General features: G+C 42.0%; 1 pseudogene; it reads right to left on the minus strand.

Moving 5' to 3' along the window:
• Window positions 1–35,108: 35,108 nt before the first annotated feature.
• LOC121566092 lies at window positions 35,109–37,157 on the minus strand (annotated as a pseudogene).
• Between the last annotated feature and the right edge of the window lie 34,932 nt (window positions 37,158–72,089).

Here is a 72,089-nt window from a genome sequence, read left to right on the forward strand (position 1 = left end):
AGTACATTATTTTCTTTAGGAATGTAGTGAAGTAAAAGTAGTCAAAAATATAAATAGTAAAGTCAAGTACAGATACCCCAAAAACTACTTAAGTAGTACTTTAAAAGTATTTTTACTTAAGTACTTTACACCACTGGTTAACACTCTTTCTTAGCTAGCTCGACTATGCACTTGCCTCTGCTATCAATACACGGTGATAACATTAGCCTAGACTGTACCACAGAAAATAACATTTTTAAACAGTTTTAAAAACCCACTTCTTCCAGACAGAATAGTTCCTGTAGATTCAGACTTACTCATCGCCAATCTTTTGTTATGTCTCGTGGGTTTCATAACCACGTCTGTACAACAATTCAATAATGATGAGACAGGAGACAGGAATCAGTTCAACCATTTATCTGGAATGAAAATGTTCAGTTGTAGAAAGTAGGGCCATGGGATAGGGTCAGAAAGGTCAGTATGTTTGATAACTGGTTACAGAGGTGACATAACAAGCATAATGTCCATTATAACACAGTGAAGTAGAGGTGGGAGCTAAAAGCAGACATGGACAGTGAGACGGTGTGAGGAGATCAGGGATGAAACACTAGATCAGGACAGGTAGAAATGGCAGGGCTGGAAATAGACACAGAGACACATTCTGATCATGGCTCAGACCTGACCTGAGACACCCAAACAGAAGATGCCATAGCAAAGTCCTGTCCAGTAGGCTATATGGGATTTCCTTTCATCAAAATCCAACACATGGAAATGTGTCCAGTGTGTGTGTGTCCAGTGTGTGGGTCCAGTGTGTGTGTGTGTCCAGTGTGTGTGTGTGTGTCCAGTGTGTGTGAGTGTGTGTGTCCAGTGTGTGTGTGTGTGTGTGTGTGTGTGTGTGTGTGTCCAGTGTGTGTGTCCTGTGTGTGTGTGTGTGTGTGTCAGGTGTGTGTGTCCAGTGTGTATGTGTGTGTGTGTCCAGTGTGTATGTGTGTGGGTCCAGTATGAGTGTGTGTGTGTGTCCAGTGTGTGTGTGTGTGTCCAGTGTGTGCGTCCAGTGTGTGTGTGTGTTTGTGTGTGTCCAGTGTGTGTGAGTGTGTGTGTGCAGTGTGTGTGTGTCCAGTGTGTGTGTGTGTGTGTGTCCAGTGTGTGTGAGTGTGTGTGTGTCCAGTGTGTGTGTGTGTGTGTGTCCAGTGTGTGTGAGTGTGTGTGTAAGTGTGTATGTGCGTGCGTCCAGTGTCTGTGTGTGTGTCCAGTGTGTGTGAGTATGTGTGTCCAGTGTGTGTGTCCAGTGTGTGTGAGTGTGTGTGTCCAGTGTGTGTGTGTGTGTGTGTGTGTGTGTGTGTGTGTGTGTCCAGTGTGTGTGTCCTGTGTGTGTGTGTGTGTGTCAGGTGTGTGTGTATCCAGTGTGTGTGTGTGTGTGTCCAGTGTGTGTGTGTGTGTGTCAGGTGTGTGTGTGTCCAGTGTGTATGTGTGTGTGTCGTGTGTGTGTGTGTCCAGTGTGTGTGTGTCCAGCGTATGTGTGTGTGTCCAGTGTGTGTGTGTGTTTGTGTGTGTCCAGTGTGTGTGAGTGTGTGTGTCCAGTGTGTGTGTCCAGTGTGTGTGTGTGTGTGTGTCCAGTGTGTGTGTGTGTCCTGTGTGTGTGTGTGTGTCAGGTGTGTGTGTGTGTGTGTCCAGTGTGTGTGTGTGTCCTGTGTGTCCTGTGTGTGTGTGTGTGTGTGTGTGTGTCAGGTGTGTATGTGTGTGTCCAGTGTGTGTGAGTGTGTGTGTCCAGTGTGTGTGTGTGTGTGTGTGTGTGTGTGTGTGTGTCCAGTGTGTGTGTGTGTCCTGTGTGTGTGTCCTGTGTGTGTGTGTGTGTGTCAGGTGTGTGTGTGTGTGTCCAGTGTGTGTGTGTGTCCTGTGTGTGTGTGTCCTGTGTGTTTGTGTGTGTGTCAGGTGTGTGTGTGTGTGTCTAGTGTGTGTGAGTGTGTGTGTCCAGTGTGTGTGTGTCCTGTGTGTGTGTGTGTGTGTGTGTGTGTGTCAGGTGTGTGTGTGTCCAGTGTGTATGTGTGTGTCCTGTGTGTGTGTTTCCAGTGTGTATGTGTGTGTGTCCAGTGTGTATGAGTGTGTGTGTGTGTCCTCTGTGTGTGTGTGTGTCCAATGTGTGTGTGTTCAGTGTGTGTGTGTCCAGTGTGTGTGTGTGTCCAGAATGTGTGCGTGTCCATTGTGTGTGTGTGTCCAGTGTGTGGGTTTGTTTGTCCAGTGTGTGTGTGTGTGTGTGTGTGTCCAGTGTGTGTTTGTCCGGTATGTGTGTGTTCAGTGTGTTTGTTCAGTGTGTGTGTGTGTGTGTGTGTACAGTGTGTGTGTATCAAGTGTTTTTGTGTGTCCAGTATGTGTGTCAGTGTGTGTGTTCAGTATGTGTGTGTGTTTTCAGTATGTGTGTGTCCAGTGTGTGTGTGTGTGTGTGTGTACAGTGTTTGTTTGTGTTCAGTATGTGTGTGTCCAGTGTGTGTGTGTGTGTGTGTGTGTACAGTGTTTGTGTGTGTTCAGTATGTGTGTGTCCAGTGTGTGTGTGTGTGTGTACAGTGTTTGTTTGTGTCCAGTGTGTGTGTGTCCAGTGTTTGTGTGTCCAGTGTGTGTGTGTGTGTGTGTGTGTGTCAGTGTTACCATAGTTATTATTTACAGGGACACTGAGGAGTCAACATTATCAACCCAAAACCCTGGATAGAGGGGCTCAGTGAATGTGGAGTAGAATGTGTACAGGTGGGTCAGTGTGTCAGAGGAGACTCTGTAGAAGGACAGAGTGCCAGCTGGCCAGTCCAGATACACTCCTACTCTGTGGGAGCTGGAGGAGGGGACGTCTATGGTAGTGTAATTACTATTGTGCCAGGCAGAGTAACTGTTGTCAGAGCAGAACAGACTCCAGGACTTGTCATTGTATCCAAGCCAACAGTCATAACCCCTTCCTCTACTGCTGATTCCTTTATATGTCATTCCTATACCAGCCCTTCTCCCACTCCACTCTACCTCCCAGTAACAGCGCCCAGTCAGACCCTCTCTACACAGCACCTGTTCCCAGTCCTCAAATCTCTCTGGGTGATCAGGATACGGCTGCTCCTCTCTCCTCCTATATGTCACCTTTCTGTTCTCCTCAGACAGAGAGAGGCGTCTGTTTACTGTGTTTAGGTCCAGTGTGAGATCACAGACATCTGATGGATGAAACCAGACACAATATTAGAAATCATCATCATTCACATTAGAATGTTAACTCACTTTTCACTAATTCATTTAATGTAGATGTTTCTAGGTATCAAAAGGAGAAGTTTAATGTAACTTGAGATTTGTTCAATGATCATATGTTATACTGTATGGTAATATAAAACACACTTATTCCCATTAATTACACATACACACATACACACTGAACACACACTCACACTGTCACAATCGTCGAAAGGAGTGGACCAAGGCGCAGCGTGATATGCGTACATCTCTTTTTAATAGTGTACTAGCAACACGATAACAATATACAAAACAACAAAACGATACGTGAAGTCCTCGGTCAATAACACAAACCAACACGGAACAAGATCCCACAAAAGACAAGTGCACAATAGGCTGCCTAAGTATGGTTCCCAATCAGAGACAACAAGCAACAGCTGATTCAAGTTGCCTCTGATTGAGAACCACCCCGGCCAACATAGAAACACATAAACTAGAAACTGAACATAGAACACAAAACATAGACACTACACACCCTGGCTCAACATAAAAGAGTCCCTAGAGCCAGGGCGTGACACACACACAAACACACACATCCTGAACACACACACACACACACACATCCTGAACACACACACACACATTTCTAAAGTAACACGAACACGTCACACACATACACAGACACACACATTGTCAAAGCAACTCTTTGTAAACTTTGGTGTCCCTGATTTGTGCTTCTGTAGAACTACAGCTGATATTTAATATGACCAAGTAAGTAATGATGGTGGTCTTTGACTTTGACTTCACTTGAATTAAGACTTATTCTTAGTCATATTCTTCACAGCAGTCAACACTCACATTTTCTAAGTCCAGGTTTCATTGTGTTCTCTCCACCATGTTCCACACTGTAGCGGTAAGCAGAAGAACAGACAGTCATTGAGGGATGCACCTGAACTCACACACACACAGACACACACACACAGAGACAGACACACACACACACACACACACACACACACAAACAGTCAGCATATAACTTTGTCCAAGAGGTGGTAAGAATAATTGTCTGTGTGTGTGTCCAGTGTGTGTGTGCGAGTGTGTGTGGGTTCAGTGTGTGTGGGTGTCCAGTGTACGTGTCTGTGTGTGTGTGTGTGTGTCTAGTATGTGTGTCCAGTGTGTGTGTGTGTGTGTGTGTGTGTATGTGTGTGTGTGTGTGTGTGTGTGTCTAGTGTGTGTGTGTCCAGTGTGTGTGTGTCCAGTATGTGTGTGTGTGTGTCCAGTGTACGTGTCTGTGTGTGTGTCTAGTATATGTGTCCAGTGTGTGTGTGTGTGTGTATCCAGTGTACGTGTCTGTGTGTGTGTCTAGTATGTGTGTCCAGTGTGTGTGTGTGTATGTGTGTGTGTGTGTGTCTAGTGTGTGTGTGTCCAGTATGTGTGTGTGTCTGTGTGTGTGTGTGTATCCAGTGTGTGTGGGTCCAGTGTGTGTGTTTGTGTGTATATGTGTGTGTCCAGTGTGTGTGTGTTTGTCCAGTGTGTGTGTGTCCAGTGTGTGTGTGTGTGTCCAGTGTGTGTGTGTCCAGTGTTTGTGTGTGTCCAATGTGTGTGTGTCCAGTGTGTGTCCAGTGTGTGTGTTTGTTTGTGTGTGTGTGTGTGTCCAGTGTGTGTGTGTGTCCATTCTGTGTGTGTCCAGTGTGTGTGTGTGTGTTTGTGTGTGTGTGTGTGTGTGTGTGTGTGTGTCCAGTTTGTGTGTGTGTGGGTCCAGTGTGTGTGTGTCCAGTGTGTGTGTGTGACCAGCGTGTGTGTGTGTGTCCAGCGTGTGTGTGTGTGTCCAGTTTGTGTGTGTGTTTATGTGTGTGTGTCCAGAAGGTGTGTGTCCAGTGTATGTGTGTGTGTGTGTGTGTGTGTGTGTGTGTATGAGTGAGTGTGTGTGTCCAGTTGTTGTGTGTGTGTCCAGTGTGTGTGTTTGTGTGTTTATGTGTGTGTGTGTGTGTCCAGTGTGTGAGTGTGTGTGTGTGTGTGTGTGTGTGTGTGGGGGTGTGTGTGTGTGTGTGTGTGTGTGTGTGTGTGTGTGTGTGAATGTGTGTCTAGTTTGTGTGTGTCCAGTGTGTGTGTGTAGGTCCAGTGTGCGGTCCAGTGTGTGTGTGTGTTTGTGTGTGTGTATGTGTGTATGTGTGTGTGTGTGTGTGTGTGTGTGGTGTGTGTGTGTCCAGTGTGTGTGTCCATCCACACTTGACACACACACACACACACTGGACTCACACACACACACCCTGGACACACACACAAGGGACACACACATACACACACACTGGACACAGACTCACACACACACTGGACACACACACACACACAATGGACACAGACACACTGGACACACACACACACACACTGGATACACAAACACACCACACACAAACACACACACACACACACTCAGAAACGTACACTGGACACACACACACACACACACACACACACACACACACACACACACACAGTCTATATATAACTTAGTCCAAGTGGTGGTCAGAATGTTTGTCTTAACTAGCCTGATAACTCCAACATGTCTGATATGAACATTGACATAAACCCTCTACATACTTGAGTTTCTCCAGTCTGCAGTGTGGATCCTCCAGTCCAGCAGAGAGCAGTCTGACTCCTGAGTCTCCTGGGTGATTGTAGCTCAGGTCCAGCTCTCTCAGGTGTGAGGGGTTTGACTTCAGAGCTGAGACCAGAGAAGCACAGCCTTCCTCTGTGACTAGACAGCCTGACAGCCTGCAAAGAGTCAAATCATATTAAAACCAAACTGCTATTCTTTGGTGGTGAAAATAGTGGCAGTATATTTTTTCAAAATGTTCAGATACACCAGTGTCCTGAAACCTGCCATATCTATTCATATATTAATGTATCATTATTAAAAATTACAAATTATCAAAGTATTGCTTGTAGATAGAAAAATGTATAGTAGACATATTTGAGTAGACTGACCAGACCAGTTTAAAAAGCAGTATCAGTCAAAAGACAGACAGTGAGGTATCAGATTTAGATTGTATTGAGTATACAGTCCACAGTATATCTAGTTTGACAGTGAAGATTACATTTACATTTTACATTTTAGTCAATTAGCAGACGCTCTTATCCAGAGGGACTTACAGTTAGTGAGTGCATACATTTTTTTTTTTTTTTCATACTGGCCCCCCGTGGGAATCGAACCCACAACCCTGGCGTTGCAAACGCCATGCTCTACCAACTGAGCTACATCCCTGCCGGCAATTCCCTCCCCTACCCTGGACAACGCTGGGCCAATTGTGCGCCGCCCCATGGGTCTCCCGGTCGCGGCCGGCTACGACATTTTAAATGTGGCTCTATACTCCAGCATTTTGGATTTGAGATCAAATGTTTCATATGAGGTGACAGTATATAATGTCACCTTTAATTTGAGGGTATTTTTATACAAGTCTGTTTCAACATTTAGAAATGAAAGCACTTTATGTATCTAGTCCCCCCATTTGAAGAAGTCATACGTATTCTAACTAATTCACTTGTAGTGTATTAAAGTAGTCAAAAGTTTAGTATTTGGTTGTAACTCATTGGTTGTATTTGCAGTTTGTTTTGGGTTATGTTTTGTCCAATAGTAACTGAATGGTGGATGATGACTGGATTAATCTTCTGTCTAAGTGAGTAGATAACATGTTTCTAAACACTACTAAATTAATCCTGATGATGCCTTGATTAAGAATAATCATGAATGAATCATGAATAATAATGAGTGAGAAAGTTACAAAGGTTACAACAAAACATGCTAACCTCTCACCATTACCAATAACAGAGGGGGATGAATGAGAGTGGCACCCCCTTTGAAGAGGGGGATGACCGCGGCAGCTTTCCAATCTCTGGGGATCTCAGACGTTACAAAAGAGAGGTTGAACAGGCTAGTAATAGGGGTTGCGACAATTTCGGCGGCTAATTTTAGAAAGAAAGGGTCCAGATTCTCTAGTCCAGCTGATTTGTAGGGGTCCAGATTTTTCAGCTCTTTCAGAACATCAGCTGTCTGAATTTGTGTGAAGGAGAAGCGGGGGGGGCATGGGCAAGTTGCAGCTGAGGGTGCAGTGCTGGTGGCCGGGGTAGTGGTAGCCAGGTGGATCATTCTGACCTCTCACCATTACTGTCACGCCCTGGCTCTGGGGACACTTGCATGTTGAGCCAGGGTGTGCATTTCATTTGTTTATCGAGTATGGGTATTTCTATGTTGGCCTGAGTGGCTCCCAATCAGAGGCAACGAGTGTCAGCTGTCGTTGGTTGTCTCTGATTGGGAGCCACATTTAAACTGTCTGTTTCCCATTTATGTTTGTGGGATCTTGTTTCAAGTCTGTTTATGTTTGACCGTGAACTGTCACGTATCGTTTGTTGTTTTGATCGTGTCTCTATTAAAGAGTATGTTTGCCTGCAATGCTGCGCCTTGGTCCTCATCATCTGTTCTAGACGAACGTGACAGAAGATCCCACCACAACTGGACCAAGCAGCGAGTCGAGGAGCCATTACCAGGGAAATCCCTAGCAGATCTCCGTGGCAGCCTTGACTGGGTCAAGCCGAGTAAAGAGCAGAGAGAGTGGACTTGGGAACAATGGAGGAAGAGCTTCGACTGGGTCAAGCCAATTGAGGAGCTGAATAGCGGGAGTTGGAGGCAGAAGAGCGAGAGTTGGGCGAGGACTATAGAGGCCTGGCCCACGGGGAGGAGAGACCCCCAGAAACATTTTAGGGGGGGGCTCACGACGTCGGGGCAGCAGGAGGCCGCGATAGAGCGGTCCAGCGGGTTGGCAGAGGAGGCCGCCAGGTTACGGGAGTCACTGGTCACCAGGGGGAAGGAGGATGTAGAGGCACGGCGAGAGGTACTGGCGTGTGTTGCCAGTCCGGTCCGGCCTGTTCCTGATCCCCACGTAGGGCCAGTGGTGTGTGTTCCCAGTACGGTCCGGCCCGTTCCTGCTCCCCGCACCAAGTCAGGGGTGCGCGTCGTCAGCCCGGTCCGGCCCATTCCTGCTCCCCACACCAAGTCAGTGGTGCGCTTCGTCAGCCCGGTCCGGCCCGCTCCTGCTCCCCGCACCAAGTCAGTGGTGCGTTTCGTCAGCCCGGCGCGGCCCGCTCCTGCTCCCCACACCAAGCCAGTGGTGTGCGTCGTCAGTCGGCACGGCTCCGTGCCTGTTCCACCGGTGGCTGGTCCGGCACCGGTCAGATGCTTCACGCCGGAGCTAGAGCAATCCGCTCCACCAGTGTGCAGTCCAGCTCCGGCCAGCGGGGCCAGACCGGACCAGGGGTACTTTGGGGTTGGAAAGGGGGCGGGGATCAGGCCCGGAGCCGGATCCGCCGCCTAAGCGGAGTGCCCACCCAGTCCCTCCCCTGTGGTGTTTGGTGGGCGCGGTCGGAGTCCGCGCCTTTAGGGGGGGGTACTGTCACGCCCTGGCTCTGGGGACACTTGCATGTTGAGCCAGGGTGTGCATTTCATTTGTTTATCGAGTATGGGTATTTCTATGTTGGCCTGAGTGGCTCCCAATCAGAGGCAACGAGTGTCAGCTGTCGTTGGTTGTCTCTGATTGGGAGTCATATTTAAACTGTCTGTTTCCCATTTATGTTTGTGGGATCTTGTTTCAAGTCTGTTTATGTTTGACCGTGAACTGTCACGTATCGTTTGTTGTTTTGATCGTGTCTCTATTAAAGAGTATGTTTGCCTGCAACGCTGCGCCTTGGTCCTCATCATCTGTTCTAGACAAACGTGACAATTACCAATAACAGAGGGGGTATGATCCTTGTTCCTCTGTAACTTTCTCATTCATCATCATTCACAATTTATTCATGATTATTCATAATCATGGTATCATCCACATGAATGTAGAAGAGTTCAGAAACATCTTCTATTCTTACTGACAATACAAGTGAAGTGACTCCAAAATGACAGGACATTATTCACCATTCAGTTTCTATTGGGTTAAACATCATCCAAAACACAACCAAGACAAACTGCAAATGCATTCAACAAGTTTGTAGAATCACAAGCTTGATGTAATCACTGCAGGTAAGGAATATGGGACCAAATACTAAACTTAAGACTACTTTAATACAATATAAGTGAATATGTCCAAATTATTAAGACTTTTTCAAATGGGAGAACTAGATACATAAAGTGCTTTCATTTCTAAACATTAACACATCTATGTATGAAAATACTTTCAAATAAAAGGTGACATTGTGTACTGTCACCTAATATGAAACATTCTATCTCAAATCCAAAATGCTGGAGCATAGCACCAAATTTAAAACTGTAAGCTTCACTGTCCAAACACATATGGTGTGGACTATGTGTGCCTGGTAAACACATGTGGATCTGGTGAACAGTTATCACTTGTTGACCAACTACAGGAATACTGACCTCAGAGTCTCCAGTTTACAGTGTGGATTCCCCAGTCCAGCAGAGAGCAGCTTCACTCCTGAATCCTTCAGGTCATTGTTACTCAGATCCAGCTCTCTCAGGTGTGAGGGGTTTGACTTCAGAGCTGAGACCAGAGAAGCACAGCCTTCCTCTGTGACTAGACAGCCTGACAGCCTGCAAAGAGTCAAATCATATTAAAATCACACTGCTATTCTTTGGTGTGAAAATATATTCTTTCAACAATTTCAGATACATCAGTGTCCTGAAACCTGCCATATCTATTCATATATGTATATATACACACTACTACCAGTCAAAAGAAGAATTTCAAATATAAAATATATTTTGATTTGTTTAACACTTTTTTGGTTACTACATGATTCTATTTTTGTTATTTCATAGTTTTGATGTCTTCACTATTATTCTACAATGTAAAAAATAGTAAAAATAAAGAAAAACCCTTGAATGAGCAGGTGTGTCCAAACTTTTGACTGGTACTGTATATAAATTAATGAATGTATTATTATTAACAGTAGATAAAATGTCTCTAAACACTACTAAATTAATCATTGTGTGTGTGTGTCCAGTGTGTGTGTGTGTCCAGTGTGTGTTTGTGTGTGTGTGTGTGTGTGTGTCCAGTGTGTGTGTGTCCAGTGTGTGTGTGTGTGTGTGTGTCCAGTGTGTGTTTGTGTATGTGTCCTGTGTGTCCAGTGTGTGTGTGTGTTGTTCAATGTGTGTGTGACCAGTGTGTGCGTGTGTCCAGTGTGTGTTTGTGTGTGTGTCCAGTGTGTGTGTGTGTGTGTGTGTGTCCAGTGTGTGTGTGTATGTATAATGTGTGTGTCCTGTGTGTGTGTGTGTGTCCAGTGTGTGTGTGTTCATTGAGTGATACAGGAATACTGACCTCAGAGTCTCCAGTTTACAGTGGGGATTCCCCAGTCCAGCAGAGAGCACCTTCACTCCTGAATCCTTCAGGTCATTGTTACTCAGATACAGCTCTCTCAGGTGTGAGGGGTTTGACTTCAGAGCTGAGACCAGAGAAGCACAGCCTTCCTCTGTGACTAGACAGCCTGACAGCCTGCAAAGAGTCAAATCATATTAAAACCACACTGCTATTCTTTGGTGGTCCAAATAGTGGCAATATATTTTTTCAACATATTCAGATATATCAGTGTCCTGAAACCTGCCATATCTATTCATAAATGGATGTATCGTTATTAAAAATGACAAATTATCAAAGTATTGCTTGTAGAGATATATATATATATATAATCATTTTAAAACCACACTGCTATTCTTTGGTGTTGAGTAATTTTCTTTCTGTGAGTAGATAACATGTTTCTAAACACTACTAAATGAATCCTGATGATGCCATGATTAAGAATAATCATGAATAATAATGAATGAGAAAATACAGAGGCTACAACAAAACATGCTAACCTCTCACCATTAACATCAAATAAAAGGTGACATTCTGTACTGTTGCCTAATATGAAACATTATATCTCAAATCCAAAATGCTGGAGCATAGCTCCAAATGTAAAACTGTAAGCTTCACTGTCCAAACACAAATGATGTGGACTATGTGTGCCTGGTAAACACATGTGGATCTGGTGAACAGTTATCACTTGTTGACCAACTACAGGAATACTGACCTCAGAGTCTCCAGTTTACAGTGGGGATTCCCCAGTCCAGCAGAGAACAGCTTCACTCCTGAATCCTTCAGGTCATTGTTACTCAGATCCAGCTCTCTCAGGTGTGAGGGGTTTGACTTCAGAGCTGAGACCAGAGAAGCACAGCCTTCCTCTGTGACTCCACAGCCTGACAGCCTGCAAAGAGATCATCATGATTTCACAAACACACTGTTAATTTAACAGAGCAGCATTTGGTTTAGTCTCTCAAACAACATATATATTCATCTTCTGTCTCCTAGAATTGTATGGTCATATTGTTATACTAATGTGAACATCAATGCAGTGATTCAATATATTATAATATATATTTTTCTCTAAATTGAATATTTCTTCCTGATGATTAGTACTTAAATGTCATTTTATGTACTCACAGAGCAGCTCTGGAGGCTTTGACCACTGGCAGCAGCCTCATAAGACCTTCCTCTGATCTGGAGTATTTCTTCAGGTCAAACACATCCAGCTCCTTTTCTGAAGTCAGCAACACAAAGACCAGAGCTGACCACTGTGCAGGTGACAGTTCTTCTTTTGAGAGCCTTCCTGATCTCAGGTAGCTTTGGATCTCCTCCACTAGAGAATGGTCATTCAGTTCATTCAGACAGTGGAACAGATTGATGCACTTCTCTGGAGAGGGATTCTCCCTGATCTTCTCCTTGATGTACTTGACTGTTTCTTCATGGCTCTGTGAGCTTCTTCTTCTCTTTGTCAGTAGACCTCGTAAGTGCTTCTGATTGGACTCCAGTGAGAGGCCCAGAAGGAAGCGGAGGAACAGGTCCAGGTTTCCCGTCTTACTTTCTAAGGCTTTATCCACAGCACTCTTGTAGACAGTAACTTTAGTAACTTGAGGTTCGGCCATTAGATTCTCATTGTTGTTGATGAATGAGAGGAACACAAATACAGCAGCCAGAAACTCCTGAATGCTCAGATGCACGAAGCAGTACACCTTTTCCTGGTACAGCCCACATTCCTCTTTAAAGAGCTGTGTGCCCAATCCTGAGTACACTGAGGCTTCATTGACATCAATGCCAGCCTCTTTCAGGTCTTCTTCATAGAAAATCAGATTGCCATTCACAAGCTGTTGAAAAGCCAGTTTTCCCAGTGACAGAAAGCTCTCTTTATTCCAGTGTGGACCTGTCTCTTCTTTCCCAAGATACTTTTCATTCTTCTGTTTGGTATGAAACTCCACAAGGTGTATGAACATCTCAGTCAGAGTCTTGGGCATCTCTTCTCTCTTATGTTTCAACCTGTGTTCAAGGACTATTGCAGAAATCCAACAGAAGACTGGAATGTGGCACATGATGTGGAGGCTCCTTGATGTCTTTATGTGTGAGATGATTCTGCTGGCCAGGTCCTCATCATTGAATCTCTTCCTGAAGTACTCCTCCTTCTGTGGGTCATTGAACCCTCGTACCTTTGTCACCTGGTCAACACACACTGAAGGGATCTTATTGGCTGCTGCAGGTCGGGTAGTTATCCAGAGGAGAGCAGAGGGAAGCAGATTTCCCTCGATGAGATTTGTCAGCAGAACATCCACTGAGCTTGACTTTGTGACGTCACAACAGATCTTGTTCTTCTGGAAGTCTAGGGGCAGTCGGCACTCATCCAGACCATCAAAGATGAACAGAACTTTGTACTTGTCGTAGTTGGAGATTCTTGACTCTTTGGTTTCCATTGAGAAGTGATTGAGAAGTTTAATCAAAGTGTAATTATCCCCGTTCATCAAATTCAGCTCCCGAAAAGGGAATGAAAATACAAATTGGACATCCTGATTTGCTTTTCCTTCAGCCCAGTCCAGAATGAACTTCTGCACAGAGACTGTTTTTCCAATGCCAGCGACTCCCTTTGTCAGCACAGTTCTGATAAGTTTGTCTTGTCCAGTTAAGGGTTTGAAGATGTCGTTACATTTGATTGCAGTCTCTAGTCTTGCTTGTTTCCTGGTTGTTGTCTCAATCTGTCTCAGCTCATGGTCATTATTGACCTCTCCTGTTCCACCCTCTGTGATGTAGAGCTCTGTGTAGATCTTATTGAGAAGTGTTGGGTTTCCTTGTTTAGGGACCCCCTCAAATACACATTGAAACTTCTTCTTTAGATTAGATTTGAGTTCACGTTGGCAAATCACAGCAAGCTCATCTGAATGAAGAAATAACACAGAGGATATTAATATTACGTCTGTTTTAATGCCTACAGTATTGTAGGACTGTTATACCATTTTAAATAAAAATAATTTATTCTCTTAACTGACTGTATAAATGTTTTCATAATGCATTACAGACTGCTCTCTCTCTCTCTCTCTCTCTCTCTCTCTCTCTCTCTCTCTCTCTCTCTCTCTCTCTCTCTCTCTCTCTCTCTCTCTCTCTCTCTCTCTCTCTCCTCTACTTTAGCTGTACTTTAGCTACAGCTTTTAAATGTTTGTTCTAAAACAGCATTCAACATGAGGCAGACAGCTCTTACTTATCTCCAGTGTGTCAGCAAGCTCCTTCTGGTTCATTTTCCTCAGGACGTGCAGTGTGATCTTCAGAGCCCCCTCTCTGGCAGTGCTCTCCTGCTTCTCATCTTCAGCATCCACCACTTCCTTATCCTGCTTCTGACTCTCAAAGCCTTCTGGGAGTTCTGAACTAAGAATCCTCTTGAACATCTTCAGCTCGTTCTTCACAAATGTCATAATATTCTCTTCAAGCAACTGAAATAAATCAAGTAAATCAGTTAAGCAAGAGACTAAATGCTTTCTCATTAACACATGAATGAATGATTGACAGATCAACTTTACTTGAGGTAAACAAAAACAAATGTACATAACAGGACCACATACACTGAATATGGAGGCCAGGTCTGTTTGATGACTCTGGGAAGACTGCCCACTGAGAATCTCTGACTCTGATCTCTCCTGTTGGTTTCTGTGGACAAAACATGAGATTACATCTCCTCATCCAGGGAGTGCACACACACACACACACACACACACACACACACACACACACACACACACACACACACACTGACCATGACCCATGAGTTCTTCTTACCTTTGTTCAGTAGAAAAGTCTCCCTCTCTAAAGTTTAGAGGAGGTTCCATAGACCAGTCACTCTTCATGGACACACAGCTGGGTACAGAGGAGGCTGGTCTCTCCTGCTTGATTGGGCTTCAACACAACAGAGACAAACATTACATCTCTCATCTACTCTGAGCTCAGATGGGGAAACAAGAGTTTCATTCCAAAATGCTATATATACATTTTCAGAAATGTTGGTAAATTAGCTTTTATTGTTTAAAGAAATTATGAAAGAGATTGGTGTGTTTTTTCACTATCTAATCATGGCATGGTGTTGTTCAATGACAGGCATGTGTTTGATTAAAATCAATCACTTAATGGCTTCATTTCAGAGAGACAAATGTTTTTTTTGCAAAATGCTATATATCTGCCTCACTCTCAGAGAAATAAGTAGTACTGCTAGATTTGTAGAACAGCCAAGTGCGTCGTTAGATGCTTTTTTGCCCTCCATGTGACTTTATACACAGAAGATCTCCGCTAAACATAGAATCACATGGTTTATCCGTCTCTTTTTGACCACCGATAAATTCAGAACAAAGTTTGGTACAAATACAAAGTTGCCAATGTCTTTGCAATTGATTCAAACAAGGGAAGTACACAAATTATGCTTCAAATGAAAACCCGAGATGACTGCATTAAAATATAAACAGTAGGCTATAGGCCTATTTAAATCATATTGAAATATATTCCATGTTCAATATATTTAGTTCTATTTTGCTACTTGTAGACTACTGTCTGTAATTTGTCTCAATATATATCATGATGTGTAGCCTAACATGTGAACAATGATGTGCCAAATCTGTGATTTAGTGCATTTTTATTGTGTAAGCATTAGAATAAACTACCTCAATATTTGCAGCCGTAGGTAGTAATATCTTTCTAGAAGCTGATCTGTGGTCAGTATTGTGAAATAATTCTAATGTTATGGAAAGATTTGAATGGACAAAACTGATCCGAGAGCTGCGCTCCCCTTCTTTCGATCCTATCAGTGTCGATACATGCTCCACCGGACGTGACTGATCCAGTTTCTGCTGGTCTGCCTGCGGATATGGAACTCTGACCTGTTCAACGGACGTGCAACCTTGTACCGAACCTGCTGTTTCGACCCTCTCTCTCTCTCTCTCTCTCCCTCTCCTTCTCTCTCTCTACCACACCTGCTGTCTCGACCTCTGAATGCTTGGCTATGAACAGCCAACTGAAATTTACTCCTGAGGTGCTGACGTGTTGCACCGTCTTTAACCACAGTGATTATTATTTGACCTTGCTGGTCATCTATGAACATTTGAAAATCTTGAAGAACGATCTGGCCTTAATGGCCATGTACTGTTATAATCTCCCCCCAGCACAGCCAGAAGAGGACTGGCCTCCCCTCAGAGCCTGGTTCCTCTCTAGGTTTCTTCCTAGGTTCCTGCCTTTCTAGGGAGTTTTTCCTAGCCACCGTGCTTCTACATCTGCATTGCTTGCTCTTTGGGGTTTTAGACTGGGTTTCTATATAAGCACTTTGTGACAACTGCTGATGTAAAAAATGTATTCTGGGAATGCATATGAAGCAGACCAGGCCAGGGTTTGGGGTTTAAGAAGTCAATGAGAGGTAAAAATGACTTCCTTAGTTGTTAATTTTGAAAATGTTCTGTCTTAAGTAGTTTAACAAACGGACACATTTTCATGTTAGTCATAAACAACTTTATATCGGAAAAAGTGCCTTTGATTTGACGGCCTGCACATGTGCAGTTCGGCACAAGACGACCATTAGACCCAATGACGTATTTCTGCGCATGAGCTTCAAATGAAATCAAATTGTATTTCTCACATGCGCCGAATACAACATTGGTACACTTTACCGTGAAATGCTTACTTACGAGCCCTTTCCCAACAATGCAGAGTTAAAAAGTCACAAAAATTATCTAAATAAAAAAGGAAATAGTAACATAATAAAATAACAATAAGGTAGTTGAGGTAATTTAGGAAATATGTACATGTACGTAGGGGTAAAATGACTAGGCAATCAGGATAGAGATTACATCTCCTCATCCAGGGAGTGCACACACTCACTGACACACATACACACACTCACTGACAGACACACACACACACACACACACACACACACACACACACACACACACACACACACACACACACACACACACACACATACACACACACACACAGGGAATGTTGTGTTTGTTTAATATTGTTTCAGGACTATGAAAATGGAAAAAAGGTTTAGCCTATGGATTATGAAAACAACAAAAATAAATGGTAAAATGGGAGAGGAGAAATGACTAGAGACAGTGTTGTTTAACTCACTGACCATGAACCATGGGTTCTTCTTACCTTTGTTCACTAGAAAAGTATCCCTCTCTAAACTTCATAGGAGCTTCCATAGACTTGTCACTCTTCATGGACACACAGCTGGGTACAGGGGAGGCTGGTCTCTCCTGCTTGATTGGACTTCAACACAACAGAGACAAACATTACGTCTCTCATCTACTCTGAGCTCAGATGGGAACTAAACATAAGAAGAGTTTCATTCTAAAACGCCATATATCCATTTTCAGAAATGTACAGGGGAGGCAACAACAATCACCCCATTATACCCATTTGGTTTGTAACTCAGTGAACCTGCGCAGCATTCGCTCAATTTGATGCCTACGAACGAAGACTTCGATGCATATCAAATTATCAAATTACACAGCAGCCTTTTAGAAACAACAAGTCCTCAAAGAAATCGGCCACATCTTGAAAAAGAGGACAGGGACATGCGTTTTATTTAGATTGTACACTTTTTTCTTAAAACAAATATGGTTAACCATGACCAGAAAATGTTGAATGTTTAATGGCTATCCGCCAGCCATCGCCTCTAAAACTGTGTCTCACCTCACTATAGGTGACCACAACATCTACTCAGGTGAACAGTGTGCGTGCTCACCAAGTAGCCGTAACCTTGTTAATTATAAGTTACCTGAGGTAAACCTACAGGGTTAACGCTCACCAAGTAGCCGTAACCTTGGTAATAATACGTTACCTGAGGTAAACCTACAGGGTTAACGCTCACCAAGTAGCCGTAACCTTGTTAATAATAAGTTACCTGAGGTAAACCTACAGGGTTAACGCTCACCAAGTAGCTGTAACCTTGTTAATAATAAGTTACCTGAGGTAAACCTACAGGGTTAACGCAGGCAGGTCTCATTGATAACAATAGTGAAGCTGGCATTGTGACGCAGAACAATGGGCTGGGAATAGAACGTTCTGAAGGCGAGTCGGTGTCACGGAGCTCAATAGAACTAATAGGAGCTGGTAGGGTGAAAAATGACCAAACATAAGGCCTGTTTTTTCGCGATTACTTCATAACCAGGGACATAAGGTAATATTATGAAACAAGGCTCCATGGCAGATGCAATTAACTACTTTTATCAGAAAAAAAACATTGTAAAAAATTGAGGCGCCCCGAAAATAATATTCAAAAGTTCAGTCCTTGGACACAGAGGGGTTAAACACTAAAGTTACCGTCCATCTAGTGAAGAGAGGAGAACCGGACAGAGGGAGTGTAGGCAAGCATCCGTCAACAAGAGAGGGAGAAGCCCTCCACTGTATTTAACAGGTGGAAGAAACAATCAGGGAGCTCCATCGGTCCACAAGAAATGCAGGCAGCCGGTGATGATGTAGTGGTAGCTAGGATAACTAGGATGCTGCTGGTAGAGTAGCTAGCTTAGCTAGCTGTACCGACTAGCTTGGCTAGCTAGCAGGTCATTCGTCTGTCCCTTGTCTCGAGGATGATGATGAATCTGGTTAACCACAAAATGAAACAAGAATAGCGAGTGAAAAGGATCTGGCTACACTCATACTGTCCCTGACCGTAAACCAAAAAGCAAATTGAACAATAAACGTCGGTGTCTCAACACTGTATCGAACTCCGTCGTTGTTCCCCAAGATCACCTCAGACCACTCTGCTCCTAACTGGACAATATGCTTGGCGCCAAACCGTACGTGGACGCGGGCAGTTCCAGAACGTGGACATGAGCAGAGCCACATAATAAACTAAACCCAGTCTTTACAGTGGGTTGCATTTTTTTAATTATGTAAAACAAACATTCTACGTTTTTTTTATAACAATATTTTGAGATCTGGGCCCATATCCACAAAGTGTCTCAGAGTAGAAAATTGGTCGTATAAGTGCTGAGAATAAAGACTTCTACTCTTATGGGTATAAATTAAAGCTATGCATGAAGTCTCTATATATTCCCGAGTGGCGCAGTGGTCTAAGGCACTGCATCGCAGTGCTAGCTGTGCCACTAGAGATCCTGGTTCGAATCCAGGCTCTGTCGTAGCCGACCGCGACCGGGAGACCCATGGGGCGGCGCGCAATTGGCCCAGCGTCGTCCAGGGTAGGGGAGGGAATGGCCGGCAGGGGATGTAGCTCAGTTGGTAGAGCATGGCGTTTGCAACGCCAGGGTTGTGGGTTCGATAAAATAATGTATGTGCTAACTGTAAGTCGCTCTGGATAAGAGCGTCTGCTAAATGACTAAAATGTAAATGTAAATGTAGTCCCACCTAGTCGGCAGATATTTAGGACACCTCATGAGCTGTCCTAACCAGTTAAGAGTTAACAGCAGGTGTCTTGATAATACTATAGAATAATGCAGTGAGTCAGTGTTTCCTGCGCCACATGTAATTTCTATATGATCAATCCATAAATAATATAGATATGTCTTGTGCTTTTGGCAATGATTTATGTATAATAATTATGTATAAGTGATACCATGTATGTCTGCATAGCATTATGTCTTCGGTTTGGCATATTAACTCATGCTTATTTCTGAAGATTAACTCAGGTTTTCGTCCAGCGGCTAAGGTGTTGGAGCAGTGTTAGGAGTTGGACCTGTGGCAGAAAGGTGGCTGGTTCGAATCCCGGGCCGGGCGCTGGAAAAAACGGGCGGGCTTGATCTGACCACTGGAAGACTGCTGGGTTCACATCCTCAAAACATTCTACTTTTGTTGATCAGAACTCTAGAGGTTGTTCTTCACTGAACCCAAAAATGTATATAACTTTTAGTGGTTCCATATATTAAGGAAGTGATAGAAGCATTTCTGGTTCTATAAGGAACCTTATTTTCTAAGTGTATAATAAACACGTTTTCTTTTGATTATTTAATTACCTACATCATGCTATTTCAAGTTATCCTTTTGGAGCGGAACATCACGTTGTTAAAAAATCATCCTAAATTGGCCATGGCTATAAATTGGGCAATTGAAGGCATCTAGGGCGAAATATGTGTTCGATGAAAATGAACATTGTATGCAACATAGTAGGCAAGGGACTTGATGCCTACGATGTCAAAGCTATTTAGAGTTGTTAAACGGGTGTGAAGAGTGTGTTGGTATAACGGTAATATTGTCAAAATTCCGCTTGTAACAACCATCAGAATTGGTTAAAAATATATACATTCCATTATATTAGGCAATAATGAAGAGTAGGCAAAGTGGTCGTGTCGTGAAAATTTGATCAAATGTCTTCCATTGCAACGAGTCCAGTCAGGGTGCTGCAGAACCCCTGCAGTACCTCCACTGACCCCGGATTGAGAACTCCTGATTTAGCAGATACTCTTATCCAGAGCAATTTACAGTAAGTGCATTCATCTTAAGATAGCTATTTATTTTAGAAATAAACGTAATAAATTCTTCATAAAATTGTCATCTCACCTCTTAGCTTTGGTGTCATGTTCCCCAGAGAGACGCATTTTAGAGGCAGGGCCCCCCTCCTCTCTCTCCCCAGAGAGACTCCTTTTAGAGGCAGGGCCCCCCTCCTCTCTCTTCCCAGAGAGACTCATTTTAGAGGCAGGGCCCCCCTCCTCTCTCTCCCCAGAGAGACTCATTTTAGAGGCAGGGCCCCCCTCCTCTCTCTCCCCAGAGAGACTCATTTTAGACCGCTGACCCCTAAACAGAGATGCAGCATGTTGGTTGTGGTGAACACAGTGACAACTCATTCTAGAATGTCCATTGTTCTCTTTTACTCATGATCTCTTAGAAATAAAACATTTACTAACAGACATATCCAAACAGTCGGGTGATTTAATTTAATCACATGAACATTGTTACATTCCTCAACAATAAATAAAACATTGTCTCTCAAACAGAAGAAGGAACTAACAAAGAGTCACTAACAACAACCAAAACGAAACAGGTGGTTTTAGGAGGGGTTCTGAAAGACACTCATGGAGGTGTCCACTAGTGATGGGAATCAGAGGCTTTCTGAACGCTTTGGGGCTTTCACCAAATTGTGCTGAAAAAGCCATTGATAGATTTGAGTGCTAATAAACAACATTTAGTTAGAATGTGGGGTTCGCTTTTTGCCTCCAGGATCACTATGTTTTGAAAAACGATGCATATGTGACTTTCAACGTGGCACCGTCATAGGATGCCACCTTTCCAACAAGTCAGTTCATCAAATTCCTGCCCTGCTAGAGCTGCATGTTTGTTGATTTATGTAATGGCATATATTTTAATGCTTTATGTCATGTATTTGATCTATTGAAATATAATTTTGATATAGTTTAAAATGTAGTTTCATGGTGATTTATTATGTTTTCCAGAATCTCCAACCAAACTCTGAGATCAGTCTCTCCAGTACCAAGTCATCTGTCCATGAAGAGTGACATCTCTATGGAACGTCCTATACATTTTAGTGATAAATCAGGGACCTTTGACCCCGGGTAAGTTACTGGTCAGAATTGATGATATTACTATTGAAGAGGAGAATCTTCTAGATCTGAAACCAAATGTATTTTGTGTATCTGAGCATATCATTTGTTGTTTATGTTTCATATTTTAATACACTGAGTGTACAACATTTTCCACAACATTTCCAACGGATACCATCAGGTTGGTAAGCCATCATACTGTAGCTCAAACCTACTGTGATGACGACCTAACTTTATAATAGTTCGTAGCCTACCTAGCAGAATCTGCCCGTCTTTCTTTCAAAATCAACACATTTATCCTTCTTCTAATGCAGTGGTGTAAAGTACTTAAGTAAAAATACTTTAAAGTACTTCTTAAGTAGTTTTTAAGGGTATCTGTACTTTACTTTACTATTTATATTTTTAACAACTTTTACTTCACTACATTCATAAATAAAATAATGTACTTTTTACTCCATACATTTTTGATACTTAAGTATATTTTAGCAATTACATTTACTTTTGATACTTAAGTATATTTAGAACCAAATACTTTTAGACTTTTACTCAAGTAGTATTTTACTGGGTGACTTTCACTTTTACTTGAGTCATTTTCTATTAAGGTATTGTCGTGTATTGAGATTATGACGTTGTTAAATGTTTAACTGAAAGAATGTTGATTTTAGTATCAAGAGGGAATGTTTTAGTGTAACGCCACATACAACAGACAGGAAGTGGGTTGCCGACAGGGGATTGGACCGTAGAGGGAGCCACCCACATCTTGGGAATTTATATATACTAGGGGAAAAACGAAGGAGGGTCAGAAAGCATTGAGATTCATTTGGGACTGCTTCTCCGGACTTCGCGTGTCTGTAACTTATGCTGTAACCTCGTGATTTTTAATAAAAGCCTTTGAACACGGTGCAGCTTAAGCAGACTCTTTGCTTGACAGCAATAGCCACCAGCAGCCGACGTGACACGACAAATGGTGGCCAGTACGGGTACTGATTGCATCGTTCTTTGTTCCTTTTCTGGGTGTCGAGGTGACTACTGCTCAAGCCGGCTAAGGTGAGATTTCTCCCAATTTGGGCATTAGTTGTGTCGATTGCTCATAAGGGGAATGGGATAGTATGTACAGTGTGAATTTTGGGCTGGTGTGGCTGTTGACTAGGAGGCTGAAATAAATATTCTAAATTTGGTTGATGGGTAAACGGTAAATAATAGGATTGGTAGTGAATAAAGGCAGATATACGTATACATATTTATGGCATTGTGAATCTGTTAAAGACCTCGAAACGGGGCGACTCGCAGGAGTGGGCTACAAATCCTGGGCGACGTATTAGACTTCGTCAGGTTGGTTCTGGGAACCATGAGTTGAACGATTGTATTTATGTTATACTCCTCGTATAGCCGACGGGAGATATGTTGGGGGTAACCGCTCGATATGATATTCATGGCTCAAGGCAGCATAAATTTAGCGGAGATATGGATAATGATTTTGGCACAATGCAGGATATTTATTTGTGTGGTAGGCCGCAGTTAGCTAAAGGCTAATTCTAAGTGCTTGATTGTGGTTCAGGCCACGTGGTACATTTTGGCACAATGCAGGATATTTATTTGTGTGGTAGGCCGCAGTTAGCTAAAGGCTAATTCTAAGTGCTTGATTGTGGTTCAGGCCACGTGGTACATAAGGCTAATTCTAAATGCTGGAGTGTGGGTCATGCTACATTGTACATAGCGGCTAATGCTAGATGCTAATGCTAAATGCTAATTGTGTTGCGTGCTACATGCTAACGGATATCCTTAGAGACCCCATTGCGATGGATTAAAGTCTCTTAAACTTGTCTCTGTGTGTGTAAGTCAGGTTATATGTTTTGTGAGCGCTGTTAAATGTTGTTTGACTATGAGGGGGAAACGGGAGGTACAGCTGGACTGTTAACCGTTTATTTGGGTTGGGGAGAGGTCTAAAATCTCCCTTCCACGGTGAAAAAGTATTTTTGAATGGATGTGTGCATGTGCTTGATTTTACGGGGCTAAAACTACGACATGCGGTTGTGCTAAGCCTACAAAACACGGCATTGTGGGTAAGGGTCATAGGTCTTTGGGGTTACCCTGCAAAGGAGAAATAGCCACAGATAAGGGGAAGGTGGACACGAATCTTCTAAATCGTTAATGTAACTGTTATTCGAACATGAAACTATTTGTTGAGATGTAGTAAATTTATAAATTAAATATATGTTGACGGAGTATAATGCATTGAATTAAATGACAGATTAAAATAAAATAAAAATGTTTTGAGCGATCTATTTAGTCCTGGGTTCAGTCTTATAGCAAATATGAGTGGGGGAATATTGAATGTGGATAACTTGGTTAAGTGTATAAACTTTAAATGCTTGTCTGTACCGTTTTGTTCCCTTGTCATATGAGGCTATAGAACGGAGCAAAGGAGAGAGAGGAGGGGCTAACGTATGCGTGACGTGACAAGGTGTGACGCAAGCAGAGGATCATTCAAAATCAGGCTAGTGCTTTTTTGTCTACAAATCTTCTTTCCATATAGGATGTTGGATGCAATGACACTCTCTCAGACGCTTGGCAACGGACTGATCATTTGAATAAAATTTGCATTTTGGTGTCTCTGTGCATTACTGGGCTTGATTGGGGGCTCGTTTGGAAAGCAGGTACTGACATTATTCTGTGATATTAAAATACTTGGGTGCATATTAAACAATGGAATTTATTGGTGTGGTAGTGTTGTAGATTGGAAGTCCTTGTGTTTTGATTGCTGTGAAGTTGACTACTGGTATTCACTTTCCAGATTCGTTAAGGTAAGTGGGCCACTAATTGATAAATTGGTAAAATAGGTGTAGAAATAAAAGATTGGTGTTAATTATTCATAATTTTTAATTGATATTTTAATTGATGTTTTTTATTTTTTTATTAAAAATAAATTTAGAATAAAATTTTTAATTGACATTTTTATTGGTTTTTTATTTTTAATAAAAAAAAAAATTGTGAATAATTTTTTTTTGATAAAATTTTTAATATTCATATTTTTGTTGATTTGTTAAAAATTCTGTTTTTTTGGAGTTGTTAGGTTTATATTAATAATTAGAGGGGGGAAGCCATAGGCTATATAGTCTAAAATAAGATACTTCATAATAAAGGAATATAAAAGAGTAGTTACAATGGGGAGAAAGGACAGCAAGGCTATGAAAGTTATTACACCGGTTGATATAGTGGAACATAGTAATCCTTTAGTTAAGGGTATTGCGAGATTATCCGGCAAATGGAACAAACGTTGGCCTGACATTGAACAACCATGGCCAGTGGAAGGGACTCTTAACCCTGACGTCATCAACATCATGAAAGTGCTTCTGTCAATTTACAAGGCAGATCAGAAGAAGGGAAAACAAAAGGAACGACGTAAAGAGAAGAGACAAAGGGAGCTGGGTGTTCTTAAACTATTTGAAGATGAAGGACAAAAACTGATGAAAGATACCAACGACAAGGGAAGCAAAGGTATGGAGAAAAGGCTAAAGGAAGAGACGTCGACAGAGAAACTAAGGGTAGAAGTCGGTATACCTTTCTCACATACGGATTCGGTGAAAAGACCCCCACCTTATGAGAAGGAAGTAGAGCTTAGGGATGCTTATCCTCAGCTTCCAGTGATCCTCCAGCAGGGTGATTATTACATCAGAGATGAAGATGAACAAATAATAGAGAGAGGACAAGCAGAAACGACCATAAAAAATGCATCCAAGCTCCAAAGGTAAAAAGAAAACGAGAAGTCTGAAAACTAAGGGTGGAATGAGGTTAAGTAGGATGGAACTGGATGAGGACGATGATGATCAGAGTGATTTAGAGGGGATCATGGGTGGATATGATCCTGTCATCAAACGGAGGTTGGCCAGAACGGAGAGAAGGGGTAAGGAAGGTTTGAAGAAGAAGGATACAAGATATTACAGTGCTGAGGAAGGTTTGAAGAAGAAGGATACAATATATTCGAGTGCTGAGGAAAGCAAAGATGAAGACAGCGATAAAGAGGAGACTGAAGGTGCTGTGTATTCGAAAGGAGTTTATCCTGCAAAGACTGGCACAGAATAAATAGAAGGAGATATAGACCGATGCTTATCAGAACTGAAGAATGCAAGGACTGCAGGAGAGGTAAGAGAGCTAGAGGAAGAACTCCAGACGCTGACCATACAGAAGGAGAAACAGCTGAAAAAAGAATCTAAAAAAGGTGAGACAAAATATGCATTAAGGTCAAGGAAAGATACCACGAGCAAAATGGTACCAGTTATCATTCGAGGTCAAAACTTTGAATATAAGCTGTTGCAAAATACCGATATGTCAAATATACTTGAGAAGTTGCCTATTCTTCAAAATGGGGCCTATCCTTGAATTTCGAAATTGGAAGAAATTACGGTGGGAACACAGTCTGCCATAGGAGACGTTAAGAGACTGTTGGCTAATCTCATTGGGATTCCTGATATGGAAGACGTCTTTCAGAGAGCTGGACTCATTAGATATGTAGGGACTGCAGTGAACGATCCTGAATTGTTGGCTGCAAGTAGGAATCGTCTGTGGAGAGCATTGAAAGATACATTTCCAACAAATGTGCATCCTGATAATATTTTGATTGACCCGCTAGGACAACAAGAAAATCAGAGAGCCTATGTGTCAAGAGTTCATCAAGTGTGGAGAAATATTACTGGAAATGATCCAGATGTGAGTCAAATTGAGCAGTCAATTTTGAGAGCTAAACTGCAAATGGGACTGCCCTCACCAGTAAGGAGCAAACTGGCAGAAGTGGTTGGACTTGGAAGCATGACAAAGGTGTCTATACAGATCACATAGCTCATCAAGTGGATCTGTACAGGAAGAAGGAACTCAACCAGAAAGAGCAGGACGAAGAAACTCTCAGAAAACTCAATCAAATACAACTGGGGGAGAATAAAAAGGATAAGAAACAAGCTTTGGTTATGCAGAGTCAGTGTGCACCAAACCAACAATCACTGCCACAGCTTCAACCAGAACAGTTCCAACCGCAAGTGTACCAGCCACCAATGGCGGCACAAGTTGGTTCATATCCACAGCCAATTTCTGGACAGACACAGAATTGGAGAGGAAGAGGACGAGAAGGATTAGAAAGGGGAGGAAGATTTAAGCCATACTTCCCGCAGTCTCCAGAGGTGTGTTTATAATTGTGGACAGGTTGGTCACTTTTCCCGTGAGTGCAATTGGTCAGGACAAAACATTAGAGGGAATTTTAGAGGAAGATACAGGGGCCAGTCAAGATCATCTGGAGGACCGGTGAACCCCTACAGGGGTCCGGAGCAAGGATTCTAGAGGTGCCTAGATGATCCGAAAGGGGGGTGTCAGCTGGTAGCATCAGGACCGGAAAAAGATCCAACAATTGAGGTGAAAATAAACAACCGACCATTGGAAGTGATGGCGGATAGCGGAGCTGCGTTCACCTGTGTTCGACCTGAAGATGCTACACATCTCCCTATGTCCAATCAACTCGTTAGGACAATCGGATTTGAGGGAGTAAAACAGCTGATTCCTCTTACGGAACCAATTGAGCTATGCTATAAAGATCAGAAAATTACAGTACCCATACTGGTATCAGAACATACACCTGTTGCATTATTGGGAAGAGATGCATTGTGTAAGTTGAACTGTACAATAAGATGTACACCAGACGGCTGTCTGATAGAAATGCCAAAGGAAAAGGTTTACCAATTGTCGATGATGACGGAGATGGATTCGTCTTCAGTATTCTGGATTGGAAATCTCAGTGAAGATTTTATGAAGCAGGCTAAGATATGGGAAAGATTTATTGTTGCAAATATGCCGGATGCGAAGCTTCCGGAATATCCATTCCATTGTACGCTCAAATATTTCAAGAATGCTGCTCAACCACACTCAGAGGAATGGTTGAGTCATCAACCGAAGAATGTTCAACTTAGCTCAAGTTGCATTATTTTAGGACCACAAGGAGCAGCTATGAAGATAAACACAGACGACTATCTGAATAAAGAATTTGATATTGAGAAGAGTGTGCCACATGTTACCTTGTTGGTTCGGAAGGCTATGAGCAAATGCAAATAGGAGAAATGATGACAGAAGCAGAGAAACTTAGTTTCAGACCAATGAAAGAGAATTTGGCGATCTGGAGAAGTGAAGATCAACAATTTCTTAAAATAATGATTTCGGCTCAAGGACAAGGAGAGCCACAGGCTGTAGGAATGACACATGAATCTATTTGCAATATGAAAATTGATTCAGACCCTATGAAAGAGGAGATGTTGCAACAAGTTCCAGAAGGGTTGTGGGCTCAACATAGTACTGATATTGGACTTGTGAAATCAGCTCAACCTGTGAAGGTTGAACTTCGACCAGGAGCCAGACCTCCATGGAAAAATCAGTATCCATTGAAAGATGAAGCAATCAAAGGAATTGAACCACAAATTGAAGGACTTTCGAAAGCAGGTGATTTAAGGACAACAAAAAACCCTCGGAGTAACACGCCTTTGTGGCCTGTAGAAAAACCAGATGGAACTTATCGTGTAGCTCATGATTTGAGAGCAGTAAATGAGGTAGTGATTGACTTTCCAGCAGAAGTGCCAGACCCTCATACCTTGTTAGCTCAAGTTCCTCCTGATGCGACACATTTTACAGTACTAGACTTATGTGGAGCATTTTTCAGTGTTCCACTTAGTGTAGAGAGTCAGGATTTATTTGGGTTCACATATAAGGGACAGTTCTATGAGTACAGTAGAATGCCACAGGGGTACCGGCATTCGCCGCATATCTTCAATAAAGTACTGAAGGAAGATTTGGTAGGGATAGATCAGATATTGCAGAGCACTGTCATTCAGTACGTGGATGATATAATGGTTTGCTCACAAAATAAGGAAACATGTCATAGGGACTCAATTAAATTAATACAGGTATTGGCAGAAAAGGGGCATAAGGTGTCACAGAAAAAGCTGCAATATTGTCAGGAGAAAGTTGTATATTTAGGTCAAAACATAACTCATGGCCACAGAAACATTTCGGACAAGCAGGGGGAAACTATTCGTAAGGCTCCAAAACCTAGAACAGTCAGAGAAATGATGACATTTCTGGGTATTGCTGGTTATTCCTCAGCTTGGGTAGAGGATTATACTAGTTTGATGGCACCGTTGAGAGCTATGGTTAGGGGTACTGAGAGTGGTCAACTCCATAGCAATCTTTCCTGGACACAGGAAGGCCATGTGGCATTTGAAACGATCAAACAGAGGTTGCAGGAGGCACCTGCACTTGCACTACCAGATTACTCGAGGAACTTTTTGCTATATGTGTCTACTTCTACTGGAGGTAGATATGCGTGTGCGGTTCTTTGTCAACCGACAGGCACGGGGACGAATCCTCAGCCTATTTCCTACTACTCTACTGCTTATTCAGAGGTAGAACTAGGGTTACCACTGTGCTACAGAGCAATGGTGGGAGTATATTCAATGTATGACAAAGCATCATCGGTCACGATGGGTTACCCAGTGACAATTCTTACCCATCATAGTCTCAGAAATCTTCTGAACTATGGGAAATATACATTGACTATGCCTAGGCTCAGAGACTATCATAGGCTCTTAGAGCAGGAGGATGTCACCCTAGTGAGATGTGATACAGTAAATCCAGCCGAGAGTTTACCAACTTCAGAGGATGGTGAGCCACATGATTGTGTCCAAGAAACAGAGAGATATTCGAGGCTCAGATCAGATTTACAAGCCTTTCCATTACGTGAGGCAGACCTGGAGTATTGGACTGATGGGTCTTGCTATCGGGTGGGAGATAAATTATGTGCTGGTTATGCAGTAGTTAGAGGCAGAGGGACGGGATTTGTTGTGGAAAAGGCTGAAGTAAAACCACAGCCTGCATCTGCACAACTTGCTGAACTTGTGGGACTAACAGAAGCATGCTTGTTAGCAGAAGGAAAGCGAGTAACCATATACACTGATTCAGCATATGCACATAGTGTATGTCATTTGTTTGGGGCGGTATGGAAAGGTAGAGGGTTTAAGAAAACGGATGGTTCTCCGATACAACATCATGCACAAATAATGAAACTGTTGCATGCTATGATGAAGCCTACAGAGATAGCGATAGCTAAGTGTGCAGCTCACAAGACAGATATGTCAAGAGTGACACAAGGGAACAAAGCTGCTGATGAAGCTGCAAAAGCCCGTCGCAGGAGCGGATAAATTGGGAAAAGTTTTGCTGGTCACTCATGTAGTGGACTTGGAAGACAAAATTACGCTTCGGGATGTAATTTTGATGCAAGAAGCCGCTTCTATGATCGACAAACAGCTATGGCTAGACCGAGGAGCGGTCAAAGATGCTACTGGTCTGTGGAGAAACCATGAGGGGTTGATAGTAGCGCCTCTAGACCTCTTAGGTCTGATGATTCAAGAAGCACATGGGTTAGCTCATGTTGCGAGGGGGGAGGTTAACAGAAAGATCACAAAGGAATATGGTTTTTGGGCTCCATATTTGTTTGAACAAATTGATTATTTGATAGGAAGGTGCACTATCTGTCTTAAAAATAATGTTCGGAAAGGGATACCTGTTCATCCAGGTTACATTCCTACACCAAGGGGTCCTATGCATGAGTTGGTCATTGACTCTGTTGATATGATACAACCAGTTGATGGGAAAAGATACATGTTGGTGGTTGTAGATAGATTTTCACGATGGACGGAAGCTTGTCCAACCAAGCGTAAGGATGCTCAGTCGGTTGCCAAGTTCTTGTGTAAAGAAGTCATAAGCAGGTGGGGATTACCCGATCGAATATCCTCAGAAGGGAATTTGTGGATAAATCAGTTAAATTGATGTTGCAAAAATTGGGAATTAAGCAACGTCTTGGAGCAGTTTATCACCCACAAAGTCAAGGGATGTGTGAAAGAATGAACGGTGTCTTGAAAAATCGCATTGTGAAAATTTGTCAACATACAGGTCTAAACTGGATAGCGGCGCTTCCGTTAGCACTAATGGTGTGTCGCTCAAGTGAGTTACGTGATCTACGTATGACACCCCATGAGTTGGTAACAGGAAGAAGGATGCCTACGCCTTGTTTTGCGAACAAGCGGAAAGGGTCCAAGCTTGGCCCTGTTGGAAGATGAAATGAGAGCGTACGTTACATATATGGCCAATTTTCATAAAACGTTGTCCACATATGTTTCTGACAGGCAAAGACAAGAAGAGGTGCAGAAGGCGCCTGAGGAGGATAAGAGGAATACAGTACAACCGGGAGACAAAGTATTCGTAAAGGTATTCAGAAGGAAGTGGTATAACGAACGTCGTGAAGGACCATTTGAAGTGGTTCGTAGTACTGGAACAGCTGTCAAGGTTAAGGGATCTCCTACGTGGTATCATTTGTCACATTGTCTTAAAGCACCTACAGAAGAGGTGTCACGCGCAGAGAGAGAGGATGGAGATAGGGGAGAACAGGAAGAGGGAGAGATTGTCAATGTTGGGGTTAACGTTGATAATGGTGACACTTCTGATGATGCCAGAGATGACTATGCAGGGGATGGAAAGGAAAGGGGATTTGGGGAAATATATTTTCAATACGTCCCAGAAGCAACAGTGAATATTTCAGGGGGATGTGAAGCAGCAAAGACCACCAAGGGCAACTCTGTTGCAGGAGAAGCTAGTGAGTCAGTTGGACAAAGTAGGCCTAGACCAGTTAGGAGAAAAGTCAGACCAAAACGTTACGAAAACTAGGGATGAAGTTACAGCGATAACACCAACACTTCAGTCTGTTATAACAACAGTGGGAAGCAATTTAACTCTTTCAACATTGATAGTTATTAAAGCCATAAATATATCGCGTTCGATTACAAGGGAACCAATAGTGCCAGCACCAATTTTAGAACAAAAGACTGTTATTAAGGTTAATACATCAACTAAATCAACTACTTTAATGGTAACTTTGGAAGGATTTAATGGTACGACGGCAATAACAAATGTAGGAGGTATGATACCGACACCGACAACAACTTTTCTAAAAGTAAATGATGTAACAGAAATGACTCAGCAAATAGTGGTAGAGAACAATATAGGTTCATCTGAAATAGTACAGGATAATATAATGGAAGTACAGGATGAGTTCTTTGGGTTCAACCTAACATCAGAAGATACATCTGATCAATACCGCTCGTTAGGGAAAAGAGACGCTAAATGGAAAGCATTTGGATTTGATTCGTCTGTTTTGAAGATTAAAGATCAATGGGCAGGGAGAAATATTTGGTTCCAGCAGTTAACTCATTCTGTAAGATCAGTGAGGAATCTTGAGGGTCCATATCTGTTGAGAATTCCAGCACCAGAGACGTGGGGTTCAATTTTACAGACGGTCGCTCAACCCTTATCAAGTGGGTGTCAGGCCTATGCGTTGAGATGGTTGTTGTATCATCAACGAGCATTGACAGATAAAGAAATGTCGTTGTCACAACATTTGTTTAAGCCTAGGTATAAGTGTTCTTGGTTAAATGAATTTCCCTATGTGAATATGTTGGATGGTAAAGAAAGTCAGGTAACAGCGATCCCTGAAGCATTTGAGGTGAAAGCAGTGAGGGCTAGAAATTGTTTTTGTTCTAATAAAACAGATGATGTGAATGGTATGTTCATGGGAATATCAGATTGTGATGATTATATGATGACTTTGGATAAGCACGGACAAAAGGTTAGAGAGGACAAATATGATGTAACTTTTTATGTACCAGGTAGTAAGAAGAGCAAGACTTTGATGGTGAGAGATCACCTTTTGCCTGTCAATGTAACTATTGGGAATTTTAGAGATATTTGGTGGGTTTGTGGTGATAAAGCATATATATTCTTACCCTATGGATGGAAGGGATGTTGTTACATGTCAACGTTGAAGCTTCCATATGAGGTTTTTACCATTAGAAGAGGAGTAGCACCGAACACAGATCAATCTGAAACTACTGTTGAAAATAGGGTGAAAAGAGACATGGCTACATTTAATAATCTTGAAGCCTACCATTGGAGAATAAGTCTGGGAGAGAAGTAGGGACTTGGTCTTTTTCCATGGTATGGTGTAACATTTTTAGCAGATCATATTGATAATATTACATATACGTTGCAGGGCTTTGCGAATGAAACAATAAGAGGGTTTCACCTTCTGTCAAATACTCAAAGAAGTCACAGACTGACGCTGTTGAAACATGACATGGCTCTTGATTATATTTTGGCAAAACAAGGTGGCTTATGTTTGGCTATGAATCTGACGGGGGATGATTGTTATACTTTGATCCCAGATAGTTCCGATAATATCACGAGTGTTATAGGGATGCGTTGAAGAATATAAGGGATGCATTTGGGAGATCTGAGAAAGCTGGATGGTCAGCGGAAGTCTTGGTTGCAAGATCAGTTAGGCCCAATAGGAGCAGTGATGGTTCAGATTTTAGTCGCAGCTCTGATAGCGTTGTGTGTCATGTTTTGCTTTTGTACTTTGTTACTGACCTTTGCAAAAGCTATGATATTAAGATGGGTTGGTGTTGTGATGCCTGGAGACAACACTCAGATGCCGTTGTTGATTGTTCCTGATCTGGACGAAGATGGACGAGGGGGTCTAGATGGACTACTGATGGATAAATATCATTTTTGATTATTTGATCATTTTTCAATTTTTTCAATATTAGTGTGATTCTTAGTATGATTTTATGAATCAAGGGGGGGAAGAGGATAATTTACATTTACATATTTACATTTTAGTCATTTAGCAGACGCTCTTATCCAGAGCGACTTACAGGAGCAATTAGGGTTAAGTGCCTTGCTCAAGGGCACATTAACGTCATTTAGCAGACGCTCTTAGCCAGAGCGACTCACAAATTGGTGCGTTCACCCTATAGCCAGTGGGATAACCACTTTACAATTGGGGGGGTAGAAGGATTCCTTTATCCTATCCCAGGTATTCCTTAAAGAGATGGGGTTTCAAATGTCTCCGGAAGGTGGTGAGTGACTCCGCTGTCCTGGCGTCGTGAGGGAGCTTGTTCCACCATTGGGGTGCCAGAGCAGCGAACAGTTTTGACTGGGCTGAGCGGGAACTATGCTTCCGCAGAGGAAGGGGAGCCAGCAGGCCAGAGGTGGATGAGCGCAATACCCTCGTTTGGGTGTAGGGACTGATCAGAGCCTGAAGGTACAGAGGTGCCGTTCCCCTCACTGCTCCATAGGCAAGCACCATGGTCTTGTAGCGGATGCGAGCTTCAACTGGAAGCCAGTGGAGTGTGCGGAGGAGGGGGTGACGTGAGAGAACTTGGGAAGGTTGAACACCAGACGGGCTGCGGCATTCTGGATGAGTTGTAGGGGTTTAATGGCACAGGCAGGGAGGCCAGCCAACAGCGAGTTGCAGTAGTCCAGACGGGAGATGACAAGCGCCTGGACCAGGACCTGTGCCGCTTCCTGTGTAAGGCAGGGTCGTACTCTCCGAATGTTGTAGAGCATGAACCTGCAGGAGCGGGTCACCGCCTTGATGTTGGCGGAGAACGACAGGGTGTTGTCCAGGGTCACGCCTAGGCTCTTCGCACTCTGGGAGGAGGACACAGCGGAGTTGTCAACCGTGATGGCGAGATCATGGAACGGGCAGTCCTTCCCCGGGAGGAAGAGCAGCTCCGTCTTGCCAGGGTTCAGCTTGAGGTGGTATTTGGTCCCAAACTCGTTGGTTGCATTTGCAGGTTGTTTTGGTTGTGTTTTGGGTTATGTTTTGCCCGATAGTAACTGAATGGTGGATGATGACTGGATTAATCTTCTGTCTAAGTGAGTAGATAACATGTTTCTAAACACTACTAAATTAATCCTAATGATGACATGATTAAGAAAAACCATGAATGAATCATGAATAATAATGAGTGAGAAAGTTACAGAGGCTACAACAAAACATGCTAACCTCTCACCATTACCAATAACAGAGGGGGTATGATCCTTGTTCCTCTGTAACTTTCTCATTCATCATCATTCACGATTCATTCATGATTATTCATAATCATGGTAGCGTCCACATGAATGTAGAAGTGTTCAGAAACATCTTCTATTCTTACTGACAATACAAGTGAAGTGACTCCAAAATGACAGGACATTATTCACCATTCAGTTTCTATTGGGAAAAACATCATCCAAAACACAACCAAGACAAACTGCAAATGTATTCAACAAGTTTGTAGAATCACAGGCTTGATGTAATCACTGCAGGTAAGGAATATGGGACCAAATACTAAACTTTGGACTAAATTAATTTGTCCAAATACTTGTGACTTTTTCAAATGGGAGAACTAGATACATAAAGTGCTTTCATTTCTAAACAGTACAACAGGTATGTATGAATACCCTCAAATAAAAAGTGACATTCTGTACTGTTGCCTAATATGAAACATTATATCTCAAATCCAAAAGGCTGGAGCATAGCACCAAATGTAAAACTGTAAGCTTCACTGTCCAAACACATATGGTGTGGACTATGTGTGCCTGGTAAACACATGTGGATCTGGTGAACAGTTATCACTTGTTGACCAACTACAGGAATACTGACCTCAGAGTCTCCAGTTTACAGTGGGGATTCCCCAGGACAGCAGAGAGCAGCTTCACTCCTGAATCCTTCAGGTCATTGTTACTCAGATCCAGCTCTCTCAGGTGTGAGGGGTTTGAACTGAGAGCTGAGGCCAACACTTCACAGTATGTGTCTGTGAGTTCACAGCCAGTGAGTCTGTCAACAGAGTAAATACCATGAGGGACAGGTTGTATTAAAATGTTACATTTAGCTTCCCTGCTTACAGTTACCCCTGCACTAATAATGTGAACACTGTGTATAGATGTCTCAATGCTACCACCTTTCTGATCCGTTTGTATTACAGTTTCTTTAAGACTTTTCAGCTGATAGAAAGTTTAGTCAGCCAATGAAAATATTGTTGTTCTTACATACAGTAAAGTTTGGTCTGAGGGATAGTCACATGAGTACTTACAGAGCCAGTCAGCCAATAAAAATGATGCTGTAACTACAATGTATTTTGCTGTGGGATATTTCCATGAATACTTACAGAGCTTTCCTGCAGCCTCTCACAGCTGGGAGCAGTCTCCTACGACCCTCCTCTGATGTCTTGTATACCTTCGGGTCAAACACATCCAGAACCTCCTCTGATATCTGTAGCATGTAGGCCAGCGCTGAACACTGAGAAAGTGTGAGGTTTTTGGATCTCTTCTCTGACCTCAAGTACGCTTGGATTTCCTCCTGTACTGAATGGTCTTTCATCTCTATCAGACAGTGGGAAGAGATTGATGCACCTCTCAGGGGAGATGTTCTTCCTCTGCATCACCTTAAGGGATCGGATTGTTTTCTGGACGCTGTCTGGACTGCTTTCTGTCTGTGTCACCAGACCTCGTAGGAGTTTCTGATTGGACTCCAGTGACATGCCATGAAGGAAGCGGACAAAGAGGTCCAGGTGTCCGTTCTTGCTCTCCAAGGCTTTATCCACGGTACTCTTCAGCAGCTCACGCGAGGTTAGCTCTTCAGATGCAGCTCTAGACTTTCTCTTGAGGAAGGGCTTCAGTGCATCCATGTTCTTGGTTGTGTAACAATGGTACATGTAGACAGCTGAGAGAAACTCCTGAATGATCAGATGAACAAAGCAGTACACCACTCTCTGAAATAACACAGACTCTTCTTTAAAGATTTGTGTGCACAATCCTGAGTACACTGAGGCTTCTTTGACATCAATGCCACACTCTTTCAGGTCTTCTTCATAGAACATGAGATTACCCTTCTCCAGATTTTCAAACGCCAGCTTCCCCAGCTTCAGAAGAATTTCCTTATCTGACTCCATGAGCTCCTGTTGATCCATCTCATCTCTTCCATGATATTTCTGGTTCTTCAGGCTGGTCTGAATGAGCAGGAAGTGTATGGACATCTCAGTCAGAGTCGTGGGCATCTCTTCTGTCTTGTCTGTACTCAACATGTGTTCAAGGACTACTGCAGAAATCCAACAGAAGACTGGCATGTGGCACATGATGTGGAGGCTCCTTGATGTCTTTATGTGTGAGATGATTCTGCTGGCCAGGTCCTCATCACTGAATCTCTTCCTGAAGTACTCCTCCTTCTGTGGGTCATTGAACCCTCGTACCTCTGTCACCTGGTCAACACACTTAGGGGCGATCTGATTGGTTGCTGCTGGTCGGGAGGTTATCCATAGGAGAGCAGAGGGAAGCAGATTCCCCTTGATGAGGTTTGTCAGCAGAACATCGACAGACGATGTCTGTGTGACATCAGACACCTTTTCATTGTGCTGGAAATCCAATGGAAGTCTGCTTTCATCCAAACCATCAAAGATGAACATAGCTTTACAGGCAGTGAGTTTCTTTGCATTGCCTATGTCTAGTTCTGGGTGGAAGCCATTTAAAAGTCTGAGAAGACTGTACTGCCGATCTTTAATCAAGTTCAGCTCCCGGAAAGGAAGCACAAATATGATATCCACATCTTGGTTCGCCTTCTCTTCAGCCCAGTCTAGGATGAACTTCTGCACAGAGACTGTTTTTCCGATGCCAGCGATGCCCTTCGTCAGCACAGTTCTGATGCTTCTCTCTTGGCCTGGTAAGGGTTTAAAGATGTCATTGCAGTGGATTGCTGTGTCATGTGAGGTTGGTGTCCTGGATGCTGTCTCTAGCTGCCACACCTCATGTTCATTGTTAACCCCTTCACTCTCTCCTTCTGTGATGTAGAGCTCTGTGTAAATCCTGTTGAGGGGAGTTTGGTTCCCTGCTTTTTCCATGCCGTCTATCACACATTCAAACCTCCTTTTCAGACTGTCTTTATGGTTTACTATAGCTCTCTGCAGGCTGTCATCCACTACAAGGGAAGAGGAAAAATGATGTGTATCAGAAACATTCATTGACAGGATGAAAAGTGGGCCTTCCACAACTACAGTAACTTATATTATCTCATAATATTGTAGTTAACTACTGTAAATCATATTAAGGTATTGACTTGGCCCACGTGTGCAAGTGGTCTTCCTGTTTTCAGAGCCTCTTGTTTTATTGGGTTGACTCAGCTGCTGTAGTACAGGACGTGTTCTGGATCTCTTTCTACACTGAGGACAGTCATAGTCTCCTGAAGGAGCAGGTTTCTCCCAGTATCTGGTGATGCACTGTCTGCAGAACCCGTGTCCACAGGTGATAGAGACTGGATCCCTCAGCACCTGCTGACACACTGCACACCTGGACTGATCCTCTGGCAGAGTAGACCTTCCACTACAGAGATAAAGGAGAGAGACAGAGATTGTAGATGTTAATAATGTTCCTCTAACAGAGTAGACCTTCCACTACAGAGATAAAGGAGAGAGAGAGATTGTAGATGTTAATACTGATCCTCTAACAGAGTAGACCTTCCACTACAGAGATAAAGGAGAGAGAGATTGTAGATGTTAATACTGATCCTCTAACAGAGTAGACCTTCCACTACAGAGATAAAGGAGAGAGAGAGAGATTGTAGATGTTAATACTGATCCTCTGGCAGAGTAGACCATCCACTACATAGATAAAGAAGAGAGCGAGAGAGATTGTAGATGTTAATACTGATCCTCTAACAGAGTAGACCATCCACTACAGAGATAAAGGAGAGAGAGATTGTAGATGTTAATACTGATCCTCTAACAGAGTAGACCATCCACTACAGAGATAAAGGAGAGAGAGAGATTGTAGATGTTAATACTGATCCTCTAACAGAGTAGACCATCCACTACAGAGATAAAGGAGAGAGAGAGATTGTAGATGTTAATACTGATCCTTTAACAGAGTAGACCATCCACTATAGAGATAAAGGAGAGAGAGATTGTAGATGTTAATACTGATCCTCTAACAGAGTAGACCTTCCACTACAGAGATAAAGGAGAGAGAGAGATTGTAGATGTTAATACTGATCCTCTAACAGAGTAGACCATCCACTATAGAGATAAAGGAGAGAGAGATTGTAGATGTTAATACTGATCCTCTAACAGAGTAGACCTTCCCCTACAGAGATAAAGGAGAGAGAGATTGTAGATGTTAATACTGATCCTCTAACAGAGTAGACCTTCCACTACAGAGATAAAGGAGAGAGAGAGAGATTGTAGATGTTAATACTGATCCTCTGGCAGAGTAGACCATCCACTACAGAGATAAAGGAGAGAGAGATTGTAGATGTTAATACTGTTCATAGACAGACAGCTGGGAACAGAATACTCTGCTCTCTGAGTGGTAGTAGCCTCTGGAATGAATAACATGTCCACAGTGGTATTACTAAACTATATGAACGCAGGTTGTAGAAACGTCCACAGTGGTATTACTAAACTATATGAACTCAGAAGGTTGTAGAAACATGTCCACAGTGGTATTACTAAACTATATGAACTCAGAAGGTTGTAGAAACATGTCCACAGTGGTATTACTAAACTATATGAACTCAGAAGGTTGTAGAAACATGTCCACAGTGGTATTACTAAACTATATGAACTCAGAAGGTTGTAGAAACATGTCCACAGTGGTATTACTAAACTATATGAACTCAGGTTGTAGAAACATGTCCACAGTGGTATTACTAAACTATATGAACTCAGAAGGTTGTAGAAACATGTCCACAGTGGTATTACTAAACTATATGAACTCAGGTTGTAGAAACATGTCCACAGTGGTATTACTAAACTATATGAACTCAGGTTGTAGAAACATGTCCACAGTGGTATTACTAAACTATATGAACTCAGAAGGTTGTAGAAACATGTCCACAGTGGTATTACTAAACTATATGAACTCAGGTTGTAGAAACATGTCCACAGTGGTATTACTAAACTATATGAACTCAGAAGGTTGTGGAAACATGTCCACAGTGGTATTACTAAACTATATGAACTCAGGTAGTAGAAACATGTCCACAGTGGTATTACTAAACTATATGAACTCAGAAGGTTGTAGAAACATGTCCACAGTGGTATTACTAAACTATATGAACTCAGGTTGTAGAAACATGTCCACAGTGGTATTACTAAACTATATGAACTCAGGTTGTAGAAACATGTCCACAGTGGTATTACTAAACTATATGAACTCAGAAGGTTGTAGAAACATGTCCACAGTGGTATTACTAAACTATATGAACTCAGGTTGTAGAAACATGTCCACAGTGGTATTACTAAACTATATGAACTCAGAAGGTAGTAGAAACATGTCCACAGTGGTATTACTAAACTATATGAACTCAGGTTGTAGAAACATGTCCACAGTGGTATTACTAAACTATATGACCTCAGAAGGTTGTAGAAACATGTCCACAGTGGTATTACTAAACTATATGAACTCAGAAGGTTGTAGAAACATGTCCACAGTGGTATTACTAAACTATATGAACTCAGAAGGTTGTAGAAACATGTCCACAGTGGTATTACTAAACTATATGAACTCAGGTTGTAGAAACATGTCCACAGTGGTATTACTAAACTATATGAACTCAGGTTGTAGAAACATGTCCACAGTGGTATTACTAAACTATATGACCTCAGAAGGTTGTAGAAACATGTCCACAGTGGTATTACTAAACTATATGAACTCAGAAGGTTGTAGAAACATGTCCACAGTGGTATTACTAAACTATATGAACTCAGGTTGTAGAAACATGTCCACAGTGGTATTACTAAACTATATGAACTCAGGTTGTAGAAACATGTCCACAGTGGTATTACTAAACTATATGAACTCAGAAGGTTGTAGAAACATGTCCACAGTGGTATTACTAAACTATATGAACTCAGGTAGTAGAAACATGTCCACAGTGGTATTACTAAACTATATGAACTCAGAAGGTTGTAGAAACATGTCCACAGTGGTATTACTAAACTATATGAACTCAGGTTGTAGAAACATGTCCACAGTGGTATTACTAAACTATATGAACTCAGAAGGTTGTAGAAACATGTCCACAGTGGTATTACTAAACAATATGAACTCAGGTAGTAGAAACATGTCCACAGTGGTATTACTAAACTATATGAACTCAGAAGGTTGTAGAAACATGTCCACAGTGGTATTACTAAACTATATGAACTCAGGTAGTAGAAACATGTCCACAGTGGTATTACTAAACTATATGAACTCAGAAGGTTGTAGAAACATGTCCACAGTGGTATTACTAAACTATATGACCTCAGAAGGTTGTAGAAACATGTCCACAGTGGTATTACTAAACTATATGAACTCAGAAGGTTGTAGAAACATGTCCACAGTGGTATTACTAAACTATATGAACTCAGAAGGTTGTAGAAACATGTCCACAGTGGTATTACTAAACTATATGAACTCAGAAGGTTGTAGAAACATGTCCACAGTGGTATTACTAAACAATATGAACTCAGAAGGTTGTAGAAACATGTCCACAGTGGTATTACTAAACTATATGAACTCAGGTTGTAGAAACATGTCCACAGTGGTATTACTAAACTATATGAACTCAGAAGGTTGTAGAAACATGTCCACAGTGGTATTACTAAACTATATGAACTCAGGTTGTAGAAACATGTCCACAGTGGTATTACTAAACTATATGAACTCAGGTTGTAGAAACATGTCCACAGTGGTATTACTAAACTATATGAACTCAGAAGGTAGTAGAAACATGTCCACAGTGGTATTACTAAACTATATGAACTCAGGTTGTAGAAACATGTCCACAGTGGTATTACTAAACTATATGACCTCAGAAGGTTGTAGAAACATGTCCACAGTGGTATTACTAAACTATATGAACTCAGAAGGTAGTAGAAACATGTCCACAGTGGTATTACTAAACTATATGAACTCAGGTTGTAGAAACATGTCCACAGTGGTATTACTAAACTATATGAACTCAGAAGGTTGTAGAAACATGTCCACAGTGGTATTACTAAACTATATGAACTCAGGTTGTAGAAACATGTCCACAGTGGTATTACTAAACTATATGAACTCAGAAGGTTGTAGAAACATGTCCACAGTGGTATTACTAAACTATATGACCTCAGAAGGTTGTAGAAACATGTCCACAGTGGTATTACTAAACTATATGAACTCAGAAGGTTGTAGAAACATGTCCACAGTGGTATTACTAAACTATATGAACTCAGAAGGTTGTAGAAACATGTCCACAGTGGTATTACTAAACTATATGAACTCAGAAGGTTGTAGAAACATGTCCACAGTGGTATTACTAAACAATATGAACTCAGAAGGTTGTAGAAACATGTCCACAGTGGTATTACTAAACTATATGAACTCAGGTTGTAGAAACATGTCCACAGTGGTATTACTAAACTATATGAACTCAGAAGGTTGTAGAAACATGTCCACAGTGGTATTACTAAACTATATGAACTCAGGTTGTAGAAACATGTCCACAGTGGTATTACTAAACTATATGAACTCAGGTTGTAGAAACATGTCCACAGTGGTATTACTAAACTATATGAACTCAGAAGGTAGTAGAAACATGTCCACAGTGGTATTACTAAACTATATGAACTCAGGTTGTAGAAACATGTCCACAGTGGTATTACTAAACTATATGACCTCAGAAGGTTGTAGAAACATGTCCACAGTGGTATTACTAAACTATATGAACTCAGAAGGTAGTAGAAACATGTCCACAGTGGTATTACTAAACTATATGAACTCAGGTTGTAGAAACATGTCCACAGTGGTATTACTAAACTATATGAACTCAGAAGGTTGCAGAAACATGTCCACAGTGGTATTACTAAACTATATGAACTCAGGTTGTAGAAACATGTCCACAGTGGTATTACTAAACTATATGAACTCAGAAGGTTGTAGAAACATGTCCACAGTGGTATTACTAAACTATATGAACTCAGGTTGTAGAAACATGTCCACAGTGGTATTACTAAACTATATGAACTCAGGTTGTAGAAACATGTCCACAGTGGTATTACTAAACTATATGAACTCAGAAGGTTGTAGAAACATGTCCACAGTGGTATTACTAAACTATATGAACTCAGATTGTAGAAATCTTCAAAAGTATAGAATGTACACACTAAGAAAAGAGGGTTCCGCAAGGCTTCTTTGGGAAGGGTGATGGTTCTATGTGGAACCATAATGACTCAAAGAACCCTTCATGCCATTCAATGGTTATTTGCAGCTCACAAAAAGGGTTATTTGCGTTTTAGTGATAATTAAAATGTAGGGGCGGTGGATCATTAGAATATTTTGCGGAGTGGTTTGTTCAAAGCTCTTTTTGTGTAACAGTGAGTGAGTGCCATTGACGTTTATCTAATGTGTTGTGTTATGCAATGACTGTTAATACACACAGTTACAGTGCCCTCCACAATTATTGGCACCCCTGTTTAAGATGTGGTCGAGGACTTCCAAAAATTCTCATTTTTTTTAAAAACAACATAGAACCCAAATGCAAAAAAATAGAAAAATCCAACCTTTTATTTAAGTACATTACTTTGGTGGTAAAAAAAAAATCACACATTTAGAAAAAAAAAAACTTGAAATCATGTGTCCCACAATTATTGGCACCCCTAACAATTCTGCTGAAAATTTTAATTGATTTTTTTTTAAATATATTTTTCTGTAGTTGCTAAAGTTGGTCAGGGTATCTAGGAACTTTTAATTAGTAATTCATGACTTCCTGTTTCCCTGGGGTATAAATATGACGTGACACAGAGGCCTAATTCTCTTACCCATTTGTCAACATGGCAAAGACAAGAGAACAGACCATTCAAGTAAGGCAGATTTGTGTCGACCTTCATAAGTCAGGCAATGGCTACAAGAAAATAGCCACTCGCCTTAACTTGCCCGTATCTACAGTCAGAGGAATCATTAAGAAGTTTAAAACAACTGGAACAGTGACAAACAAGGCTGTAAGAGGTCCCAAGTTTATCTTGCCACAACGCACAGTGAGGAGGATGGTAAGAGAAGTAAAAAAAAGTCCTAAGCTCACTGTCACAGAATTGCATCAAAGAGTGGCATCTTGGGGTCACAAAGTCTCCAAAACAACCATCAGACGCTCTCTACATGCCAACAAGCTGTTTGGGAGGCATGCAAGGAAAAAGCCTTTTCTCACTAACACTCACAAACGTAAACGTCTGGAGTTTGCTAAGCGGCACTGGGACTTCAACTGGGATCGTGTGCTTTGGTCAGATGAGACTAAGATTGAGCAACAAACACTCTAAGTGGGTCTGGCGTAAAACAAAAGATGAGTATGCCGAAAAGCACCTCATGCCCACCATGAAGTATGGTGGAGGATCTGTGATGCTGTGGGCCTGTTTCTCTTCCAAAGGCCCTGGGAACCTTGTTAGGGTGCATGGCATTATGAACGCTTTGAACTACCAGGACATTTTAAATAAAAACCTGATGGCCTCTGCCAGAAAGCTGAAGATGGGTCGTCATTGGGTCTTTCAGCAGGATAATGATCCAAAACATGTGGCAAAATCTACACAAAAATGGTTCAGCAGTCACAAACTCAAGGTCCTCCCATGGCCATCTCAGTCCCCAGACCTCAACCCAATCGAAAACCTGTGGGGCGAGCTAAAGAGGAGAGTGCATAAGAGAGGACCCAGGACACTGGATGATCTAGAAAGATTGTGCAAAGAAGAATGGTCAAAGATCCCTCTCTCTGTGTTCTCCAATCTTGTGAAATGTTATAGGAGATTAAGTGCTGTCTTATTGGCAAAAGGGGGTTGTACAAAGTATTAACATCAGGGGTGCCAATAATTGTGGGACACATGATTTCAAGTTTTTTTTTTTCTAAATGTGTGATTTTTTTTTTTACACCAAAGTAATGTACTTAAATAAAAGGTTGGATTTTTCTCTTTTTTGCATTTGGGTTCTATGTTGTTTTAAAAAAAAGGAGAATTTTTGGAAGTCCTCGACCACATCTTAAACAGGGGTGCCAATAATTGTGGAGGGCACTGTATGTGGGACTATGGCCAGTGGCGGTGTCTTGTGAACGACTCACGTATGGCCTTGTGTCAATTGAGAACGGTTGACTAAGTCAGTGGTTCTCAATTCTCTCCTCAGTGATCTAGTGATGTTACGTTTCATACTGAAGCTCCAAGGCATGCGTTGAAATCGCTAAGCAGCTAACTTCGAATCAGTGTGCCGATGCGTGTATCACTTTATCAGAAGTACGTCATCAATGATGTCCGAAGCTTTGTTTAATCACATGCTTTTTCAAACCGTGTGTTGCAAAATGCGAGATCCCACTGATTTCACCGTGGTTCCGATGCTTTCTTCGATTAAGCTGCTTTCAAACACCGACTGCTACTGGATACCATACTTATACATTTAGTTAGGATTTTGTACAAATAATTTCACCTGACTGGTATCTTAGCACGTAGAGTAGGGAACTATGGAACATTCCAGGATGTGGGAGTATGAGTTCGAATCCCGTTGAATGGACACTATTTTGAAAATAGTTTTGTGAAACCACACTTTCTGCACTGTTGTTGTCACGATCGTCATACATAGAGGACCAAGGCGCAGCGTTGAAGGTGAACATATTATTTTATTAGAATGATCACACGATCAAAACAACAAACGATAACGTGACGTCTACGGTTTAACACAAACCAAATAAGAACAAGAAACCACAAACACAAAGTGAAAGACAGACAGTTAAATATGGCTCCCAATCAGAGACAACCAGCTGACACTCGTTGCCTCTGATTGGGAGTCACTCTGGCCCACATAGAAATACCAACATAGAATTACACACCCTGGCTCAACATAACAGTGTCCCCAGAGCCAGGGCGTGACAGTTGTTCAAATAATTTGTTTTATTTAGTATAGTATAAGCTTCTCTCTTAAACATCCTCAATAATGCCATAGATTCCATTTTTGAAAAATAGTCCACTTGAAGGCAGAAAACGAAGCATGATGTAAAGATGTGAACTGACTGGAGGCTATTACAGCCAAAGACTTACCACCACAGAGTTTTGATCAAATCAGTGGAGAAAAAAACACCTCTATCTGATAATCACACATTGCTATTTATTTCTGACCAGCAGATTTCACTAATGTGCATTGTGTGAATGAATAAAGAAGCTCAGAGCAATTAACCTAATTGACACAATTGGTTGGAAAGCCTCATTGGTTTCCTGAAGCAATCACTACATTGACCTGCAGCAGTTTGAGAGCTAGCACATCTGATGCAACTTGTCATGGCAGGTAGCTTAGCATTAAGAGCCAGTAACTGAAATGTCGCTGTTTCGAATCCCCGAGCCGACTAGGTGAAAAATCTGCCAATGTGCCCTTGAGCAAGGCACTTCACCCTAATTGCCCTATGTTGCTCTGCATAAGAGCGTCTGCTAAAATGTTAAATATAACACCTATGGAATTTTAACAATATAGTATGGCTAACCAGAATACAAAAAAAACCTGTAATGTAAAATTTAGATGGATAACTCCTTCCTTCTGTCACTACAGATTTAGATGGAGAACTCCTTCCTTCTGTCACTACAGATTTAGATGGAGAACTCCTTCCTTCTGTCACTACAGATTTAGATGGAGAACTCATTCCTTCTGTCACTACAGATTTAGATGGAGAACTCCTTCCTTCTGTCACTACAGATTTAGATGGATAACTCCTTCCTTCTGTCACTACAGATTTAGATGGAGAACTCCTTCCTTCTGTCACTACAGATTTAGATGGAGAACTCCTTCCTTCTGTCACTACAGATTTAGATGGAGAACTCCTTCCTTCTGTCACTACAGATTTAGATGGAGAACTCCTTCCTTCTGTCACTACAGATTTAGATGGATAACTCCTTCCTTCTGTCACTACAGATTTAGATGGATAACTCCTTCCTTCTGTCACTACAGATTTAGATGGAGAACTCCTTCCTTCTGTCACTACAGATTTAGATGGAGAACTCCTTCCTTCTGTCACTACAGATTTAGATGGATAACTCCTTCCTTCTGTCACTACAGATTTAGATGGATAACTCCTTCCTTCTGTCACTACAGATTTAGATGGATAACTCCTTCCTTCTGTCACTACAGATTTTGATGGAGAACTCCTTCCTTCTGTCACTACAGATTTAGATGGAGAACTCCTTCCTTCTGTCACTACAGATTTAGATGGATAACTCCTTCCTTCTGTCACTACAGATTTAGATGGAGAACTCCTTCCTTCTGTCACTACAGATTAGATGGAGAACTCCTTCCTTCTGTCACTACAGATTTAGATGGAGAACTCCTTCCTTCTGTCACTACAGATTTAGATGGATAACTCCTTCCTTCTGTCACTACAGATTTAGATGATACCTCCTTCCTTCTGTCACTACAGATTTAGATGGATAACTCCTTCCTTCTGTCACTACAGATTTAGATGGAGAACTCCTTCCTTCTGTCACTACAGATTTAAATGGAGAACTCCTTCCTTCTGTCACTACAGATTTAGATGGAGAACTCCTTCCTTCTGTCACTACAGATTTAGATGGAGAACTCCTTCCTTCTATCACTACAGATTTAGATGGAGAACTCCTTCCTTCTGTCACTACAGATTTAGATGGAGAACTCCTTCCTTCTGTCACTACAGATTTAGATGGAGAACTCCTTCCTTCTGTCACTACAGATTTAGATGGAGAACTCCTTCCTTCTGTCACTACAGATTTAGATGGATAACTCCTTCCTTCTGTCACTACAGATTTAGATGGAGAACTCCTTTCTTCTGTCACTACAGATTTGGGTAAAACAGCTTTTCATTTCTTTGCACCTCACTTATGGAACAATCTTCAAAATACAGTACAGTTTGATGCATGGGTGCCTTTCGGTCCATTCAGATTGTTAGTAGAGGACCTCTTCACTGAGGAATGTGGTTGTTTTTTATCATGGGGTTTTTTATCATGGGTTTTTTTATCATGGGGTTTTTTATCATGGGTTTTTTTATCATGGGTTTTTTTATCATGGTTTTTTTTATCATGGTGTTTTTTATCATGGGTTTTTTTATCATGGGGTTTTTTATCATGGGTTTTTTTATCATGGGTTTTTTTATCATGGGTTTTTTTATCATGGGTTTTTTATCATGGTGTTTTTTATCATGGTGTTTTTTATCATGGTGTTTTTTATCATGGGGTTTTTTATCATGGTGTTTTTTATCATGGTGTTTTTTGTATTTTTCTTTTTGTGTTTCCTGCCTTGATTGTAGCATCTGTCTCTCTAACTTCTATTGTGTGATTGCTGTAATTCATTTTATTGTGTAATTGCTGTAATTCATTTTATTGTGTAATTGCTGTAATTCATTTTATTGTGTAATTGCTGTAATTCATTTTATTGTGTAATTGCTGTAATTACTTGTAGTGTAATTGCTGTAATTACTTGTATTGTGTAATTGCTGTAATTACTTTTATTGTGTTCTTGCTTGGTCTTGTCATGCAGGTCTCCATTTAAACAGACCTTGGTCTCAATCAGACTACCTTGCCTTAAATAAAGGTTAAAAGGTGCAATATGTAACTTTTTGGGTGACCCGACCAAATTCCTATAGAAATGTAAGATCTGGCATTCAAAGCAAGTCTAGGAAGCGGTAGATCTGTTCTATGTGCGCTATTTCTTTGCTTCCCGGTCTTAAGTTTCGGTTTTGCGTCTTTTAATTTCGGTTTTGTACACCTATGAAAATACAATATTTTTGTTTATGGAAAATATATTTCATATCGGTTTTGATGATACAATGATTCTCTACACTATACTTGCTTGTTTTGTCACATAAACTGAAATAACGTGAACAATTAGAATTTTAGCAACCAGCAACTGTCAGAGCATAATAAATCCCCATGAAACTACATTTTTAAATATATCAAAACTATATTTCAATAGGTAAAATACATTACATAAAGTAATAAAATATATGCCATTACATAAAGCAAAAAACATACACTGAGTGTACAAAACATTAAGAACACCTTCCTAATATTGAGTTGCACCTCCCCTCTCTTTTGCCCTCAGAACAGCCTCAACTCGTCGGGGCATGGACTCTACAATTAAACCTCCACTTTGTCACTGATTGGGTGTCGTCGGGTGAGGTCGTCGGGTAAGCTTGGCTTTATACATAGTTTGGGCTTTGTCGAGTAAGGCTTAAACTATGTATTTAGATTGTAGTTAGGTATTGTAGGTAGTTATCGTGGGTTGTTATATGTAATTATTGAAGGTTAAAATATACACTGATTGGACAAAACACACAAAGCCCCCTCCTGCTTTACAGTATATACTCAGATACACAAAATACATATTTGTTCTCCACTTCAATAGTAATATCATCAATTCTGACCAGTAACTTACCTAGGGTCAAAGGTCACTGGTCCATCACTAAAATGTATAGGACGTTCCATAGAGAAGTCACTCTTCATGGACAGATGACTGGGTACTGGAGAGACTGATCTCAGAGTTTGGTTGGAGATTCTGGAAAACATAATAAATCACCATGAAACTACATTTTAAAATATATCAAAACTATATTTCAAGAGAAAAAATACATTACATGAAGCAATAAAATATATGCCATTACATAAAGCAAAAATCATACACTGAGTATACAAAACATTAAGAACACCTTCCTAATATTGAGTTTCACCTCCCCTCTCTTTTGCCCTCAGAACAGCCTCAACTCGTCGGGGCATGGACTCTACATGGACGACTGATTGGGTGTCGTCGGGTGAGGTCGTCGGGTAAGCTTGGCTTTATACATAGTTTGGGCTTTGTCGAGTAAGGCTTAAACTATGTATTTAGATTGTAGTTAGATATTGTAGTTAGGTATTGTAGGTAGTTATCGTGGGTTGTTGTATGTAATTATTGTAGGTTAGTATTGTATTCGACTGAGCCCGGTGTAGCACGAAGCTAGGTGGCTAATCCACTACCTAGCGGGTAGCTACTGGAAACTATTAGCAACGGTATAGTTGTTTCACGCCTGAGTGCCTGTAATTATGCCAGCTGGCTGCCTACAATAATTACATACAATATTTGCCTACCATTCAGCTGTTTTCTAACCTCATTGTCTGAACCGTTAACGTTAGGTAGTAAGTGGCTACTGTGCTTGAAATTTAGCTAGCTTGTTGCTACCTGGATAGCAACTAGTAAACAATAGCTGGAACGTCCTGGCGAACAGACGCGAACTGGCTGAGTCAATTCAGTGGCTAGCTTTGCACTTGGCTAGCTAACAGTAGCTGCTAGGGGTAAGTCATAACCTACATTTGTGTTTTATTTTTACATATTGGTAGCTAGAGTCGTCCAAGGAATTCGGGACATGGGTGACTAGTTAACGTTAGTTTTGCTCTCTCTGTGTGTTTGTGCCGTGAAAGGAGAAGTTTCTTCTTTGTCTGAAAGCAATGGCTAGCTAGTATGCTAACTATTCTAGCTAACTAACTGGCTGAATAAGTTGACGATGGACTCGCTCAAGCTGTCGGGACTAACACACAACGTTAGACACGGACACGAACGATCTGCTTGGCGTGTTGACACACTGGTGGTTTGTTGTGGCCGAGTATTGGTGCTAAACCGTGTTGTTGGAGTCCGGCATGCTAGCTGGCTGTGGCGTCTTATGACTAGGTGCCCTGGACAATTTTCACGGAAGAATACTGTACCTAGTTAGCTAGCTGAATAAACTAAGTTAGTCTATTCCTAGAAACATTGAACCGCTGTAGTTTACAACAATTATAGTTTCTGAGGTGGAAGTTGGGAGAGTTATATTTGGGTGTTTTGGTGAGGGAGGCCCCGCTCTCTCCTTTCCCAGATGTTTAGTTCATTTCGTTCCGATCTCCTTTGTATTTTGTAGCCATTTTCTGCAGCCTGTCAACTATGCCTCTGCCTATCCCTGTTCTCTCCTCTCCGCACAGGCTATACAAACCCCTCACACCGCGTGGCTGCTGCCTCTCTAACCTGGTGGTCCCTGCACGCACCACCCACGTGGAGTTCCAGGTCTCAGGCAGCCTCTGGAACTGCCGTTCTGCTGCCAACAAGGCAGAGTTCATCTCAGCCTATGCTACCCTCCAGTCCCTCGACTTCTTGGCACTGACGGAAACATGGATTACCACTGAAAACACTGCTACTCCTACTGCTCTCTCCTCATCTGACCATGTGTTCTCGCAAACCCCGAGAGCATCTGGTCAGCGGGGTGGTGGCACAGGAATCCTCATCTCTTCCAAATGGACATTCTCTATTTTTCCCCTGACCCATCTGTCTATCTCCTCATTTGAATTCCATGCTGTCACAGTCACTAGCCCATTTAAGCTTAATATCCTTGTCATCTATCGCCCTCCAGGTTCCCTTGGAGAGTTCATCAATGAGCTTGACGCCTTGATAAGTTCCTTTCCTGAGGATGGCTCACCCCTCACAGTTCTGGGGGACTTCAACCTCCCTACGTCTACCTTTGACTAATTTCTCTCTGCCTCCTTCTTTCCACTCCTCTCCTCTTTTGACCTCACCCTCTCACCATCCCCCTACTCACAAGGCAGGCAATACGCTTGACCTCATCTTTACTAGATGCTGTTCTTCTACTAATCTCACTGCAACTCCCCTCCATGTCTCCGACCACTACTTTGTATCCTTTTCTCTCTCGCTCTCCTCCAACACTACTCACTCTGCCCCTACTCAGATGGTAATGCGCCGTTGCAACCTTCGCTCTCTCTCTCCCGCTACTCTCTCCTCTTCCATCCTATCATCTCTTCCCTCTGCTCAATCCTTCTCCCTCCAATCTCCTGATTCTGCCTCCTCAATCCTCCTCTCCTCCCTTTCTGCATCCTTTGACTCTCTATGTCCCCTATCCTCCCGGCCGGCTCGGTCCTCCCCTCCAGCTCCGTGGCTTGATGACTCATTGCGAGCTCACAGAACAGGGCTACGGGCAGCCGAGCGGAAATGGAGGAAAACTAGACTCCCTGCGGACCTGGCATCTTTTCACTCCCTCCTCTCTACATTTTCTTCATCTGTTTCTGCTGCTAAGGCCACTTTCTACCACTCTAAATTCCAAGCATCTGCCTCTAACACTAGGAAGCTCTTTGCCACCTTCTCCTCCCTGCTGAATCCTCCTCCCCCTCCCTCTCTGTGGATGACTTCGTCAACCATTTTGAAAAGAAGGTTGACGACATCCGATCCTCGTTTGTTAAGTCAAATGACACTGCTGGTCCTGCTCACACTGCCCTACCCTATGCTTTGACTTCTTTCTCCCCTCTCTCTCCAGATAAAATCTTGCGACTTGTGACGGCCGGCCGCCCAACAACCTGCCAGCTTGACCCTATCCCCTCCTCTCTTCTCCAGACCATCTCCGGTGACCTTCTGCCTTACCTCACCTCGCTGATCAACTCATCCTTGACCGCTGGCTATGTCCCTTCCGTCTTCAAGAGAGCGAGAGTTGCACCCCTTCTCAAAAAACCAACACTCGATCCCTCTGATGTCAACAACTACAGACCAGTATCCCTTCTTTCTTTTCTCTCCAAAACTATTGAGTGTGCCGTCTTTAGCCAACTCTCTTGCTATCTCTCTCAGAATGACCTTCTTGATCCAAACCAGTCAGGTTTCAAGACTGGTCATTCAACTGAGACTGCTCTTCTCTGTGTCACGGAGGCTCTCCGCACTGCTAAAGCTAACTCTCTCTCCTCTGCTCTGCTCTTGTCTTTCTAGACCTGTCTGCTGCCTTTGATACTGTGAACCATCAGATCCTCCTCTCCACCCTCTCCGAGCTGGGCATCTCCGGCGCGGCTCACTCTTGGATTGCGTCCTACCTGACCGGTCGCTCCTACCAAGTGGCGTGGCGAGAAGCTGTCTCCGCACCACGTGCTCTCACCACTGGTGTCCCCCAGGGCTCAGTTCTGGGCCCTCTCCTATTCTCGCTATACACCAAATCACTTGGCTCTGTCATATCCTCACATGGCCTCTCCTATCATTGCTACGCAGACGACACACAACTAATCTTCTCCTTTCCCCATTCTGATAACCAGGTGGCGAATCGCATCTCTGCATGTCTGGCAGACATATCAGTATGGATGACGGATCACCACCTCAAGCTGAACCTTGGCAAGACGGAGCTGCTCTTCCTCCCGGGGAAGGACTGCCCGTTCCATGATCTCGCCATCACGGTTGACAACTCCGTTGTGTCCTCCTCCCAGAGTGCGAAGAGTCTTGGCGTGACCCTGGACAACACCCTGTCGTTCTCCGCTAACATCAAGGCGGTGACCCGATCCTGTAGGTTCATGCTCTACAACATTCGGAGAGTACGACCCTGCCTTACACAGGAAGCGGCACAGGTCCTAATCCAGGCACTTGTCATCTCCCGTCTGGATTACTGCAACTCGCTGTTGGCTGGGCTCCCTGCCTGTGCCATTAAACCCCTACAACTCATCCAGAATGCCGCAGCCCGTCTGGTGTTCAACCTTCCCAAGTTCTCTCACGTCACCCCGCTCCTCCGCACACTCCACTGGCTTCCAGTTGAAGCTCGCATCTGCTACAACACCATGGTGCTTGCCTACGGAGCTGTGAGGGGAACGGCACCTCCGTACCTTCAGGCTCTGATCAGTCCCTACACCCAAACGAGGGCATTGCGTTCATCCACCTCTGGCCTGCTGGCTCCCTACCTCTGCTGAAGCACAGTTCCCGCTCAGCCCAGTCAAAACTGTTCGCTGCTCTGGCACCCCAATGGTGGAACAAGCTCCCTCACGACGCCAGGACAGCGGAGTCACTCACCACCTTCCGGAGACATTTGAAACCCCACCTCTTTAAGGAACACCTGGGATAGGATAAAGTAATCCTTCTACCCCCCCTTACCCCACCCCAAAGAAAGAAAGATAAAAAAAAAAAAATACATATTGTAAAGTGGTTATCCCACTGGCTATAAGGTGAATGCACCAATTTGTAAGTCGCTCTGGATAAGAGCGTCTGCTAAATGACGTAAATGTAAATGTAAATGTACAAGGTGTCGAAAGCGTCCCACAGGGATGCTGGCCCATGTTGACTCCAATGCGTCCCACATTTGTGTCAAAATGGCTGGATGTCCTTTGGGTAGTGGACCACTCTTGATACACACAGGAAACGTTTGAGCGTGAACAACCCAGCAGCGTTGCAGTTCTTGACAAACACCTGTGTGCCTGCTACCTACTACCCTACCCCGTTCAAAGGTACTTAAATATTTTGTCTTGCCTATTCACCATCTGAATGGCACATTTACACAATCCATGTCTCAATTGTCTCAAGGCTTAAAAATCATTCATTAACCTGTCTCCTCCCCTTCATCTACACTGATTGAAGTTGATTTAACAACTTACATAAATAAGAGATCATAGATTTCACCTGGATTCACCTTGTCAATCTTTGTCATGGAAAAAGCAGGTGTTCATAATGTTTTGTACACTCAGTGTTTCAAATATATGACATAAACAACTAATTATAAGCAGATGCTTTACAGTATATACTCAGATACACAAAATACATCTGGTTTCAGATCTAGAAGATTCTCCTCTTCAATAGTAATATGATACATTTTTACCTAGGGTCAAAGGTCACTGGTCCATCACTAAAATGTATAGGAAGATTCATAGAGATGTCACTCTTCATGGACAGATGACTGGGTACTGGAGAGGCTGATCTCAGAGTTTGGTTGGAGATTCTGAAAAACATAATAAATCCCCATGAAACTACATTTTAATATATATCAAAACTATATTTCAAAAGAAAAAATACATTACATGAAGCAATAAAATATATGCCATTACATAAAGCAAAAAACATACACTGAGTATACAAAACATTAAGAACACCCTCATAATATTGAGTTGCTGCCCCCCCCCTCCCTTTTGCCCTCAGAACAGCCTCAACTCGTCGGGGCATGGACTCTACAAGGTGTCGAAAGCGTCCCACAGGGATGCTGGCCCATGTTGAGTCCTATGATTCCCACAGTTGTGTCAAGTTGGCTGGATGTCCTTTGGGTGGTGGACCATTCTTGAGACACACAGGAAACTGTTTAGCGCGAAAAGCCCAGCAGCGTTGCAGTTCTTGATACAAATCGGTGCGCCTGGCACTGATTGAAATGGATTTAACAAGTGACATCAATAAGAGATCATATATTCACCTGGATTCACCTGTCAATCTATGTCATGGAAAAAGCAGGTGTTCATAATGTTTTATACACTCAGTGTACATAAAGCATTAAATTATGTGACATTACATAAAGCATTAAATATATGCCATTACACAAAGCAACAAACAAACAGTGTAAAAAACATTAATTACACCCTCCTGATATTGAGTTGCAACCCCCCCCTACCAGTCTCCTCCCCTGCATCTACACTGACTGAAGTGGATTTAACAAGTGGAACTTACTTGTAACATGGTCACATTGGCCTACTGATTCACTTCCTCATCTCAGTTCCACTTTAATCCTTAAGAGTCTATTCATACACATACTTTATAATATGTCCATATATGTTATAATCTGTTCTAGGAACATCTACCCAAAATATTACACCTTCTTTATTACTTCACCAAACATACACTACATGATCAAAGGTATGTGGACACCTGCTGGTTCAACATCTCATTACACCTGCTGGTCCAACATCTCATTACACCTGCTGGTCCAACATCTCATTACACCTGCTGGTCCAACATCTCATTACACCTGATGGTCCAACATCTCATTACACCTCCTGGTCCAACATCTCATAACACCTGCTGGTCCAACATCTCATAACACCTGCTGGTCCAACATCTCATTACACCTGTTGGTCCAACATCACATTACACCTGCTGGTCCAACATCTCATTACACCTGCTGGTCCAACATCTCATTACACCTCCTGGTCCAACATCTCATTACACCTCCTGGTCCAACATCTCATAACACCTGCTGGTCCAACATCTCATTACACCTGCTGGCCAACATCTCATTACACCTGCTGGTCCAATATCTCATTACACCTGCTGGTCCAACATCTCATTACACCTGCTGGTCCAACATCTCATTACACCTGCTGGTCCAACATCTCATTACACCTGCTGGTCCAACATCTCATTACACCTGCTGGCCAACATCTCATTACACCTGCTGGTCCAACATCTCATTACACCTGCTGGTCCAACATCTCATTACACCTGCTGGTCCAACATCTCATTACACCTGCTGGTCCAACATCTCATTACACCTGATGGTCCAACATCTCATTACACCTGCTGGCCAACATCTCATTACACCTGCTGGCCAACATCTCATTACACCTGCTGGTCCAACATCTCATTACACCTGCTGGTCCAACATCTCATTACACCTGCTGGTCCAACATCTCATTCCACCTGCTGGTCCAACATCTCATTACACCTGCTGGTCCAACATCACATTACACCTGCTGGTCCAACATCTCATTACACCTGCTGGTCCAACATCACATTACACCTGCTGGTCCAACATCTCATTACACCTGCTGGTCCAACATCTCATTACACCTGCAGGTCCAACATCTCATTACACCTGCTGGTCCAACATCTCATTACATCTACTGGTCCAACATCACATTACACCTCCTGGTCCAACATCTCATTACACCTGCTGGTCCAACATCTCATTACACCTGCTGGTCCAACATCACATTACACCTCCTGGTCCAACATCTCATTCCAAAATCATGGCCATTAATATGGAGTTGGTCCCCCCTTTGCTGCTATACCAGCCTCCACTCTTCTGAGAAGGCTTTCCACTAGATGTTGGAACATTGCTGCGGGGACTTGCTTCCATTCAGCAACAAGAGAATTAGTGAGGTCGGGCACTGATGTTGGGCGATTAGGCCTGGCTCGCAGTAGGCATTCCCAAGGTATTCCCAAGGTGTTCGATGGGGTTGAGGTCAGGGCTCTGTGCAGGCCAGTCAAATTCTTCCAGTTCAAACCATTTCTGTATGGACCTTGCTTTGTGCACAGAATCGTCTAGAATGTCATTGTATGCGGTAGCGTTAAGATTTCCCTTCACTGGAACTAAGGGGCCTAGCCCGAACCACGAAAAACAGCCCCAGACCATTATTCCTCCTCCACCAAACTTTACAGTTGGCACTATGCATTAGGGCAGGTAGCGTTCTCCTGGCATCCGCCAAACCCAGATTGGTCCGTCGGACTGCCAGATGGTGAAGCGTGATCAAGCGTGATCGTGTTTCCACTGCTCCAGAGTCCAATGGCGGCGAGCTTGTTGGAAATGTTGCATCCTATGACCGTGCCACGTTGAAAGTCACTGAGCTCTTCAGTAAAGCCATTCTACTGCTAATGTTTGTCTATGGAGATTGCATGGCGGTGTGCTCGATTTTATACACCTGTCAGCAACGGGTGCGACTGAAATAGCCAAATCCACTAATTTGATGGGGTGTCCACATACTTTTGTATATATATTGTATGTGTAAAAATAAATACATATATACTGTACCAGTCAAAGGTTTGGACACAGCTACTCATTTAAGGGTTTTTCTTAATTTTTACTATTTTCTACATTGTAGAATAATAGTGAAGACATCAAAACTATGAAATAACACACATGGAATCATGTAGTAACCAAAAAAGTGTTAAACAAATCAAAAAATATTTTATATTTGAGACTCTTCAAAGTAGCCACCCTTTGCCTTGATGACAGCTTTGCACACTCTTGAGCAATTTCCAAACGCCTGAAGGTACCACGTTCATCTCTACAAACAATAGTACGCAAGTATAAACACCATGGGACCACGCAGCTGTCATACCGCTCAGGAAGGAGATGCGTTCTGTCTCCTAGAGATGAACGTACTTTGGTGCCAAAAGTGAAAATCAATCCCAGAACAACAGCAAAGGACCTTGTGAAGATGCTGGAGTAAACAGGTACAAAAGTATCTATATCCACAGTAAAACGAGTCCTATATCGACATAACCTGAAAGGCCGCTCAGCAAGGAAGAAGCCACTGCTCCAAAACCGCCATAAAAAAGCCAGACTACGGTTTGCATCTGCACATGGGGACGAAGATCATACTTTTTTGAGAAATGTCCTCTGGTCTGATGAAACAAAAATATAACTGTTTGGCCATAATGACCATTGTTATGTTTGGAGGAAAAAGGGGGTTGCTTGCAAGCCAAAGAACACCATCCCAACCGTGAAGCAAAGGGGTGGCAGCATTATGCTGTTGGGGTGCTTTGCTGCAGGCGGGACTGGTGCACTTCACAAAATAGATGGCATCATGAGGAAGGAAAATTATGTGGATATATTGAAGCAACATCTCAAGACATCAGTCAGGAAGTTAAAGCTTGGTCACAAATGGGTCTTCCAAATGGACAATGACCCCAAGCATACTTCCAAAGTTGTGGCAAAATGGCTTAAGGACAACAAAGTCAAGGTATTGGAGTGGCCATCACAAAGCCCTGACCTCAATCCTATGGACAATGTGTGGGCAGAACTGAAAAAGTGTGTGCGAGCAAGGAGGCCTACAAACCTGACTCAGTTACACCAGCTCTGTCAGGAGGAATGGGCCAAAACTCACCCAACTTATTGTGGGAAGCTTGTGGAAGGCTACCCGAAACGTTTGACCCAAGTTAAACAATTTAAAGACAATGCTACCAAATACTAATTGAGTGTAGGTAAACTTCTGACCCACTGGGAATGTGATGAAAGAAATAAAAGCTAAAATAAATCATTCTCTCTACTATAATTCTGACATTTCATATTCTTAAAATAAAGTGGTGATCCTAACTGACCTAAGACAGGGAATCTTTACTATGATTAAATGTCAGGAATGATGAAAAACTGAGTTTGAATGTATATGGTTAAGGTGTATGTAAACTTCCGACTTCAACTGTATATACATATATGAATAGATATTCCAGGTTTCAGGACTCTGATGTATCTGAAAATGTTGAACAAACATATAGCAGTGTGATTTTAATAGGATTTTATTATTGCAGGCTGTCGGGCTGTCTAGTCACAGAGGAAGGCTGTGTTTCTCTGGTCTCAGCTCTGATGTCAAACCCCTCACACCTGAGAGAGCTGGATCTGAGTAACAATGACCTGAAGGATTCAGGAGTGAAGCTGCTCTCTGCTGGACTGGGGAATCCCCATTGTAAACTGGAGACTCTGAGGTCAGTATTCCTGTAGTTGGTCAACAAGTGATAACTGTTCACCAGATCCACATGTGTTTACCAGGCACACATAGTCCACACCATATGTGTTTGGACAGTGAAGCTTACAGTTTTACATTTGGTGCTATGCTCCATCATTTTGGATTTGAGATATAATGTTTCATATTAGGCGACAGTACAGAATGTCACCTTTTATTTGAGGTTAATGGTGAGAGGTTAGTATGTTTTGTTGTAGCCTCTGTAACTTTCTCATTCATTATTATTCATGATTCATTCATGATTTTTCTTAATCATGGCATTATCAGGATTCATTCAGTAGTGTTTAGAAACATGTTATCTACTCACTTAGACAGAAGATTACTCCAGTCATCATCCACCATTCAGTTACTATTGGACAAATCATAACCCAAAACACAACCAAAACAAACTGCAAATGCAACCAACAAGTTTGGGACCAAATACTAAACTTTTGACTACTTTAATACACTATAAGTGAATTGGTCAGAATACTTATGACTTCTTCAAATGGGGGGACTAGATACATAAAGTGCTTTCATTTCTAAACGGTGAAACAGATATGTATTAAAATACCCTCAAATAAAAGGTGACATTATATAGTGTCACCTCATATGAAACATCTGATCTCAAATCCAAAATGCTGAAGTATAGAGCCACATTTAAAATGTCAGTTTCACTGTCAAACTAGATACGGTGTGGACTGTATAATCAATACAATCTAAATATGATACCTCACTGTCTGTCTTTTGACTGATACTGCTTTTTAAACTGCTCTGGTCAGTCTACTCAAATATTTGTACTTTACATTTTTCTCTCTACAAGCAATACTTTGATAATTTCTAATAACGATACATTAATATATGAATATATATGGCAGGTTTCAGGACACTGATATATCTGAAAATGTTGAAAAAATATACTGCCACTATTTTCACCACCAAAGAATATCAGTGTGATTTGAAAATTATTTGACTCTTTACAGGCTGTCAGGCTGTCTAGTCACAGAGGAAGGCTGTGCTTCTCTGGTCTCAGCTCTGAAGTCAAACCCCTCACACCTGAGAGAGCTGGATCTGAGTAACAATGACCTGAAGGATTCAGGAGTGAAGCTGCTCTCTGCTGGACTGGGGAATCCCCACTGTAAACTGGAGACTCTGAGGTCAGTATTCCTGTAGTTGGTCAACAAGTGATAACTGTTCACCAGATCCACATGTGTTTACCAGGCACACATAGTCCACACCATATGTGTTTGGACAGTGAAGCTTACAGTTTTACATTTGGTGCTATGCTCCATCATTTTGGATTTGAGATATAATGTTTCATATTAGGCGACAGTACAGAATGTCACCTTTTATTTGAGGTTAATGGTGAGAGGTTAGTATGTTTTGTTGTAGCCTCTGTAACTTTCTCATTCATTATTATTCATGATTCATTCATGATTTTTCTTAATCATGGCATTATCAGGATTCATTCAGTAGTGTTTAGAAACATGTTATCTACTCACTTAGACAGAAGATTACTCCAGTCATCATCCACCATTCAGTTACTATTGGACAAATCATAACCCAAAACACAACCAAAACAAACTGCAAATGCAACCAACAAGTTTGGGACCAAATACTAAACTTTTGACTACTTTAATACACTATAAGTGAATTGGTCAGAATACTTATGACTTCTTCAAATGGGGGACTAGATACATAAAGTGCTTTCATTTCTAAACGGTGAAACAGATATGTATTAAAATACCCTCAAATAAAAGGTGACATTATATAGTGTCACCTCATATGAAACATCTGATCTCAAATCCAAAATGCTGAAGTATAGAGCCACATTTAAAATGTCAGTTTCACTGTCAAACTAGATACGGTGTGGACTGTATAATCAATACAATCTAAATATGATACCTCACTGTCTGTCTTTTGACTGATACTGCTTTTTAAACTGCTCTGGTCAGTCTACTCAAATATTTGTACTTTACATTTTTCTCTCTACAAGCAATACTTTGATAATTTCTAATAACGATACATTAATATATGAATATATATGGCAGGTTTCAGGACACTGATATATCTGAAAATGTTGAAAAAAATATACTGCCACTATTTTCACCACCAAAGAATATCAGTGTGATTTGAAAATTATTTGACTCTTTACAGGCTGTCAGGCTGTCTAGTCACAGAGGAAGGCTGTGCTTCTCTGGTCTCAGCTCTGAAGTCAAACCCCTCACACCTGAGAGAGCTGGATCTGAGTAACAATGACCTGAAGGATTCAGGAGTGAAGCTGCTCTCTGCTGGACTGGGGAATCCCCACTGTAAACTGGAGACTCTGAGGTCAGTATTCCTGTAGTTGGTCAACAAGTGATAACTGTTCACCAGATCCACATGTGTTTACCAGGCACACATAGTCCACACCATATGTGTTTGGACAGTGAAGCTTACAGTTTTACAGTGGTGTGAAAAAGTGTTTGCCCCCTTTCTGATTTCTTATTTGTTTGCATGTTTGTCACACTTAAATGTTTCAGATCATCAAACAAATTTAAATATTAGTCAAAGATAACACAATAAACACAAAATGCAGTTTTGAAATGAAGGTTGTTATTATTAAGGGAAAACAAAATCCAAACCTACATGGCCCTGTGTGAAAAAGTGGTTGCCCCCTACAACCTAATAACTGGTTGGGCCACCCTTAGCAGCAACAACTGCAATCAAACATTTGAATTCCCATGATGTTTTTACAGCGCTGTGGAGGAATTTTGGCCCACTCATCTTTACAGAATTGTTGTAATTCAGCCACATTGGAGGGTTTTCGAGCATGAACTGCCTTTTTAAGGTCATGCCACAGCATCTCAATAGGATTCAGGTCAGGACTTTGACTAGGCCACTCCAAAGTCTTCATTTTGTTTTTCTTCAGCCATTCAGAGGTGAACTTGCTGGTGTGTTTTGGATCATTGTCCTGCTGCAGAATCCAAGTTCGCTTCAGCTTGAGGTCTCGAACAGATGGCCGGACATTCTCCTTCAGGTTTTTTTGGTAGACAGCAGAATTCATGGTTCCATTTATCACAGCAAGTCTTCCAGGTCCTGAAGCAGCAAAACAGGCCCAGACCATCACACTACCACCACCATATTTTACTGTTGGTATGATGTTCTTTTTCTGAAATGCGATGTTACTTTTACGGCAGATGTAATGGGACACACACCTTCCAAAAGGTTCAACTTTTGTCTCGTCAGTCCACAGAGTATTTTCCCAAAGGTCTTGGGGATCATCAAGATGTTTTCTGGCAAAAACGAGACGAGCCTTCATGTTTTTTTTGCTCAGCAGTGGTTTTCGTCTTGGAACTCTGCCATGCAGGCCATTTCTGCCCAGTCTCTTTCTTATGGTGGAGTCATGAACAGTGACTTTAACTGAGTAAGTGAGGCCTGCAGCTCTTTTGATGTTGTTGTGGGGTCTTTTGTGACCTCTTGGATGAGTCGTCGCTACGCTCTTGGGGTCATTTTGGTCGGCCGGTCACTCCTGGGAAGGTTCACCACTGTTCCATGTTTTCGCCATTTGTGGATAATGGCTCTCACTGTGGTTCGCTGGAGTCCCAAAGCTTTAGAAATGGCTTTATAACCTTTTCCAGACTGATGGATCTCAATTACTTTCTTTCTCATTTGTTCCTGAGTTTCTTTGGATCTCGGCATGATGTCTGGCTTTTGAGGATCTGTTGGTCTACTTAACTTTGTCAGGCAGGTCCTATTTAAGTGATTCCTTGATTGAGAACAGGTGTGGCAGTAATCAGGCCTGGGTGTGGCTAGAGGAATTGAACTCAGGTGTGATAAACCACAGTTGAGTTGTGTTATAACAGGGGGGCAAACACTTTTTCACACAGGGCCATGTAGGTTTGGATTTTGTTTTCCCTTAATAATAACAACCTTCATTTCAAAACTGCATTTTGTGTTTACTTGTGTTATCTTTGACTAATATTTGATTTGTTTGATGATCTGAAACATTTAAGTGTGACAAACATGCAAACAAATAACAAATCAGGAAGGGCGCAAACACTTTTTCACACCACTGTATTTGTACTTTTATATTTGTCTCTCTACAAGCAATACTTTGATAATTTGTCATTTCTAATAATGATACATCCATTTATGAATAGATATGGCAAGTTTCAGGACACTGATATATCTGAATATGTTGAAAAAATATACTGCCACTATTTTCACCACCAAAGAATAGCAGTGTGGTTTTAATATGATTTGACTCTTTGCAGGCTGTCAGGCTGTCTAGTCACAGAGGAAGGCTGTGCTTCTCTGGTCTCAGCTCTGAAGTCAAACCCCTCACACCTGAGAGAGCTGGATCTGAGTAACAATGACCTGGAGGATTCAGGAGTGAAGCTGCTCTCTGCTGGACTGGGGAATCCCCATTGTAAACTGGAGACTCTGAGGTCAGTATTCCTGTAGTTGGTCAACAAGTGATAACTGTTCACCAGATCCACATGTGTTTACCAGGCACACATAGTCCACACCATATGTGTTTGGACAGTGAAGCTTACAGTTTTACATTTGGTGCTATGCTCCAGCATTTTGGATTTCAGATATAATGTTTCATATTAGGCAACAGTACAGAATGTCACCTTTTATTTGAGGGTATTCATACATACCTGTTTTACTGTTTAGAAATGAAAGCACTTAATGTATGTAGTTCTCCCATTTGAAAAAGTAATAAGTATTTGGACAAATTAATTTAGTCCAAAGTTTAGTATTTGGTCCCATATTCCTTACCTGCAGTGATTACATCAAGCTTGTGATTCTACAAACTTGTTGAATGCATTTGCAGTTTGTCTTGGTTGTGTTTTGGATTATGTTTTTCCCAATAGAAACTGAATGGTGAATAATGTCCTGTCATTTTGGAGTCACTTCACTTGTATTGTCAGTAAGAATAGAAGATGTTTCTGAACACTTCTACATTCATGTGGGTGCTACCATGATTATGAATAATCATGAATGAATTGTGAATGATGATAAATGAGAAAGTTACAGAGGAACAAGGATCATACCCCCTCTGTTATTGGTAATGGTGAGAGGTTAGCATGTTTTGTTGTAGCCTCTGTAACTCTCTCACTCATTATTATTCATGATTCATTCATGATTTTTCTTAAACATGGCATCATCAGGATTAATTTAGTAGTGTTTAGAAACATGTTATCTACTCACTTAGACAGAAAATTACTCCAGTCATCATCCACCATTCAGTTACTATTGGGCAAAACATAACTCAAAACACAACCAAAACAAACTGCAAATGCAACCAACGAGTTCACAACCAAATACTCAACTTTTGACTACTTTAATACACTATAAGTGAATTGGTCAGAATACTTTTGACTTCTTCAAATGGGGGACTAGATACATAAAGTCAATCTAAATCTGATACCTCACTGTCTGTCTTTTGACTGATACTGCTTTTTAAACTGCTCTGGTCAGTCTACTCAAATATTTGTACTATACATTTTTCTATCTACAAGAAATATTATGATTTTTTCTAATAATAATATATAAATGGCAGGTTTCAGGACACTGGTATGAATGAAAAAATATACTGCCACTATTTTCACCACCAAAGAATAGCAGTGTGGTTTTAATATGATTTGACTCTTTGCAGGCTGTCAGGCTGTCTAGTCACAGAGGAAGGCTGTGCTTCTCTGGTCTCAGCTCTGAAGTCAAACCCCTCACACCTGAGAGAGCTGGACCTGAGCTACAATCACCCAGGAGACTCAGGAGTCAGACTGCTCTCTGCTGGACTGGAGGATCCACACTGCAGACTGGAGAAACTCAAGTATGTAGAGGGTTTATGTCAATGTTCATATCAGACATGTTGGAGTTATCAGGCTAGTTAAGACAAACATTCTGACCACCACTTGGACTAAGTTATATAAAGACTGTGTGTGTGTGTGAGTGTCCAGTGTGTGTGTGTGTGTGTGTGTGTGTGTGTGTGTGTGAGTTCAGGTGTATCCCTCAATGACTGTCTGTTCTTCTGCTTACCGCTACAGTGTGGAACATGGTGGAGAGAACACAATGAAACCTGGACTTAGAAAATGTGAGTGTTGACTGCTGTGAAGAATATGACTAAGAATAAGTCTTAATTCAAGTGAAGTCAAAGTCAAAGACCACCATCATTACTTACTTGGTCATATTAAATATCAGCTGTAGTTCTACAGAAGCACAAATCAGGGACACCAAAGTTTACAAAGAGTTGCTTTGACAATGTGTGTGTCTGTGTATGTGGCGTGTTCGTGTTACTTTAGAAATGTGTGTGTGTGTTCATGCATGAAGATGTGTGTGTGTCCAGTGTGTGTTCAGGGTGTGTTTCCAGTGTGTGTGTGTGTTCAGGATGTGTGTGTGTGTTCATGCATGCATACAGGTGTGAGTGTGTGTTCAATGTGTTTGTGTGTGTTCAGGATGTGTGTGTGTGTGTAATTAATGGGAATAAGTGTGTTTTATATTACCATACAGTATAACATATGATCATTCAACAAGTCTCAAGTTACCTTAACTTCTCCTTTTGAAACCTAGAAACATCTACATTAAATGAATTAGTGAAAAGTGAGTTAACATTCTAATGTGAATGATGATGATTTCTAATATTGTGTCTGGTTTCATCCATCAGATGTCTGTGATCTCACACTGGACCTAAACACAGTAAACAGATTCCTCTCTCTGTCTGAGGAGAACAGAAAGGTGACATGGAGGAGAGAGGAGCAGCCGTATCCTGATCACCCAGAGAGATTTGAGGTCTATGGACAGGTGCTGTGTAGAGAGGGTCTGACTGGACGCTGTTACTGGGAGGTAGAGTGGAGTGGGGGAGGGGCTGATATAGGAGTGGCATATAAAGGAATCAGCAGGAGAGGAGGGGGTAATGACTGTATGATTGGATACAATGACAAGTCCTGGAGTCTGATCTGCTCTAACAACAGTTACTATGCCTGGCACAATAATAAGTCCACTACCATAGACGTCTCCTCCTCCAGCTCCCACAGAGTAGGAGTGTATCTGGACTGGCCAGCCGGCACTCTGTCCTTCTACAGAGTCTCCTCTGACACACTGACCCACCTGAACACATTCCACTCCACATTCACTGAGACCCTCTATCCAGGGTTTGGGGTTTGGTATCATGGGGACTCAGTGTCCCTGTAAATAATAACCATGGTAACACTGACACACACACACACAGGGTTTAGGGTTCATGACTTTTTTGGTTTGTCCTCAGTGTCCCTGTGTCAAACATAACACACACACAATCACACTGGGAACACACATGCAAACTAAACTCACACACACACACTAGACACAAACACACACACTGTACACACACACAAACACACTGAACACACACACTGGACACACACACACACTGGACACACACACTGGACACACACAAACACACACACACACACTGGACACACAAACACACACACACACACTAACACACACTGGACAAACACACACACTGTACACACACACACACTGAACACACACACTGGACACACACACACAATGGACACACACAAACACACACACACACACACAAACACACACACAAACACACACACTGGACACACACATACTGGACACACTCACACTGGACACACACACACACACTGGACACACACACTGGACATACACACACACACACACACACACACACACACACTGGACAGACACACGCAGGACAAACACACACACACACACACACACACACACACACACACACACACACACTGGACACACACACACACAAATACACTGGACACAAACACACACACTCAACACACACACACACTGAACACACACACTGGACACACACACACACACACACACACACAAACACACTGGGGACACACACACACACACACACACACACACACAACGAGACACACACACACACACACTGAACACACACACACACACACACTGAACACACACACTGGACACACACACAAACCCACTGAACACACACACACACACACACACTAGACACACACACACTGGACACACACACACTGAATACACACACACTGGACACACACACACACACACTGGATACACACACACACTGGACACACACACAAACACACTTGATACTCACACACACACTCGACAAACACACACACACTGGACATACACACACACTGGACACACACAGACACACACTGGACACATTTCCATGTGTTGGATTTTGATGAAAGGAAATCCCATATAGCCTACTGGACAGGACTTTGCTATGGCATCTTCTGTTTGGGTTTCTCAGGTCAGGTCTGAGCCATGATCAGAATGTGTCTTTGTGTCTATTTCCAGCCCTGCCATTTCTACCTGTCCTGATCTAGTGTTTCACCCCTGACCTCCTCACACCCTCTCACTGTCCATGTCTGCTTTTAGCTCCCACCTCTACTTCACTGTGTTATAATGGACCTTATGCTTGTTATGTCACCTCTGGAACCAGTTATCAAACATACTGACCTTTCTGACCCTATCCCATGGCCCTACTTTCTACAACTGAACATTTAAATTCCTCTATGAGTTTTATTTCGTGTCCATTTACTTATTTATGTATTTGTTGTATATTGGGGTTGTGCTGCAGAGCATCATGGGGGTTTGTATGTGTTGAGATGATCACGTTCCAGATAAATGGTTGAACTGATTCCTGTCTCCTGTCTCATCATTATTGAATTGTTATACAGACGTGGTTATGAAACCCCAAAAACATAACAAAAGATTGGTGATGAGTAAGTCTGAATCTACAGGAACTATTCTGTCTGGAAGAAGTGGGTTTTTACAACTGTTTAAAACTGTTATTTTCTGTGGTCCAGTCTAGGCTAATGTTAGCACAGTGTATTGCTAGCAGAGGCAAGTGCATAGTCCAGCTAGCTAAGAAAGAGTTAACATCGTTATGGACGGCAGAAAAGGACTGGAGACGGACGTCGGAGCGGGAAAACAAAATGATTAAAAAGGGAGGAATATACAGTGATTAAAGGGAAGGACATTTATTCAACTGTGAAGACAAACCTTTTATTTAAAACTGCTAAATGAGCGAATTTAGGAGGAAACGTCAGTGAGTGAAGTGAATGAAGATCACGTGACTGAGGAAAATATTGCCGTGGTTGAGGACAATATTGAAGTGAGTGATAATCAGGAGCTTATTGAGAAATGAACAATCATTGGAATTGTTGGAAACATTGGACAGTTTGATGAAAGTATTGAACAGTGGAGCTCATATACAGAGTGGTTTGAATATTTTGTTCTTGTAAATTACATGGATGAGGACAACATTGTGCCTCCATGTTTTAGTGTAATGGGGCCAAAGACATTTAATTTACTAGGCAGCCTGCTACAGCCAGACAGAACAGGTAATAAGACGTATGGGGATATTGAGGAGATACTTAAAGGACATTTTTCACCAGAACCACTAGTTACTAAGCCTTTTCCTAGCTCATTTGTGAGAACCAGTTATAGCCTTCAGTCCTAGTTTTGATTCACCTGCCTGTTTGCCTACCTGTGTATGACCATTGCCTGCCTGTGACCACGATTCCTCTCTTCTGTAAAGGCGTAATACACACCTGCCGCTCTGCGCGTGAATCTACACCTTTTACTCCCTGAGTATTCATTACAGTACCCTAATGTTAAGTGTCATAAATGTATAGTTATTAGGAGCATCTTTAAAGATAATAAGAAAGAGGGAAAAAGATAGAAACTAAATGAAATGATGAAAGTATAAAATAGTAACCATCTGGTGAGCTAATACCCTGACCCTACCCCAAACCCACCAACCCCCTCCCCAACTGAGGGAGTTAATAAACCATACCCTTAGACGCTAGTCTTTAAGCTAGATGTACCTGCTATGCAGAGCATCGCCCCAAAGAGGTTCATTCTAAATTATATGGATATGGCATTAGAAGTGCATTGACTGTTCCCTGTAACATCAATATATTGTTAGTCGAGTCACAAAATACAATTTGAATCAAAGAGACAAACATCGGCAACAATAATGACTGGACTATTTAGCCCCACTTGAGCATGTCTCAACAACAACAACAACAACAACAACAACAGAGGATGTGTTCATAGTCACCAACAGCGCCTACCCGCACACACAAATGTCAACCAATCTGCATTTTTATTTATTTTATTGAGAACAGTTGAGAACAGTGCAGTGCCCCTGTGACAACAAGCTTGGACCCCCTTGTGGCCCCTCTAAATGCGGAGTCTGAAATCATTATCACAGAATACATTTTTGCGATCATGTTCTTTTTTTTGTTTTTTTGACATCCGTTATTAGACAGTGGCAAAGCGGAACACTAAAGTAACCAAACACATTTTCTACTGGGACTCCTTTAGGCGGAACACAAACAGTATCGTACCACATGGAAGTTTTTTACTATTCAGAAGTTGAAAGAAATTTGGCGCGAATAATATCGTTCAAGCAAGAAGGAGGAAATAAAGAGAGGTGAGCAACATGTTGAATATGTTGTATTTGTAACATCGTTAACTATTAAATGCATTACAGAAGTGGAACATTAGATCAGCTAAAGTTAACCTGTCCGTTTGTTACTTTCTTTGTGAATTAATGAAGGAATGGGCTTGAATCCTGGGCCATGTATTCGTTTGCATTGTTTTTGGTTTAGTTTTGTAGCTAATTCTAGCAGTCAGGCATCGAAAATGTATGGCAATATGAAAAAGGGTATAATATTTGATCAAAAACGCATTTTGCTGAGTGCTTTTACTTAAACCACTCTCAGTAAACGCATTGTAACGTTAAAAGGTTAGACATGAAAGCTAGCTACCTAGCGAGTCAGTTATTTTCAGTAAATGAATGAATAAGCTTGGTCCCCATTGCTTTTGCTCTATAGTTGTCACCAACATGAAGAGAAAAAAGGACTTAATGTTACTTCCAAAGAAAAGACAAGGCAGAAAGTCCGACAGAGCCAGAGGGTTCAGGTGTGGAGAGAGCAAGAGAGAGCAGAGAGAGACAGCAGGAAGACCATTGGAGAGACTGAGAGTGATATCAGCCAATCCCGGGAGGAGCCACCGGTGCAGCCAGTGATGAACATGGACCCAAGAACTCTGATGGGGGACAGGAGGAGGAGCTTCAAGGCGGTCTGGTACCACATCCACCCCTGGCTTAAATATTCAAAGAAATCAGACTCTGGGTTTTGTTACGCCTGTCTCAGAGACTGGATTGGATTCAAAATGGGGTTTTCACAACTGGAAGAAGGCAACTTACAAAGAGGGGGGATTTGCAATTCATGCAAGGTCTGAGCGGCACAAACAAGCAACGATTACATGGAGAGTCTATCAGAAAGCTGTAAAAAGTAATGCAACACTGGTAAATGCCCTAAACAAGGAACACAACAAACAGGTTCAAGGAAATGGGGACTATATTAAAACAATAGGAGAAGTACTACTACTTACAGCCACACAAAACATTGCACAAAGAGGACACGATGAGTCTGATAATAAAGGGAACTTCATGGCAATCCTAGAAACAATAGCTAAGCATGACACAACTGTGGAAAAAAGGTTGACTTCCATTCATAATGCAAAATACACAAGCAAAGGGATTCAGAATGAGGTTCTGAGTTGTTTGGCAGACATGGTTCGAACAGAGATGATAGAAGAAGTGGAAGACAGTGAGGTCTTCAGCATAATGGCAGACGGAAAACAAAAGATGTAAAAAAAAAAAGGATCAGATATCTCCAGTACTCAGGTACTATTTCAGTGGAGCTGTCCATGAGAGCTGTCTCCACTTTGAATCGGCTGATCCACTAGATGCAGCAGGGCTTACTGACTAAATCATACACATATTAGAAAGTCATGGTCTTGAATACAAAAACAACCTAGTAGGCCAAGCATATGACGGTGCTTCAGTTATGAGTGGCAAGCATTCAGGCGTCCAGGCAACGCATTAAAGAACAAGCAAAGCCTTTTACCTCCACTGCAGTGCACACTGTCTACACTTAGTTTTAGTGGATACAGTCAAAGCTGTCCCTGAGGTAGGACAGTTCTTCTCCCTTACTAGAAAGACTGATGTCTTCACATCTGGGTCATATGTGCATCAAGAATGGCTTAGCGTACAAAGAGAGATGTACCCAGGTGCACCTAGAGAGCTTCAGAGACTAAGTGACACTCCGCTGGGCATGTCGATATATGGCTCTACATACTATTATGGATAGATTGCCTGCCGTTAAGCGAGTCCTGCAAGACATAGTCCAAGAACACAACGGTGACAGATCTGTTGAGGCACGAGGTCTGCTTGCACAGATAGATTTACAATTCATTGTGTTCCTTGTTCCACTCCATAACGTTTTTGGAGAAGCAACATTTCTATCAGATATGCTACAGTCTTCATCACTTGACCTGTCAAAGGCTGTTGATTTAGTTGAAGCCTTAGTTCAAAATTTGAATGACTGCAGGGATGAGTCATTTTCTGATGACCTATGGAATGAAGTGTTGAACACAGCTGAGCAATGTGATACTGCAATACAGCCCCCTGCAAAACCACCAAAAAAGCTAAGCTCTCAATTTAATGGAGACTGTCTACTCAGTACAGTAGGTCAGAGGTCAGATTCAGAAATAGATAAAGACAGTTTTCGTACAACCTTTTTCTACCCTGTCTTAGATCAGATGCTCAATGAGCTCAACAGACGATTCTCAAGCAGAAACTGTGACATAATGAATGGCATCCAAACTCTAAACCCCAAAAGTGATGCATTTCTCAAAGAGAAGTCCCTGTTTCCATTTGCTAGAATGTATGAATCAAATATTGAGGACTTGGGGCATGAACTACATCAGTTCAGAAGAATTTGACAAAGGAAAATCCAGAGTGGCATGCAGAGACCCTCCAGTGTAGTAGAGATAGCATTATTCATTCAGCCTTATAAAGAAGTTTTCTTTGAGCTCTTTAAACTGTGTAAAATATCTGTTTCAATCCCTGTTAGTACCGCTTCTTGTGAACAGAGTTTTTCTGCACTAAAGCTGGTGAAAACGTATCTTAGGTCCACAATGTCAGATGAGAGATTAGGCAATTTAGGTGTATTAAGTATTGAGTCAAGGAGGGCAAAGGCCTTTTATCTAGATTAATTATTTTTGCAAGAAACCACAAAAACCGTAGAATACTGTTGATGTAACTGATACTGAATATGTAATGCAAATGTAAAAAATGTAATGTAAATGCAAATAATAAATAGTTGAATGATTATGAACATGGTCATTTGTCTATTGATGCCTGCAATGCAGTGAAGAAAACGACATGACAACAATAATGTGTGATGTAACTGGCCCCTCTAACAGTACAACTGGCCCCAGCCTGGCCCCTCCCACTGGGAATGTTCTAGAACCACCACTGCTGCTACGGCGACATTGGCCCAGTTATTGTTGAATAATAATGAAGCTAGGTCGATTCAATTCAAATAATATAGCTAGTAACTTCAACATACTTACAGCTGAAATACACTGCCGTTTTCTTTGTGAACATGGTGAGATGGAGGAAGCCGCATCCACATGTAGAGTTGACGGGGGAGGGGACACGTTTCCCAAATAGACACTGGCTTTGGATCAGGTTTAAATTCCCCCCCACTAATGATCCTTGTTAGGTTTGGGGGAGGGAAAGCTGATCCTAGATCTGTATCTAGGGGAAACTTCACCCCAGCAAAGAGAGATGGGGATGAGGAGGAGAGAGAGCGTTGCTCTCAGGATTGACAGATCATGTACAAATACTACCAGTAGGAAATTGGTGTCAGAATATAATATCTGACCTTTAGCAGTTATAATGTCTTCATTTGCTCCATTTCATTAGTCTTGTTGATTGATTGCTGATATCTAGTTTCACAGGTGAGATGGTGTTGATGAAGAGCATCCATCCGTTTTAGTACTGCATTAATAGTAAT

The sequence above is a fragment of the Coregonus clupeaformis genome, unplaced genomic scaffold (assembly GCF_020615455.1).
Source record: "Coregonus clupeaformis isolate EN_2021a unplaced genomic scaffold, ASM2061545v1 scaf0921, whole genome shotgun sequence".
Taxonomy (NCBI): Eukaryota; Metazoa; Chordata; class Actinopteri; order Salmoniformes; family Salmonidae; genus Coregonus; species Coregonus clupeaformis.